This window comes from Brachionichthys hirsutus, chromosome 8 (genome assembly GCF_040956055.1).
Source record: "Brachionichthys hirsutus isolate HB-005 chromosome 8, CSIRO-AGI_Bhir_v1, whole genome shotgun sequence".
NCBI classification, from domain to species: Eukaryota; Metazoa; Chordata; class Actinopteri; order Lophiiformes; family Brachionichthyidae; genus Brachionichthys; species Brachionichthys hirsutus.
In genome coordinates, this window is record NC_090904.1 from 4,482,840 (window position 1) to 4,545,761 (window position 62,922).

Below are 62,922 nucleotides of genomic sequence, written 5' to 3' on the forward strand. Positions count from 1 at the left end.
TTTCACGTCTGACTTCAGCCTGATCACGAGCGAGCCGAGCTGCAGGCCTGATGAAATCATCGGCATTAGTGGATTGCTTCAAACGCATTTATGTTGAGATAACGGCGACACCGTCCTCGTGCGTCGCCACCTTTCAGCCGGCCGCGTCAGACACTAAATCAACAGGCTGAATACGGCGCGGCGGCTCAGCGGGATTCCTCTGAGTGGGCCCAAGCTGCTCCTCCTCGCTGATGAGCCTCCTCCAGAGTGTACCTTCTATGTAGCCGTGTACCGATGTGTAATTATTCCAATGCGTATAAAATTCATAAATTATTGAAATGTTCAGAAGCCCAGGGGGCAAACCGAAAGGCGGAGACTTCGTTTCAGCGAGAGGAGCTGGGCGACAGACCGGCAACCACCGCAGGGGATGCTCGGGGGGGAAATAAAGTGTGCTTTACCAGCCCTGACAAGACGCCCCTCTCTTAATGTCTGCATTAGAAGCCAGTTCTTTGACCGCCGGCTGTGTAAGACGTCTTCCCTGAGCCGTGGCCCGAGACCAGGGCGCTTGCTTGCTATTGAAAAGAGATTATTGTAGATCAGCGGTTCTGATTACAGCGAGAAACCGGGTGCTGCCTGCTAATCTGTCGTCTTAATACCGAGAGGCAAATCTCAAGGCAGTTATCAGGGCTGCTTAAAGTCCTGCGCCCTCTTTATTGGCTGCTTCATAATGAAGCTGTTTACATGTACGCCAGTGAAGTGTGGCGTCTCTGGATGTCGATTTGCTGATGCGTTTCGCTTCAGATTCAGCCTCCAGTGGGTTCCGAGTGCGAATCCGGTCTGCTTGTACGTTCCTTCAGCAGGTCCTGAAATGCTCTTTGCTTTGTTTAAGTGATCAGTGGGCATTTTGGAGGATCCCCTGCTGATGGATATCTGAACCCCTCTGCGACCGCTCGCGGAGTGGGTAAACCACAACCCCCAAAGCGGCGCCGGGGTGATCTTCGGCTACGATGCGCATCAAGCAGCATTTTCTAAACTCTTAAAATAAAAGGCCCAACAGAAATTGTGTACCTTCCCTGTAAGGCGGGGGCCAGCCGGTCGCCGCTCCGCTGGGGGGGGGGGGGGGGGGGGGGGGGCTGTGCAGCTCCCGGACCTGGTGCTGCCCCTCCTTCTCAACGCATTCATGGGTTCATTTTTTCTTATTCCGTTTTGTTAGCTGCTCACTGGCTGCTGTTTCCGGATTGCACATCATCATCATCATCATCATCATCACACCCTGTCGCCTCCTACTTCCTCATCGGCACGCTCCGGTTCTGTGCCGGTTTCGGATCACTGAAATGATTGTTTACTTTTTGTTCCTGACATTTTACGTACAGTCACGAATCATATTAGATTGATGTAACAGTTGCAGTCCGAAACAGATTTCTACGCCCACGCTGCTCGCTGTAAAATCATCCTGACATGGCTTTTCACAGCCCTCCATAACTCAGTCCAGCACTCTTCACGCAACAATAAAACTCCCAATAAGTCATTCATCTCGGCGTGATAATACGCTTTGCAGAACGTATTCTTCTATAGAAGACAACAACTCGTACGCAGTGTTGTTTGTTGTTTTTGAAGGATCTCTGCATAGATTTTTATTCTCGCTGACGCATCCTCCTCCGGTCAGGCCTTTAACGTGCAGCATTAACCCCGACACTCATTCTTCTCTGGTTATTTTACCAATAAAATATCTCAACAGATTTTCCAGAAAATCCATCCCAACATGATGACATAAATCACACGTTCCCCGGTAGAATTCCATCCACCACTGTTGGTAATTCCGTATGCTTTGTCATGCCACTTTCTGGCGTGACTAAATAAATTCATAAAATCGATAGAATACAAGAGGTTTAAAGGGTTTAGGATGACCCAGCAGAATAATGTTGTTGGAGGGGGATACTCGGCTCTGTGCTTGGCAGCCATTCGCCTGACCTGATGTGTCCAGACAGGGTGGATGTTAATGAACTAGAATTTAAAACAGGAATGCAGTGTGTTTTTTAACGATTCCTTAAAAATCTACGGTATAATTTCTGTGTCACACGTGCAGGCTTTGCCTTCAGAGGCGGACCCACCAATCAGAAGCTGTGGTTCGTTGTGAACAGGAAGTCAGCTTGGGGTCTGCTGCACCCTGTCAGGAAGGTGCTTGACTAAAGGGAGGGCGGGGGGGGGGGGGGGGGGGTGCATTGTAAAGGTTTTTTTCCTCACATTGTTGTGGAAAGCAGAGGTGAGCCTTTTCTGGTATAGTTTGAAATTAGCACGCCATTATTTGTAATTTTAAAAATATATTTTTCTCTTTCCCACTGAAGTAATTTTCTCAGTGTGTTTGAAGCAGACATGTTTTCTCTTCCACCTATATCTTCATAAGGATTAGTGGAAACATTTTGCACACCTGTTGCCTACGATGTAATTCAAATGATGTGCACAATGCCATCGAGTTTGTCAGCCATTCAAAACCCTCACAACGGCTTCAACTTCCTGCTGCACCCTCTTCACCAAACTGCACATTAAGTGTTGTAATAATTTTGTCAAAATTAATCTTAACAAACTCCTGGTTACTCCTAACCAAAATTAAATGTTTTTACTTTTAAGAAAATGAATACACACCTGAACACCATGGGTTGTCTAACTGTTCACAAAGCTCGCTTGCCTTGGGAAAGAAACTGTCCCGAAGGCGGGGGGGTTCTTCTCCCTGAGGGAAGAGGCACAATTGGTTCATTGGAGGGATGAGAGCGGTCCTTCCCAGCGCTCGGTGCAGCTATCACGGGTTGGTGTAACAGATCCTCCCGGCCACTTGAACCACACGCTGCAGCGCCGTTCTGTCCTCGGCTGACCAGAGGACGTCCCACTCAGTGATGGACTGAGCCATTCATTCCCCAGTTTTGTTGTTTCAGGTGACTCATAATCTCACTCAGCTTCCCCTCGCATCAACTAACCTTTGTTGTTGACATCAACACTACTCTCATTTTTCCTTTGTCTGTCTTGACGTTTGTCCCGACATAATCTTTTATTTTGTGGCAATTTTTTAAAATTATGATCTTAAATGAAAATAAACTAGTATTAACTTGATATTCATAAACATTTATTAAACAATTAATGTTTATTGTTTAAGAAAAGGCATCCACAGCTTTCCTGTACCGAGACACTTTTGACCAATCAGAGGCCGTGTTCCTAATTCGTTGGCCAATCAGTCGACGTGTTCCTAAGTTGGAATCTGTTTGATCTCAAATGCTTTGCACACTGTAATAACATAAGCTTACGTGAAAAAGAAAATAGCAGTGATGAGAGAAACGAGCGCCCCCCCCCTGGGGCTACGCATCACATGACCTCCTGTAATTCTTTTATCATCACAGTGAAATGCTAAATCCGAGTGCAGCTCTTCCTCTGCCCCCGCCTGCAGTTAGTGAGACAGTGCAGGCTCCCTGAGCAGCCATCTTGGTTCACTAGGGGATTAGAAGTGACACTGACTGCAGGCTGGCTGAGCCTGAGCCTTGATGTCTCTGGCTAAGACTCAAACCATCATTAGGCGGCAACTGACTCAACAGTGGGGCAGAACAAAGACAGAGAGAGCAAGAGAACTGAAGAAGCAGGGGGAACAATTCAAAGAAAGACAGACAAAAACAGAGGCTGGTCCCAAACTGGCCTGGAGGTAGCGCGGACCGGATGGCTGCAGCATGGGGGCAGTTGGAACGTGGAGGCTGGGGGCGTGTTGTGGTCAAACCCTTTTTTAAATAAACAGACAGATTGGTCTAAAATAAACACGGATTGCTTATGCGAGTCTGCAGCAGAAGGATGAACAGCCCCACCCAGAACTGGGTCAGTACTACAGGACCCCTGAACGTGTTGCTGCAGCTTGGATTTAACCTCACTGAGGCCGAAAGTTCGGACGCAGATCTATCCAGCTCTCAATCGACTTCCAGAATACGCCCCGATGCAGCATTCTGAACCCTTTTACCAGAAACAAGAATCTGCAAGGAGCCACCACATAATAATGGAGATGATATGAAAATAATAACTATACAGGATACAGAAGAATAATGTTTGTGGACATGGTTGGAAATGATCCTAATGAACTGAGTCTAGATGAGGAGACTTCAGCTGCGTACACATCCGGCGGAATGACTCGTAGGTCTTCTATTGTACTGTATGTGGCCAAAAGTTTGTCTTCGACCAGTCCTTTTATGTGGAAATGATATGTTTGCTGTCTGGATTATGTGCAAAGATTGATTTGACGACATGAAACACAGCGGCGGAGCTGCTGGAGGTGGTCCAGGTGGGGGGGGGGGGGGGAGAGAACATCTGGAGTGGAGGATTGTGCTCAGAATGTTGGCAATGAGAACATGTCGAGACCAGGAAAACTGTTTTCCACAACATACAACAGAATAAAAACGATCTTATTAATGAGCATTATATTGATGTCTTCTGTATCAGCCAAGTGATCAGGTAGACTATTGTACATTTAAACAATTACTAAAAAAATATAAGACCCAACATGAAAATGAAACAGTTATTGGTGATAATCAGAACTGGAAATCACCATCATGTTGACAGCTACATGCTGTCAGCTTTTGGGATAACATACAACCAGCAGATCTGGCTTTCCCCTTCTCAGTCTGCAAAGGGTAAAGATAAACCAGCAGCCTGTGGGGTGAACAGGAAGAGTTCTGTGGGTAGTCTGAGGACTGAGGCCTCTGTGGGGGGGGCATTGGGTGGAGATGGAAAAAAGCTTGTGTTTGTGTGTCAGCGTCGTTCTCCTTGTCTGTGTTACAAATGCGTCTAAAGGTAAGCCGCATTTTTGCACGCAGCTGCGCGCGTGAACGCGATGACCTTAGTTTCGGGTTTGTTTTCCGAGGCTTTTCTGACAGGGCTGTTTGAGACAGAAAAGAGGGACGCTGTCCTGCAGCAAGTCTCTGGGAACTGCGTTAACTTGTGGAAAAAGAGTATAATATGGGACCCTTAAACACGATTGGTTCCCTATTAGCACCTTATAAGACCAGATGTTTGATTTGTATCATTCACATTTGTGCAATTTTTTTTATTCTATTTCATTCCAATTAATTCCAATAAATGCCATTTGAGTTAGTTGATTTAAAACACTGATTTGTGCCTGATGATTCAGCTTTAATGTGACCCTGAAGTGCTTTTAAGTGAAGGTGTCATTTCTTCCACTCAGGCCTATTCGAAGCCTGAATGAAAAGCCCAAAATCACTAAAATACTGTCCCTGAAATGTGCAAAAATGACACATTTGGAAAAATTATTTGGGGAAAACTCCTGATGTCTTTTCAAAATTGTTGCATCTTTGCAGTTTCTAACTTTGATGAAATAAAACATTTACTATTATTATATTTATTAGCATCAAGCAAACAGCTTCACAGACATAATGCAAGCGTGTAATTTCGAGTTCAGTTCCTTTTTTTGCTGTACGTTGTGAAAATGTTAAACATTAAAGTTTAAATACCACAGACTTGCGAATGCAGGGCCGTTCATTGGACGCACCTTGTAGCAAAGCCAACCTCATGCTGCCTGTCCCTGCCACTGCTTCGTTTCTACAGAGGAAACGATGACCCAGAATCAGGAGTGACTTTGGTCCTGAAAATATAAGGCTCCACCAGCACATCCAGCGGCAACTAGGACAGCAAATCCAGACAGAGTAAAACTGTCCTCTTAGAGGACGCGGCGGGAGGGATGGAGTGAAAGGGAAGCTGGAGTGGTGAGTAGATAGCTGGAGACAGAAACAATCTGAGCAGGTCTTTGAGACGGTTTCACATTGTTCGTGGAAAGTTCAGCCTTTGAATCCAAACTTCTATTTTAATTTGGTCACTTGTTTCCAGTGTTCTGGTTCATCATGATCAGCTCAGAGTCTCTTTAGATTTTTTTTTTCCCCTACTGCCACTTGGAATGGAGGAATATCCTCATGTTCAGACAATAAAATGAAAATTATAATGATCCAGACAGCAGCCGAAGTGCCAAAAATAGTTTGGCTGAATGTGAAGCTGTTCGGAGAAACCGGGTTTATGGAAAAACATGATCGTATAAGTGTTAGAATAAGATGTCTAGAGAGATATTCTCTAACAATCCTTATTGGCATTGTGTCGCCACTAGTATAGTAAAAGTTAATACACTTCAGTTCAAGCACCAGAGCGAAGCGTCTTTGGAGCGCCGACCTCTGACTCAGTTCAACGAAGCGTCGTCAACAAGTTACCTCTTTCCACATCTGACTCAAAACATGCATTCAAAGTGAGCCACTGGTGTGTGTGTGTGTGTGTGAGAGAGAGAGAGACTCATCGAAGCCGCCTCTCCTGTCTATCTGTTCACACGCAGAAGCAGCTGTGTCTCTACTTTTCTCGCTTCTCTGCTCTCCTCCGTCACTGAATGAGAAACTTTTACTTTGAACTGCTTTTCATATTTTGACTCTCATTCGACTGCGAGAAACAATTGCCTGTAAATAATGCAAAAAAGGTTCTTATTACTGACGAACATCAAGCACAGCAAATAAAAACACACCACAGCAAGTTTCCATCTGCAAATATTTCCATTCCAAATAAATGCATGCCTTTTTTGTGTCGTTATACGAAAGTGGACTTTCGAGAAACAAACCTTGACTTGAATGTTAATTTCTTCAGTCCTGTCAGAAATGAAGGAAAACAGGGTTTTGAATAAGAGAATATCAGGAACAAATAAATGAAAACCTTTTAAAACAGGGGTCCCCAAACTTTTTCCTGTGAGGGCCACATCACTTTTCCCTTCTCTGATGGAGGGCCGGGGCCAGTTTGTAGGAAAAGTGTGATGATGGCAGGGGTGCCTAAACATTTAGGGGCCGAATGTGGAGGCAGGCTGTAGTTTAGGGTTCATCTCACCATCACAACTACACACAGTGACATGAATCGAGTGTCACACACGCAATGCCTCTCACACCCAAACTCAGTCTCTCTCCAGCATTATCACGAAGTGCAGAGGCAAAGAACGACTGGATCAATCAGCTGATCCAATACAGCTGCAGAGGAGCAAACAACAAACCTCAAATTATTGTAAAAAACCTGAATGCTGCACACCTTGGTCTCGAACCCAGGATCTTCTAGCAGGGAGTCAAGTGCACTACCCACTACACCACCTAGATGTTACCCCATCGGACATTAGGATAAATAGACAGTAGCATTGTTGACTTTAGACCAGAGGCACTGGTTTTGAATCCAGTACGACGTCACCTGGTCGGAGACACGCCCACTCCACATAACACAAAAGGAAAAAGCACAACATAACAACACAGTACAACACAACAACACGCTGTGGTCTGAGATATCAACTTATTATTTGACAGGTACGACTTTAGTAATACCTCAAGTTTCCTCACCTATACGGTGGCGTAGTCGGTAGGGTTACCGGTCTACTGCCAGAGGAACTGGGTTCGCATCCAACTGTGGGAGTGGGGGTGGAGTAGGGGCGGCAGGGTAGGCCTAGGGCCTTGCCTGGGCGGAGTGAACTGGACCACTGGTCCACTCCACTCCGCTCAGGTGTGCCCTGGGCCTACCCTGTTGCCCCTGCTCCATCTCATTCCCGTAGTGGGATTCGATACCAGGGCCATTTTGCCCCCCTCAACAATGCTGCCAACTATGCCACCGTGGAGGTGAGGAAACCTGCCCTGTTATTACAAAGTAATTACTATGTAATAAGTTGATATTACAGAACATTAACTTTCTGGCCGTATGTGACCATCATTAAAACTGTCCCAAATAAAAGGGAGGCTACTCATGTTGTATGGAAAGGAAAATAAGTACATTTTATTTTGGGTCTCTGGTATTGTTCAGGGGGCCAGGCCAAATGTGGAAATGGACCGGATCCGGCCCGCGGGCCGTAGTTTGGGAACCCCTGTTTTAAAGCAACACAACCCCCCCCCCCAAAAAAAAAACAAAAAAAAAAACGACAACAACAAAAAGGATTAACTGTAGAAGATATAAAAAGGTACAAAGCATTGCGATGTTATGTAACTCATGGTTTACGGGTCAGACAAGAGAGGAAGCTTAAACGTTTAAGCTTTTATTTAATAGTGGAATCCAATTACATAATTCTAAAGACTCGATGTGAGAATAAAACGATAAATAACAATGTCCGTGTACCAGATGTGTGTTTAAGGGGTCGCCACAGCAAATCAACCTTCTCGTCGATTGCATGCTTAATGTTTGCAACGTTTACGCCCTAAACCTCTGCATTGATCCGGGCTTGGGACCGGCTCAAGGGAGACGCTACCCTTGCAACCTCTGCAACCTTTTTATGTTGGGGAGGACGATGCAAAGGACAGGGTGAGGTGGAGAAGGTTGTTGCACCCCTTTCTCTGGTGCCTCAGGCAGAGCCACATTGAGGTCTTTCTCTTTCTTCATCTCTTCCATTTCGGAGTTTGGACAGCGTTTTCTTCCGCTCCTTCATCAGTTGCTTCACCGCAGCCTTCTCTCTGGAGAGACGTGATGCTTTCGCCTTCTCTTCATTGATCTTCCGTCTAAATGCATTCACTTCTTTTTGATACACATTCGGTCGGTCTAACCTGTGTCTTCAGGCGTTTTCCTCCTTGTGGCTCCAAGGTGATCTGATTTTGTGTGGGCTTTCAATGATAAAATGGCAAATCCGCCTGTCCCGATTGATTTCATCTGAAATCTGCCCCCAGTATTTATTCACAATGGCCTGGATGGAATGTTGTGCTCACGTCCTTTTTCCTGACAAATATCTTGAGTAGAACAGTTCAAAACCTGTCAGAGCACAAACGCTTAACGCCTTGAAACCTGCAATACATGAAAGGTTTTTCTTTCCTTCTGTTATAGTGAAAGGGCCTTCTGTGCAGGACGCTGAAACCCAGTCGGTGCATTGATAAAGGTCGCTGGAGTTACACGAGCTTTCTGCAGCAGTGCTGCTACCTGAAGGCCGATGTGCGACGGCTGTAACGCTGCCTGAATGGTTCCAGTGGACGTTTTAACCAGCTTGCTATTAGTAGGTGATTAAATGAATTAGCGGTTACATGAAACATGATGGTGTGTGGGAGGGGGGGGGGGGCACGATGGGTCCTGAGTGGAGGGAGAATGTTTTATGTCCTTCTGGAAAGGCCACAGCTTCACGGGCTGACATGTTTACACAGTGTACACACACATTTTGTCATGATATAGAGGGGTTGATACAACTTGTGTGAATAAATACACACACACACACCCTTAAGTCCTGTAGTGGTGATCTGATCCTGCGGCGGAAAAAAACCCCATTTCTCATTGTCCCATAATAATCTGTATGATTGTGACAGTTGCAGGACTGATTATGGGCCGCTGTTTGACTATATCCTTTTGGATATGGAATTAAAGTCACACAAATCTGCAGGTTGTGCAGTAACACCGTGCCTGCTTCACATCCTTCCTGTCTGGGAAGCTGATCTTGTGGTCGGTTCCAGGTCCGCTCGGCACCACAGATCCCGATCAGGGGGGTCCTGTCGCCACAGCAGATCCACCTTCTAGTCCAATGCTTAATTCTGGCAAAGTTTTACGCTGGATTGTGCTGGGAAGAAAAAGAATCAATTCAGTCTTCAACAAGTCAGTGATTGTCGTGAGACTCCAACTGATAATAAGTGTACAAATCAGCTGATCAGAAGACTTTTAGTAATTACCCTCCGTGTTTTTACAAAGGGGGGGTGGGAAGCAGATTACTCTGTCAGGTAGGAGAGGAAAACAGTAGCTGTGTGTGTGGCCTCACTTTTTGTTGCCAGCTTTGTGCCAGTTGGTTCCAAGGTATGCACACACACACACACACAAACACACACACACACACACACACACACACACACACACTGGGCTATTGTGTTTGACACTGCTGCCACTGTCTCATACAGCGCGTCCTGACACCACACACACCTCCTCACTGCTAAATGCTTACAGTGTTGCTGATGTTACTGCTGATGCACAGTGCAGCCTGTGTGTGTGTGTGTGTGTGTGTGTGTGTGTGTTAATGTGTATGCTTGCAGCTGTGGCTTCTTATTAATTGTGTTGTATGCAAACAAAAAGTAGACAGTCTGAGGATTTATCAGATTCATCAACGAGTTATTGTTTCTGCACTTTGTATTTCCATACTAAAGTCGGTTTCCTTCAACTTAAAACTATTTATGATGGATGAGGCATCACATACCAGGAGGTCCGTCCGTCCTTGGAGATGACTGTGTCAACAAATGCTCCACTGTGCCACCTTAAAATCATAATGCTAATTAAACAGGAAGAAAATGTCGTCGCTGCATTTTTCCTGGGAAATAATTCAACCAATCATCAGAAATGTAATTTCCTGTTATTTGACTTTCTGCTTCAGTTCTGCTCTATTTTCCTGCTCAACTCTCTTTTCCCAGATGTCTTTGTCTTTGCCTGAGTGCATTTCTGTCTTTGCTTGTATTTTTGCCTGGCTTGGACTGATAACATTAGCTTGTCTCCTTATCTGATGAGCCATGAGGAGGAGACTGAAGATGCAGGATTCATCCGCTGCACAAGAGTACATGAACTCCTCCGCTCTTGTGCTTCAGGCCGTCTTTTTTTTTTATTCCTACTCTTCCTTTTGATTGATAGGATCCATCCTCAGAGGGTGAAGACTCCTTATTTAGTCTTTCCATGTCCTTTACTGTCCATCTGCAGGGAGGTGAAACTTCGTTCCAGCCTGAAGTTAAGCGGCGCAGGCGATTGGTCTTCAGTATGATTCAAGAATCAACTTCATTGTTGTGAAAATACGTTTTATCTGCAATGACGTGAGGGATCTTTTGCATTTCAACAATAAACTAACAATAGCTCTGCACATTTTTGCAGTAAAATCACAGAGACCCACTGAAACCATTCCTCCTGAGATAAATGATAAAACATGACGTGATGAGTAATTCTTGCCATTCTCCTTCCAATTGTTCTGGTGAGATGATGAAACGAGGGAGAAATAAAGCGAGAACACTTGAGAGCCTTTTGGTCTTCAACGACGCGTCTGTTAGTATTAATGCATTCTCTCTCTCAAGATGAGACACACGGCAGGGCCTGACTGCTACCACGGTTTTAAATTCAGAGAAATGAGCAAATTAGTCTGCTCAGCTTAGACTGGCTTGATGTTTGGGGAGTTAGCTTTCTGGTGACTCCTTCAACTCATCATTAACTTTTCTTTTCTCCCAGCATGCATCATGTCTGCCTTGGGTGTGTTAGGCTTATGGAAATATTTTTGTTAATTAGAGAAAATCTAGCCATTATTTACAGATACAATTCTGATGTCAGTTTTATTGGCCTTTATGGTGTTTCCTCAAAGTCATAATGAGCTTTATTGGGCAAGTTTATGCACACAAACATAGAATCTGGTTTAATTTGCTCAAAAAGTACAGGATTTTAAGAATTGAAAGTAAAAATGTAATAAAAAAAAAAAAACACCAAAGAAGCACCGTAAACTTCAGACAAACGGTCGTCCAAAGAGGTTGATGAAGTTCTGGCAGTAGCATAAAATGGAGAGTGCCAGAAAATGCATATTCAATAGACAAATACATACACTGAAGAAGTGACTAAGCAGCTCAGTCGTTCGTCTCAAAGATTCCTGTGGCTTGTGGTGAGTCCAACACCGTAAGTAACATGCATCTGTCAAAGTCAAGAACTACTGGAAATGAAATCAAAGGGGAGTTCTGGTGTCATCACTTTACAAAATGTGAGTCGTTTTCCTGGAAACGGCAGGAAGATGCTGGTTAGATTGGCCAGATGAAAACATGAACCCGGTTTCTGCAGCTCTTCATCAGGCTGCACATCAAGGCTGCTCCTTCCCGTCTCACTGCTCAAATTCAAAAAACGAAGAAAGATGGTGCAAATAAATGACCGATGTGGCAAACATCTAGCTTGAATGTTATCAGGTTGACGTAGCGGCTTTGGCAGCATCAGGTGAAACATGCACAGAAGCGCTGAGATTTTCCAGCTGCTTTCTGGAGGCTGCCTGCTTGCATTCCACACATTTCTTGCAGTGTAGGCCACAGAAAGCGTCGGAGGCAGGCAGACGTCTGCATGGAGGCTGCAGGCATCTTATGAGGTTCATCAGGAGGACAATGAATGCTTTTGTCAGATTTTGTGAAACATGAAAAATTCAATAATACAAAAATCCGTCAGCCTTTTAGATTTCACACTAGGGGCCCTTATTGTTTTATGCTAGCATGTAGCTGCTGATCACAACTGCAGGACGTCAGGTGACATCACGACATGCAAAAATTGTATTTCTTAAATAAGGATTTGTGGTTAAAACGCACCTAAACATTTGCACGTGGAAATGGAATGTTTTGTCTAATTTAGTTACTGATTATGTGTCTATAAAAAAAATGATGACCAAGAAACACGTAGATGAGTGCATTGAGTGGGAAGGGACCCATTTGTAGCAGGACACTTAATAATGAGGGATTTAGGTGCTGTCTGTGGTGCATTACCATCCTGGGCTGCCATTATCTGTATTGTCTCCTGTGCCAAATCACCATCATGATGACGATGGATGACCCAGAATGACCCAAATCCAACTGATTTGTGGAGATATTAACAATTTAATGATGAGGTCAGCACTGCTCCTCTCTCTCTCTCTCGTATACCACACACACACAGAGACAACATTTTGTGGCATACATCGCCATTATATAAGCTTTAATTTCCTGTTCATTCTCACCTACCAGCTAATTGATACATTTTCTCATCTCGAGAAGATGCACAGGTTTCTGTCCTTCACAGAGCATATAAATATTATATTTATTGAAGCACACATCCTTGTCATAAAAGTCATGGATGAAAAGGAGAAATGGATCAGGGTGCTCAGTAGCAGAGCCCCCCCCCCGCTGTAATGGATCAGCAGCACACATGTCCATTGTAGATTGAGGTTTGAAAAGTAAATGGAAAGTGTGGCTCAGAAAGAATCTGTTGCCTTCTGAGGCAACAAAAGCATTTCTTCAAGAATGGATATTTTATTCAGAACTGGGAATTTTCTGTTTTGAAATTCACAACATAACTTATGATTAGCGATGCGCACACACACACACACACACACACACACACACACACACCACTCAACTGAATAGAACAGACAAAGCCATAGGAATAATTTGTTGCTTCCCATTGCTGCCGGTGCTTTTACTTTGGAATTAATTTTCATTGACTGCTTCAGAAAATTCTTGTAACATTTGGGCCGTGATCTTCCAGTAAAAAAAACTTTGAAATCCAAAGTATGAGAGTGGTTGTACCATTCCTATCTGCAGCCGGGGAGCTGATTGAGGTCAATCTGTGATTTGCTGCTTTGCCCCCCCCCCCCCCCCCCCCCCCCCGGGGACCAGCTGCGATATCGCCGGAGGGCGTACAGTTTGCCCACAGCGGCCCTCGTTTGACGTCTCTTCAGACACCGATCAAGCACACATACACAGCGTTTGATTGTCTCCCCTTTGGGCTACACGGGGTTAATTATCTCCTGTGGCTGTGATGTGTCAGCGTCTCGTTCAGCTGTTGTCAGACCAGATATCAGAACCAGGGCTGCGCTCTCAAATCTGATGAGCAGCAGCATGCGATGGGCAGTGAAGCTGCCGTGTGCCTGTTCACACCTGGCTTCCCATCAGTTTAGAGATTTTGGTCAGGAGGGCTGGAATCGTCTCAAGGATATAAAAATATTCCATTAGTAGTCAAAATGCTGAAATAAGAAGAAGCGGAGGAACTCTGGAGCAGAAGGGGCGCATGTTTTTGTTTGAATGAAGAAATTCAGGTCGAAATAAAAGTTCCTTCATCACGAATCATGTTTAATTCAACAAAAAAAGGTGATATGTAAATTTATGTTGCGAATCAAATCCAGTCTTCCTGCCGGATTTCACAAAGTTCTGCACTTTTAATTTGAAGGGTGCAGCTGGTAAGGCCATAAAGGTTTATCGGGTGCATTTGTCCGTTTATGGCTATTCATTCAAGTGTGTGTGTCTGTGTGTGTGTGTGTGTGTGTGTGTGGGTGTTATTCCTGTCATGGCCTCGGTTCTGGCTGAAGACGGACGTGGCGGTTTGGTTTGTCTCAGCGAGCCAGAGAGAGGCGCTAACCTGCTCGAGCTCGGCCTGTTTTCAGATCAATGAGTTCATGCAAAACGTTTCACACACGCTGGCGGCTTGGCTGTTTCCCGGTCCGGGTTGCTCATTTGCCTTTTTTTCTGCGTCGGTTCCTCACATTTTCATTGAGAAATGAGGCTTTAATTTAGAATGAAAAACATTTAACTTCAAAGTGAAGTTTGAGCCAAACATTTGTGTTCACTGGAGCACACACACACACAGGAAGTCATAGTCGAGCTGGTTTCCTGTCCGCGGTTATTGCAGTTTAGCGCTGCACAGGAAGTGTAGAATGAAGTCCACAGCAGACTGACGAATGGATGCAGACCTGAGGAAAGTTTTATCAGCATTAAAAAAGTGGGAAACAACATGATTCATATGTTTAATCTGCATATTTGGTCTTTCAAGTTCTGGAAATCCTTTCTAGTATAATTGATTTTTTGCGTTTTGTTACGTGAAGTAATAAAATAGAGTCTGCACGTCGCTGAGACAAAGGAGAAAATGTGAAAACGAAACATTCACTGTTCACCATTTTTTCATGACATTCCTGCATGTTCAATTATTGCATTTACAACTCTGTTTATGTGATATGTGCATGACTGTGATGCTAGTCCTGCTTTTTGTTCAGGTTTCCTGTCGTCATACAGCATCCTTTCTTAGCGGATCTCTAAAACTCATGAAGAAACCACATTTATCGTTGATCTTTTGGTCATCAGAGAAAGACAGAAGGAGACTTGTCAATGTTTTCTGTTTCCTTGAACCCATAATAGCATCATCTTTATTGAGTGTTTATTGTGCAGATTTGGGAACATGCATAAAAATCAGGCTGGAAAGAGAATAGAAACGCGGTAAAAACAATCTGCTTATTCTGCAGTCTGTGGCTTCGTATCTTGAACTTCTCTCTAACTAGGTCACCAAAATCTGTGCACTTCGCTGTGGTGCATCAAACCAATGCTCGCTTCTGAATGTCAATGTTTTCTCGCTGCATCTCATGAACGGTTCACGAGAAGTCTCATTATCAGGCTTCCTAATCTGTTTACACAGTCTGCTCATTGAAGTATTTATGAGAATACCAGAGGATAAAAGCTTTTATTTTTTTATGAACAGGGGGCTTTCTGTCTCTCACCCAGGACATTGAAAGGAGGATGACTACGACAATGGGAGGAGGCCGCGGCCAAAGGTGCAGCCCTCGTTAGACTCGTACCCCTTTCCCAAAACCACTGCCGCCATGGCCAACCATCTAGAGCTGATTCAGGAGCTGCAGCAGCTGGACAAGGTGCCCAGCCTGGAAAGGCTGCGCGCAGCTCAGAAGCGGCGCACCCAGCAGCTGAAGAGATGGGCTGTGTACGAGAAGGAGATGCAAAACAAGAAGCGAAAGGCTGACAAGAAGGGCCGTAGTGCCGGCAACCTCCAGCAGGGGTCCAAGAGGCGAGTGTCGTTTGCCGCCAGCGTGGCCCTTCTGGAAGCCTCGGCAAGGAATGATGCGGATGAAGGTAGGGCTGTTCAAGAATGTTTACGGCGTCCTGCAGCTTCACGGATTGCGGACCACAAAGGACCACTGTGGATTTAGTCTTCTTGTTACTTTAATGTGCCGCAGATTCTTTCGTAATTTCAGTCTCACCTTCCAACCTAAGCTGGATATCAAGCCGCCAAAGTCAGGAACTCCATTAGCAAGGCCCGCCCACCTAAACTGCCAGCAGAACTCATTGCTTTTGAGCTGAATTCATTTTGCGTGGCGACCCCTTTATCATTGTGAAATAATGGAGTTGTCACACCGAGATGAAACTCCGCCAGTCCTTTAATTAAAATTTCAACGGACGGTGCCCCTCTATTTAGACCTAATAATTGTTTTCCTCCAGTACAAACACTCCCACGATACTATGGCGGCACGAACAGCGCCTCAGTGATGCTTGAATGAGAACAGCCTCATCATCATCACGAGATGACATCTAATTTAAGTTCACTTTGACTTAAAGTAGGTTTAACTCTATCACAGCAGCTGTGACCTACATCTGTGCTGCTGTACATCCTGTGCCTGGGCAGTATCTCGCTCTAGTGTATAGATATGGAGATGAAGGGTTTTCTCAGTCCCCCCCCCAATCCTCAGATTTACTGCACCTTCTGCTGCTTGTTCTGCCGCTGCTTCTGTGCCATCAGATAGAGATATTGTTGTGGCAACGATCTGGAAAATGATTTGAACAGTGGAAAACGTTATTGCTGTGCTTTGAAATCCAATTCTCAGAAAGATCGCAGACTCGGTTTCAACCAGGATGTTGTTGCTGTGAGATTCCTGTAACTCTCTGTTTGAGGTGACCAGAAAAATACAACCTTTAATCATAGACTCTCAGATCCAGGAAATGGGTATTTAATCTAGCTAATCTAGCTCTATCGAAATGGGTGGGTGGACGATTCATAGATAAACATGTTTGCAAAACGCACCACATTTGACTGGGCTACAGGTATTACTGGTCTACCACTCACCGTTCCACAATAGTAATCCTACACCAGCATTATGACAGACCGCATGTGCTCTTGTTGACAATGTCTGATGATCCTGAAAAAGCGATAATGGATGACATGTTGGATCCTGACAGCCGTTACCTGATTGGTCTGCTGATGGGAGGGTGTGACAGCCTGAACATCCTCCACAGATTCAACAGCAACTCCAGACTCCACCTACTAAAGAGTTTGCTGCCGCCCTACATGATGACATCAGAGGTTGTATCAGTGCATGAGGAGGAGGATTACTGCTCTAATCGAAGTTGATTGGAGACACACTGATTACTGATTGTGTAAAATGTTGTTTACTCTGGTTGCAATGTCCCAGGAATTTACGCTGCTTTTTATTTAGTGTTATTGTTATGGCTCCTTGGTTTTGTTTTTGTTACTGATTTAATTACGATAATTGTTTTAAATTAATGAGGAAAATATAAAGTTTTCTTTTTATTATTCAGAAAAACTCAAACAGGTTTGAAAATGAACCCGTGTGGCACACTTTTAAATCCCTTGAAGTGATTTAGTTCCTACATCCATATCCAGTGAAATACACTTCCTTGTTACTTTTCAGCATGAATATTTCCAGCTGGTATTCAATCATTGCACATCTGAGGGTCTCTGTGTACGGCGTTTCATTCATTAAGAGCAGCCAGCTTGTTTTGAAGCGTCCCTGATCCGTAGAGGCTTTTGTCCGTTCTCCGGCCTGCTGATAGTGTGTTTGGGCCTTGAAGGCTCTGCTGTCAGTGTTATTTAATGAGTGTGACCATGAAAGAGGCAGAGAGATAAAAAGAAAGGACGCCTGGGTGTAGCGTGGCCCTCTCAGGTCCGATGGCAGCTGGCTAGCTCAGGAGCCTGGCGCTCTCCTCCTATTCGCCAAATGCTTGATAAAGTGCGGTGACATCACATCCTGCTCACGGCACTACAGTCATGGTCTCTGGACTAAATAAAGGAAATGCTAATGCTGCTGGGGAACCTGATTGCCTTTGTGGTTTCGGTCCCTGCTTTGTTTCTTTGTTTTCTGCTCCAACAGGAGTAAAAGTATCTAAACTCTCTACCAGTGTCTCAGAACTGAAGAAGCCTCTTGGATGAGCGGTGAAATGTTTTCAATGAAACTTGGAAAAAGTCCAGTTGATTCTTCTCTTTTGGGGTCATTGTGACTTATTTTAATAAATCAGAGCTAAAATCTTGACCAGTCGTAACAAGAATAATGAAATCCAAAGCCAAAGTTTGTAGAGCAAAGTTCAGATGGAGCCGTTTGTCGAGACGATGACGTCGTGGAGAGTGACGGAAGGAGACTGACTCCGACCTGAGGCTGATTCAAACCGGTCCTGATGCTGTAATAAGGCGAGAGGTCAGATTGACTGGACGCGCTGCTCTTTAATCCTTCATCGGTTGGATTGAGTGAGATTTCCTGTGTCTTCATTCCAGAGTTAGTGTTCTGTGGTTGCTGTCAAAGCATTGAGTGTGCGAGCAGACAGTCAAACGTGTGTGTATTTGTTGTTGTTTTTGCACCTTAGTTATACTCTAACTTAAACAATATACGTTTTTCTAGAAGCTAGGATCTATTATGATGTCCTTATCACTGTATACCTGGAAGCTGCGTGAGCAGACTCACTAAACCATGTCACAGATGACACATTGTGCAGGCACGCTGACATTTTGTGTGTGTGTGTGTGTGTTGCAGCGGCCTTGAGATTGAGAGTGAAAAAGCTTAGAATGTGCTTTTTCTTTTGTTGTTGCGTGTCTGTGCTTTACCGCTAAGCAGAGAAACACCGAGGCGGGCTCGGCAGTCCTGAGAGTCCTGAGTCAGAGTCACTGCCCTCTGGCTGCCAGTGTCCCCGACCCGCTGCCCCCCTCACTGTGATGAGGGTTGATGGCTGTGAAATTACTGTGAAGAACATCACTGTCTCGCTGCACAAGTTCTCGCACCATTGGCACCCCAGAGAACCATTATCCTGCAAAGGAGCACCTTTGTGGTCAGAAAGGACAATCGGTGCCTCTTAACACCAGCGTGCTCTCCGGTGGAGCGGGAGGAAGATTGGAGGAAGGAGTTCGAAACATAAGTCATTTAAAAATGAACACTGACTTTTATGTTAAAAGCAGTTACATACATACTGCTGACAATGCAATTAATGGTAATGATATTCGTCGGTGGCAATCAAATCGCCCCACTGATTAGCTGACTGTAAAATATTCATCTGTGAGATCTTAACTGCGTCTCAAAGGGTCCTTGAGTCGGGCACTGAAAACCGGAGTGTGTCCATCCATACCTGCATTAATTTGTAATAGTGTGACTTGGTCACAATTGGGCATCATCTGTAAACGATCTGTTCCCATCTTGCTTTTTATTATGGATCCTCACAAGCCACTTGTGATCAGCCTCATTTCCCTGCTTCATGTGTGAGTAAAAGTGCACATCTTTCTTTCACCGTGCAAAGCCCTAATGAATTGTTTTTAACCGGGACCTATTGTTTACTGTTGACTGTGACATTACTGCAGTGCTGCTTTGTGTGCTGAGACTTTGCTGCAAAGGTTGATCCTCTCTTGAATCACTGAGTTTCATGTATAATTAATATGGCCTGGTGATAATGTGGAAACAAGTTCAATAGTGAAATCCCTTCCAACAGGCGTTCACAACCATCTACGTCTCATCTGATTCAAGTGTGTCCTCAGAGCATCTTTGGCACCGACTCCTGAACTTTGAGCTTCGTTGAACCTGATGAAGGGAACATAGCTTCCCTTTTGCTCTAGATTAAATGGACCATATGCAAATATATTCCATTTACAACATGACAAAATCATGATTGATTGACAACTTTAGGGGCTGTAAAGTAATATTTAGGATTGCACATCATTTTAGCTTGTATAATGGCCTTTGCCAGAGTGGCTCATAAACAGCACACAGCAGCGATTCACTGGAAGCGCAGCACAATCAATTGCTGCAGGCTGCAACAGAATTTTCACACAAAATCTGCCAGTTGTTAGAAACCTTTTTGCGCTGCCTGGAAGCCTGCGTGTCTTTATTTGCTTTTGCGTTCCCACTTTGCACTGCAGTGAGCTTCCAGGACCACCTTAGTCTATCATGTTCCATCTTGCAGATGTACTTACACAATTTAGGCACGGAAATGTTCCACTTTTTGTTAAAAGCTTTGTACAAAAATAACTTCACTCAAAAGATGTTTGCAAAACACATTACTGCCATCTTCAATTCATCTTTAATGGAGTTACATATTAACTGCAGTGCAGACACTATATGATGCCTATGATGATATGAAGTCTTTCAGTCATAAGATTAATAAGAATATTTTATTTTTTTTTACCATCGCTGCATCTTTCCTGCTTACAAAACTGAGGCGCTTCCCTAAAGGACAAATCCAGACTCATTCACCAGCGACTCTTTGCATTTGTGATTTTTCCTCTTTTGCAATCACCACTGATTTGATTTCTGAATACCTGATTACTGAAAGATCATCACTTCAAAAAATACAATAAAAATCTCATATTGTCAGCAGATCTAAATATCTAGTCGAATGTTAGAGTTTTAGATGTGGTTTTTAATTTTGAATTAACGTTGCGTACTTAAGCTTCACGTAGGATCTGGCTGCAACGATGGCAGGTTTGAGAAATGCACAAGCATTTCAATCAAGCGTCATCTATGGCCTACATCAGTGATGAGGAAGACCTTTTTTCCCTTCAAGTGTTCCGTCTTCCTCGCCACTGTTCCAGTAACTGTCGATGTGTCCGCCCTTTACCAGCAGCCCTTTGGGACTATTGCAGTTTTCAGGTCAGCTGAAACTCTTATCCTGCTCTAATGCTCTGTCTCATTTAACATTCCTCTCTGGGCTCGTCAGACTCTGCTCCTCCATGCGTCGCTACTCTGCTTGGCACACACTGGCGCTGCTGCCCCCCCCCGCCGGGGTACTTCAGTGCTTCAGCATAGAGAAGGGGGGGGGGGGGGGGCACACACATTTTTGTCATATAACATCATTTGGTTTTAAAATTCTATAGAAAAAAAATAAAGTAAATCTGCAAAAGCAGAGGCTGTGTGATTGATCTCAGATGTACAATGCATAGTGTACATCATACTTACTGCGGAGTAAATGATTTTTGCACCGGGGGTTTGTGCAGTCAGTCGAAAGAGAAGCAAGCGTTCAACCATGAAGATTTTCTGATGATGCTTTGTTTGGCTTCATAACTGAACAGGATTCTTTGATGTTTATCTGTCGGCAGCAACAATATCAAAGTCCTCCACTTTCAGTACAATACTCTATACAATGCTGCAGTATATCTCATTTGTTTACAACTTCTCACGTAACAGGTTTTTTCCTCTTCTTCCCCTCTTCCTCCTCTTTTTTTATTCGTATTCTTACTCTTACTATTCTTGGTGTTGGCTTGTTTTAACATGGTCACACATAAACTCTGCCATACAAAGCACTAATCTGCCAGAAAAACCTTCCTCCTTTCCTCCCGTTTTCCCTTAGGTCTGTTAAGACCCGATTCTTAAGTTAACACCTATTTCCATGGTAACCGAAGTAGCCTTGACCCGGAGCTACTTAGCTGCAACGGCACAAAATTGAGCATCATCATTGCTGCTGCTGCACATCACGGCATGCAGGGAACGGTCACATCTGGATTAACCCGCCCCTCGAGCGGAACTTTCATGGGTGGAAAATAACCTCATACATTTAAGGAATATTTGGAAAGTTAAGAGTGAATGTTATGCTTGATTAAATATAGAAAAAGAAAAGGGGAAAGAATGCTTCATATTGAGAGGCCAGTCGATGACGGGTCAACCATGGCAGAGAGAGAATCCTCCTTTTGTATTTGTTTCCTTTTTTACATCCAATGTGAAAGTCTGCAGTTGGATGCCAGATATTTTAAAAGGAATCAGCATTATTTGATTTTGTGTTAAGTATCCGGTGAGCTGTGATTGCCTGTTTTTGATAATACCAACGCTAGGATATTGTTACACAGCAACACAATCTGAGTTCACACGGGAGACTGTTTCTTCAGGGGTAAACATTAATTAATTTTCTGCCTGAACTCACAGCCATAAGGATGCATAATCTGTTTGTAATTGTGTTAATTTTAAAGAAGTGCTTTGGTCATATTAATCCAAACCACAGTATTTTCTGAAGCATATTGAAGTCCATGCGTGTGCTGAGGTTCTTTTGATGTTCATGGTCTTCTTATTGGGTTTCCCTTCTTATGTTCTTCTTTGTAGCGTTGCAGATTCATTGGGGGTTAGTTCCTCTATCGCGGACGTGCACTTGACCAAACACTTAACAAGTTATTGTTTCAAACTAGCAAATATACAGGGTTCACTGCAAACAGTTTTATTATCCAGGCACCAGTATGTCTTTGACGATTGTGGTTGAAGCCCACCTGCATTCACACTGGCCTGCAGAAGAAGATTAAGTAGTAGTGTGTGCCCGGCATGCTTCAATCCCCCCCGACTGCTTGCTCAGCATCCTGCAGCTTCCCTTACTCTTTCTAAACCCCCTTCCATAGCCCCCCCCCCCCCCTTCATAATGAAAGAACAGTCCTCCACCAATCAGTAAATCCTGCAATAGGATTCTGGATTATTCCTCAAGGATCAGGCCTCATCCAACCAAACGGGGCAGCCTGTTTCATTAACCGCACTTGAAATGATCATGTTAATCAATGAGTGCTCTTTTAATTGCAAGTCTTGACACTCCAGGAACGCCTGTAGCTGTGAACGTAAAGTTGAGTGAGAATCGAGTGTGAAAAGTTTTGACATCGGATAATTGCTCTGAAACAGATAAACCAAAATGACAGTTTTAAGTCCTGACCGGAATTGTTGGGTCATTTTATATTTACCAAATACGATGATAAAGTGTGTGCGTTGGTTTTATTCAGATAAGAAAGGAAACCGAAGTCCATTTAATACATCAGGATTTGAAAGCATTTTCGGTTAGACGCTAGATTTCAATTTGACTATAATACCCGGAACAACCTAACTGGATCGCATGCATTTATATATATTCTATTATTGGTGCATGAATGCGGACTGGAAGTTGAACTGTTCTGGGATGAACTCTGGGAATCTCCTGCATCATTCCACGGTCCATCAAGACCAATGAGAGACCTGGTTTGAAGGCGCTGATACTCTTAATTGAACTGTCATTTTCAGAATTGCCACGCGAGGTGAAGTCAAACTAATTAGCTCTTCAGACTTGATTGTTTTTGTGCTGCTATGGTAACCGTGGCGATTTATTCACCGGGTTCACAACCCACATCTGAAGACACCGGTCTGAAGACATGGTGGTTTTAGCAGAACCAGCGATATCAACCTTTTTATTCCGTACGTTCTTTTTCCTCATCCTGGTGACCACATTTTCATCTTGTCTTTGTGCTATTAGCACCTTCTAGAGCCTCGAGCGATGATGAGCAGAGTGCTACGTAGATCTGGGAGCTCGCTGCCCCCCCCATGTTGCGCTGTTAATCAGGTTTTATATAAGCCTGTCAAACAGGTGGAGTCCCTCCGGCTCAGACGTCACTATATGTGACTCAGCTTTTCACTTTGGCTTTGAGTCCTATGTTAAATTTGTCTTTGTGTCTCACACTTACTCCCAGCCAGTCAGTCATTGGGTCTATCCCGTCCTCTCTTTGCCCACAGTTGGTGGAGACCTTCTGTCTTAATGTCTTAGCAGACATACTGGAGCTGACTGCATGGGACGGTCCTCATAATCTGGAGCCACGCTATAGGTCAAACAACACTGATGTTTGTTTCAGTCCCTTTGAGGTCATATTCCTGATTCTCATAAGCGTGCACAGACTTGAACAGTACTTTTAATTTGTTGTAAGTTTACAAATTGGACACAGATTTGACGCTCTCAGTGGACCTGGTTGACATAAAACCAGCTGAATCTCAAGCAAATGTGTGAGGAAGAGTATTGGCTAAAATAATTCTAAAATGCTGCCACATCTCTCATCTTTTTCTGCACCTGCTGTGATGTGACACTGAGCTGACATAAAGTCTGAGCTGATTCCCGCTATCGCTGACGGGCTGCTCCAGTAAAGGGTCCATAAAGGTCAGTGACCCTAAACCAGGAAGAAAAAAAGCTCTCAATTCCTAGTTGACTAATCTTTTCTCCAATTACGTTGGGTTGAAATTGTCTGAAACATTTGGGAAAAGATCTGGGGGTCATTGTGTTGCAGCCACTCATATATCATGTAGTCGCACCCATCACCACGGTGACCGAGGAAATGGAAGGGGAGCTTGATCTATTCTGGCTCTACTCAGCTTCGGACAGAAACGGTTGAACAGTGGCAACGGGGAGAGAAAAGCCCATTAGTGGGAGCAGACACCGATCAATCAGCTACTGGTGAGCCTGGTGCTTTATCAGCTCAGGTAGACACCAATCAATCAGCTACTGGTGAGCCTGGTGCTTTATCACCTCAGGAGACGTTAGAGCCCTGCCTTGTGTTGTTAAGTTAGCCTAATAGCTCACGGCAATGAACCAACATGTCGTGTGTTTTTCTTCTTCTTCATCCTAGCGGTACTTCATCACCTCACCGCCCCATGAACATATCAGCATGTTTCTACCAAAATAAAAGCAGAGAACTACATAGCTATTAAGAATTTTGATCTTAATATGTAGCAGCTTGGCTTTAGAGACATGTCTGTCCATCCACTGCTTTGTTCCTGACTGAAATATATCGACAGCTATGTGATGGATTTCATTAGTTTTCATTTTATTTTCTTAAATATATTCATGATGTCATCAACTGACTAATAATCACAAAGACTGTATCAATATTTGCTCATTTGATGAAGCTGTGGTTTTTAAATGTCTTTTTTTTTTTTTTTGGTCATTGTGTCGATAATAGTTTTGGCCCGCCTGAAGGACATGTCCGTTAATTACATTACATTAATAATGCTCGGACTTTTTAGTGTCTTCCATAATTGGATAATGAGATGAGAGTGTGCTGTGTTTTCATTATCATTAATTATTTCACAGTATTCTGAGAACATCCATTCCAGTTTATTTTATCTTTCATTTGTCATCTCTGATATGTTATCAATCTGCATTTAATGAAGCAGGAACATAGAAGTGAAGCTCATCGTCCGGGTTATAATTATAAAACAACTGAGCTAATTACACAGATGATCTTCACTCCTAGCGTCCTATTAAAACCAGTGTAATTTAGCTGCTACTTACGGACATGCCAAGTGGCCTATTTTCTGCAGGAAGGAAGCGGGGGGATCTTCTTCACTTGATGAACGCTGGAAGATACTTAGATTACTGCTTGAAAACTGCTGGACTGTTGATCTTTTTGGGCACTTTTGATTATTCTGAGATTAAAAATTCTCATTAGTGGGGAACTGATGCCACTGATGATGAGTCTAAGCCGAATGAAAGGTTTCAGAGATGGCTTCAGAAGACCCAAAGAATTTGTAATTCGATAATTATTCACTGGAATTCATGCAAGTATTTATTTTATTTTTAATCAACCTTAATGAAAGGAGATGCAGAAATACAGTATGTCAAATCAGTGTTAGCGAGTCACACTACCTAGCGTGCACTTGTGAACAAGACCCCAAGATACTTGAACAAAGACTCCCCACCGACCCGGAGAGGGTCGACCACCTTTTGTCCAATCAAGGCCTTGGATTTGGAGGTGCTGATCCTCATTCCAGTCGCTTCACACTCGGCTGCAAACCGCTCCAGTAAACGCTGGAGGTCCAGGCTCGATGAAGCAGAGATGAAATCCTTTGATCCCCGAACCAGAGCCCCTCCGGCGCCTGGCTGCACCTACAAATTCTGTCCATAAAGATTATGAACAGATCCGGTGATAAATGGCAGCCCTGCCGGAGTCCAACATGCACCTGGAACAGTTTTGATCCATGAACTGATCCCTCACAGGGATTCTGTGGCAGCTGCTGTTGTCACATAACAAATATTTCTTCAATATTGCAAAAAGAGATGCTCTCCAAAGAAAATCAATTGTTCCACTTTGTCCTGAATCTTTACTACCACAGCTCTTCTGATTTCTCATAGCGTTGCTTGTTCCTTGCTTCACCGGTCATTTGTGCTTGTCAGCGTCCGTTGGCTGTGAGATATGAGCCTACAGAGGGATATTTACGAGTCTGCATCCTGAGCTTAAAGCTTGACACTGAAAACATCCGACTGGCTACGGGCGAGAGGCGGGGCACATCATCGACGTGCACGTCGGCACTAAATTGCAGGGCCACGCAGAAAGACCATGCAGTGACCAATTGACCTAAATTGCCTGTTTTTTTGGAGATGGGAGGAAGCTGCAGAACCTGGAGAGAACCCACACAGACACGGAGAGAACCGACTCTGCACAGAAAGGCCCCTGGTGGAATCGAACCCAAGACCTTCTAGCTCTGAGCAACAGCGCTAGGAAAAAAAACAACTTTCAAAATATCAGATGTTGTTTCCGAAACAGTGGATTAAAAAAAGCCCAATTTAGTGTTGAAAATCCTTTTGAATAGTGGAATGGATTCATCTAACAGCCTTTCAATTGCATATAAAAGTTATTTTTTAATTATAAGAGTATTTTGATCGGCAAGGTGACGCTTGTTTCATCTCCAGAGTACACTCTGAGTAAACATTTCTACTGGATGGGAGGGTTCGGGTGATACAACACTGATGAGCAATTTTGTTCTTTGCTGAAAGATCAGAGCTATAATAAACCAGTGTGCATTAAAATGTTAAGTCAGAGGTCAACAGCAATCACATAGAAGATTTACAACCATGATTTGCTTCTTTCCCTGGATCATAGGCTGCTAAGCCTCATCCGTGCCATACAAGACTGGCATAAATTATATTAGACATAACGTTGAATCAGTTAAAATCATTGTCATTAATATATCAATAAGGTTGTTCTTTTGTGTCTATGTTGTGTGAGAAGAAGAATGTAGATGCTCCACTCTCCTTTGAAGTTAAACCTATGTTTTTAAGGTATTACACCTAAATTTCTGAAACATGCAGGATCCTATATAGAAGCCGCATTTAATATTTTAAAATCTGCACACTAGTGCATGTAGGCACAAAACCTTAGCTTCAGCTGGCCATGAAGAACACTGGCCTTCCTTCACTGGGTGTAATATAGTGCTGACCCTCACAATATTTCCCTTTTTCACCTGGAAATCACAAGGAAAAGAAAATACTTCACACAGAGACGGTCTCTACAGTTAAATCATGTTTCAGTTGTTATAAGAGCACGACTTGTAAAACTCCAGCACCCTTTAGTGTTCATCATATTCTTGACCCGGGTTTGACTTTGTGTGTTTTATCAGTGATCTCAGGATACTTGGAGCCCAGATAACTGTTTTATCATCTAAGCTCATTCACTTGGGGTTTAATTCCATCACTCAAATGCACACACACACACATTACTGCGGAGACACCGTAAGATAACAGGAAGGAGGGGCAGGCCTCTCTTCCTGTTGCCGTTGTTTGTTGACATATCTTTTATCTTTTGGGAAGCATCTCATCCGGCTCCATCTCCTCCCTCAATGGGAATTTATGGGACGTGCCCAGGAAGACATGCGATTTCTGCTGTGTTTATAGGCTCTGGCATCATAGGGGGGGGTAGACACCCACCGCAGTGACCCATAAATGCAATAGATTGCTCTTTAAAGATTTTTTCAATTGTTTGCATGGTTAATGTTCCAACTGATAGGAATCACACACTGGTTAATGCCTCTGGTCTTTTGCTTTTTGTCTTCTCGTCTGCGGTCCCAAGTCTGGCTGCACCGTGTAACTGCAGCTTAGAACTCACTTCAGCGGCCCTCCCGAGTCCTGACCACCACTGAAATTCACTCGCTCACTACATTCACACAGGCAATGTGCGTGAAGAGTCTTGCCCAAGGACACAACAAAAGCATACACGTGCCAGAGCCAGGAATCGAACCACCTACCTCTTGGTCATAGGACGACCTGCTCAATCACCCGCGCCACCGTGGCCCCGAAATGTGTCTTAAAAGAGCAGAAAGAAAGGAACTGAAACGTTCATATTATATTAAGCGACTGAATGAGGTTGTGTTCTTCTGTTTACACTCTCTCACTCTCGGCATCAGACACATCACACTTCACCACTCAAAGCCATTTCACCCTTACTGATCATCATCCTCCCCAGAGAGAAACCACTTCAGTGTCGGTCCACATATATTCTCTCACACATGCTGCCCTAAAGGCCAATCAAGCTGACCGCTGATGGCATCCTGTCTGTAGTTACATTCCCAGCCTGAAGAACAGATGGCATCAGATAATCGGCACCTTCTGATTATCATATTATTATATATTGTGTTCTTGATGGCTTCCTTCTGTTTGAGGATTGTACATATCGTCGATGTTCCCCGCTCGTACTGGCGTGTCGAATCACTTACGCGGACATGATGGTCACGTTGATCGATAATTTCATGCTTCATCTCCATCGTCATCGTGCATTTTTTTTCCTTCTCACTGCCATCCTTACCGCTCGCTTTCTTTGGACCCATCACTTATTATAAAGATTATTCACAGATACAGCCAAAATCACCGAACGAGTGAAGCACGCTCGCAGCGCTCGGCCATCTGGAAGCGTGCTCGTATCTCAAATTTATAGTCGCGCCTCAAAGCGAAGATGTTTCCGCCCCGTGCTGCTTTGCTTGTCATTTAGAAATGATGGCAGCTGGCAGCGCTGCCAAAATTGAGGGATAATAATAATGAGGTGGAGCGGAGCCGCTGTGCCTCTTTCTGCTCAGGCAGGCAGATTTAGCAGTGTTAGCGTTCAGGCGGCTGTGCAGCGTGAATCCTGAGGTAGCTGATATTTTGTGAATGTGAATCCAGGGGAAAAGAGGGTTTATCTGTTTGGACTGGGACGTAAACCGCTTAATCCAAAGCAACTGCAAACTCACTCTTTTGTTCATCCATATTACCAAAGTGCGTTGGATGACGTCCTGGCAGAACTGACAATTTGAGAGATTATAGTTCCTGCAGGGATGCGTCATGGCGATGCAGGGAGATTAAAAGATTCCAAAATGATTGCTGATGCCGCCGGGTAATACAAGGTTAAACTGGGGCGCACCTGCAGGCTGTTCTAGCAATCAGGAGAAATTTTGGTTTTGTGGAATCCCATCCTGCTCTTATTTTGCATCTGCTGTTTGTTTGGCTCGGCCAGAACCTATATTCTTTCTGCAATACGAATTATTTTGGAATTTATATGTGTTTGTCATGTGTTTTTTTGCAATTCTCAAAAAGTAAGTATTTCCTTATCAGGAATGACGCATGCAGTTATTTTACTTTTCCAAAAAGCAGCTTTTGTAATACCAAATAAAGGAAATCTGTTTGAAGTGTTTCACAGTTATTTTATCATTTTGATGAAAGGCTTTTGTCTCTTTTTCTACCAGTGCGCTACCTGCTGAAGAATAATGTGAGTCCAGACCTCTGCAATGAAGACGGCCTCACGGCACTGCACCAGGTAACATATTCTGACTGCTGTGTTTTGTGCTTTGTGTTTTGGTTCCTCCTGTCCTTGTACGCAATACATAAACCCAAGTCTGAAACTCAGGCCGATGCCTTGAATGATTTATCCCTGTTGCCTGTGTCTCAATGTGTAAAACACAAATTGTAAATTAGTGCACTTGGAGTAAAAGCACTATGTTTTAGATGTAGTTGCCAAAAACAATAGGCATCAATCACTGACAAATACAAACACAGGCTAAATTAAAGTCCTTCCAGCTATCTTGGTACACTTTGTAATACTACTTTAACCTACTTGTTTACATGCGGTATTCATATATTTGTGATTTGGAGGTCAAATTATATACAACAGCCATGCTCTCAAATATGAGGTCATTGAACAAGTTTTAATGTACTAATCTAAACTTAGTGACACATTATTGAGTTTATTCTGTTGTAGCCAGATGTTCCACATCTCCTTGTTATACACAGAATTTGATTTTAGAAGCTTTTCCCCTTCATTTTCAAGTCGAGAAGAGAAGAAAGAATTAGCATTCAGTGAATATTGAAATCAGATATTTCATTCTAACAAATATGGTTGAGTGAGCAGCTCTGTTCACTCCAGTAGAAAATGAAAATGAACCCCACAGACCAGTCTGAAATGTGGCTTTTGCCCGTATTGGGGCCTTGAACTCACTCATCTAGACCTTAAATCGATTTTAAAAAGGGTTCTAAGAGCAAAGTGGTTCGCTTCCTGTGGGCTGGAGATGCCTTTAAACACAAAAAAAGAAAAAGCTTCCAAAAAACATTTTTCTGTCCCTCACACTGCTCTAAAGGAGTAAATTCAGAGTGCTATATTCGTCTCTGAGCCCATTTCCAGAAAGCTTTTTTTTGGGTGGAGAGGAGATGTTTAGAGTGTAAAATATACTAAGATGCTAATTTATTACTATGATTTCAGTGACTGTGTTCTTCATGCTTCCTGGCTCCCTCTCTATGGTTGATGTTGCCCCTCTTCTCCCTCTTTTCACTACCTCGCCCTCTCTTTCCCTCGGCGGCTCACAGTCAAATATTCCCGTTCCCTCTGGGAAGCAAGGAAATGAACAGGGGGGGAGAGAAAATTTAAGCCCATCAGTTGCCACCATGGTGTTTTTAAAAGCTGGCTCAGCCTCAGTCTGGAACGTGTGTCACCAATAATCCGTTTGGATGGGGCAGCCTGGACATTGTCTTCAAGATCAGGACTTTGGTCAGAAAGCATGTACGTGTGCATGGATGAATGTTCTTAATGCTGCGTCAGCAACGTAACGCCTTCAGTCAGTGTGTTGACGTGTAAACAGAGTAAACAGCCAGTTTACCGGAATGAGAATGAAATGATTGTTAGTTATATAATTCAATCCAATAGATTTAAGCCGTTTGTGTTTTGGGATGTATGAAGTGAGTTTGTCTGGTTCTAAATCTGATTTATTTTAAATTGTGCGGAGGGATCAGCAAAGATTCGATTTTAGACTGATCTGGATGGGTTTTTAAATATATCTATATATTTTCTTCATTCATTTCTTAATTTAAACATTTTCTTGGCTTTCTCAATAAAACATTGCCCGTGATGTGTGATTGCATTAAGATAAGCATCGCCTCAAGTATCAAAGCTTGCTTTCTAGGTCAGAAGTTGTTTATTATAGTCATAATCAGGCCTGTTGCTCTTAGCTCCCGATCTCTTCTTTGTAATGTAAGTACATCTATTTTACTGTGTCCATTAAAAAAACTAAAACATAAAATAAACTGAAGAACAGTTTTGTCAATAATTCTCCACTCCTCTGTGCCAAAAACATATTTCTGTTATATTCTGTGTCTGCTTCACAATAAAGTGACCTTCTCTGAGTTCCTACTTCTGCCTCAGGAACCCACCTTTCAAGTGTGACCCAGAGTCACACTTGAAACATGCACTTCAGTAATTCAGCTATTAATACTCACTTGTATACAGATGACTGTGATGGAAATTACCCTGGAACCTATTTCCTGTCTAGACTGAGGCTAATTCTTTTTTCCAATTTCGTACTAAATTCTTTTTCTGAAGACGTTTTATGAAGTTACTTTTAAGACTTACACTGTATAATCCTCCAGAGCAGCCGGTAAACACTGCGTGGGCTACCAGCCACGCTTCGGGGGTCGTTCATATACATGACAAACCAATAGAAGGAGTGTCGGAGACCCGGGATGTATTTGTGTGTGTGAGAGAGAGAAAAAGAGTGTGTGTGTGCACAGCTCTGAACATGAACAACTAATTTTTGTAGCAGGCAGTGCTGATTACGATTTGATTTTGGCACCTGAGCCTAGAACTCCCCCACCCTAACTCCAGCTGCGTGTCGCCGCATGGATTCAAATTCACTTCAAGGTTTAATTCTCAACAGCTGGACTCGCTGCTTTTTTTTGTTTCCTGCATTCAGACCCTCTTTCTTCATAAAAAGCATTATTCCTAGAGTCTGGTAAAGCTTGAGCCTCCTGCCGTCTCCGCTGTCCTCTGAAGCACCCGGTCCTGCTCCACTCGTCCACTCGATGTTTCATGGCCAGTTCTGTCAGTGACAGCCTGGCACCTGATCACATGTCAGCCATTCACTAACAGACTTATTTCTTTGTCAGTTTTCCTCCTCGACTCGCACCGCAGACTCCGCAGCCCACTTTACAGATCTCAGCCAAACTGCTGGGTTTAATCGGAGCGCTTGTCAGAAACACGCTCGCGTCCTTGTGTGTGCTAAGAAGAGACGCATTATTCCCTCGCCTCATCATCATTGATAACCAGACAATGTAGGTAGATGCCAGGATTTGTGTGAACAGTTTGCTTGTGACTGCAAATATGTTTGATTTAAAAAGGAAATGCGGCAGAAGAGATTATGAAGCAGCCGCCTTGCAGGTGGGTTGAAATGTGGCTTTTGGAGAGGTTGAGAGACTGGCCTATTTTTTTTTGGCTCGTGTGTGTGTGTGTGGCCTGCGATTTATGTGTGTTAAGCAGTGGCTGTAGTCTGTAGCAGAGCTTTAGATGTGAGTTAATCCATCAGCGTGACGAATGTCTTTGACAAGCTGAAGAGTCTTGTTCTTGTCAGTTTTAAGAGGCCGCTCATTTTTTTTTTTATGATTTAAATCTTCAAGCTTGCCAATTATCAAACTCAGACAGAAAGTTAAATCTATCACTTCCTCTCCAAACGACCATCTATGTGTGATGAGATTTACACATTTACACATTTGTGGCTCATCATCTTCTTGTCTTTTCTTTAAGCTGCTTTTGTTGCTCCGGAAATAGATGTAGAAAAAGAAAAAAGAAAAAAAAATCACGCTACAGAATACGACTTCTGCCTGCTCGCTCAATCTGAGTCTCTCCTCCCTTATCTTGGCATTATTCACAAACGCTTTAAAGCAACTCAAAATGTGAGCATACATTTAGACTGAAAACGTACAGATAAAACTTTACGCAATCAGAAGAAGCATTTTTTTTACTTACTTTTTTCACTTAATACAAGCATCTTGTTTTGTCGTTTTTTCTCCAACAGTCCCTGTAAATACACACAAATATAAGTGTATATTTTACGTCTTATTCAAAATGTTTGAGTTGTTTACATCATTAATATTATTAAATGGCTGCCTTGGCTTGAGCAGGTTTTTTTTATTACTAGTACTAGTACTAGTCTGTACCTGCTCTCCTGTTTGTTGCCTAAATCCCGGTAGACCACTCACTGATCAGCCATTCAATTTCTCTAGATCATATCTTATAAACTGCGGTTCCGTTGCTGGATATGAATGATTGTTCTTTGAGCAGTTAGGTTTCACTTCTATTGACACAAATACACAGGGGTGACGCGTAACAGAAGAAAGGCCTTCTCACTGAGACCGAAACGTTACCCACAGGACGTGCTTGTCGGCTGGTGATGTTTCCAGTCGGTGTGCGGCTGTGTTTTCCATGCATCTATTTCACCATCCTCCCGCCATCGGCCCTCTGCATCTGTGAACTCATTTCATTTCCTCTCCCGTGTTGTATATTAATTGATTTATTCCTCCACACTCCTCTCAGGGCTGTCTTATCTGAGTAGCCGTGGCTGTCAAAGTCTTTCAGAAGCCTTAAAGCTCGCTCTGTCATTGAGTTTTAATGTTTTTTTTGTTTTGTTTTTAAGTGTTCATTCATTCAAGTCAAGATTTTGTTGAGGTGGTCGAAAGACTGCGAGGACAGACTGAGGATTTAACCATTTCCTCAGCTGCTGGGCTCATGTGCTCGCGGATGGATTGTAGTACACATTACTGCAAGGATATTTATTATGACATTTGCTGTTTGCTGGTATAAATTCTTGTTTGATGTTCTGCTGTGTTGACAACGTAGTCGGGGACGTTTTCTTTTTGCTTTTTCATTTTTGTGCCTTTAATTGTGCCTCTGGGATAAATAAAGTGTTTTAGAATTGAAATTACCGGTAAATGAATTTTAGTCAAATATGCTGCTGAATAAGTTTAATTTATTGTTTTCATTTTATTATACTTTATTAATCCCCTAGGAAATTATTCTTTCACTCTAGTAGTTCACACACACACACACAGGGCGTAGCGTGCGCACACACACAGACACACACACACTGGTTGGGATGGGCGGGGCTCGAGTTTCGACTTCAGCTGTGATTGAGACTGATTGGTTATTTGATTCAAGGGACTTGAATCTTTCATTTGGTAGCTTGAGTTAATTATTGGCTTAATAGCAACCGGATTTACGCTACTTTCAGTGCAGAATTAAACTGAACATGAATTATAAATACTTCAACCAATCGCCTCCAATAGACCCGACACCACTGACGAGCCGAACCGTATCCCTGCAATCGTCCTACAATCGTACGTTACCCAGCGCAAAACACAATCAAGCCAATTTGAACATGCTCATTGTGGCATTCCACCCATTGTGTGGGTTGTTCCCTGGATCTGAGGCCGCGCTGGAGACGCCCCCACAACTCACGAACAACCGTCCACAGAGACAGAGTGAGACAGATAGTACTCGTTAAACTACGTTGTGATTATAGGGGGGGAGGAAAAAGACGAGACAACCTTTTTCCAATTTACTGCTGTCAACAACAGCAGCTCTCTCCATCACAACTAACTAGTGTGTGCGCGTGTGTGTGCATGTGTGTGTGTGGTAGTGCTGCACTGCTGAGGAAAGATGGCATGAATTAAAATAACAAAAGGAGGAGAATGTCAGTCAGAGCGTCGGCTAGAGTCACACAACAGGAGGGTTCAGGGGCAAACTCTAAGTGCCTGAGACTGAGAGGCTCTGTTGTCTTGAATCCTGCCTTTCTCTTAATGTGTTGGACCCTCCCTCCAGCGCAGCAGTGACAATGCTGCTTGTTTCCACAATCACCTGCATGTTTTTATTACCTTATCTGCGAGAAGTGCTGGATCCCCTTTTTGAAATGAACATTTAGGGGCCGAATGCAGAGCCAGGCTGTAGTTTAGGGTTCATCTCACCATCACAACTACACACAGTGACATGAATCGAGTGTCACACACGCAATGCCTCTCACACCCAAACTCAGTCTCTCTCCAGCATTATCACGAAGTGCAGAGGCAAAGAACGACTGGATCAATCAGCTGATCCAATACAGCTGCAGAGGACCAAACAACAAACCTCAAATTATTGTAAAAAACCTGAATGCTGCACACCTTGGTTTCGAACCCAGGATCTCCTAGCGGGGAGTCAAGTGCACTACCCACTACACCACCTAGAGGTTACCCTATCAAACATTAGGATAAATAGACAGTAGCATTGTTGACTTTAGACCAGAGGCACTGGTTTTGAATCCAGTACGACGTCACCTGGTCTGAGACACGCCCACTCCACATAACACAAAAGGAAAAAGCACAACATAACAACACAGTACAACACAGCAACACAGTACAACATAACAACACGCTGTGGTCTGAGAATACCTCAAGTTTCCTCACCTATACGGTGGCGTAGTCGGCAGGGTTACCGGTCTACTGCCAGAGGAACTGGGTTCGCATCCAACTGTGGGAGTGGGGGTGGAGCAGGGACGGCAGGGTGGGCCCAGGGCCTTACCTGGGTGGAGTGAACTGGACCACTGGTCCACTCCACTCCGCTCAGGTGTGCCCTGGGCCTGCCCTGTTGCCCCTGCTCCATCTCATTCCCATAGTGGGATTCGATACCAGGGCCATTTTGCCCCCCTCGACAGTGCTGCCAACCATGCCACCGTGGAGGTGAGGAAACTTGCCCTGTTATTACAAAGTAATTACTATGTAATAAGTTGATATTACAGAGCACCGGAACATTAACTTTCTGGCCGTATGTGACCATCATTAAAATTATCCCAAATAAAAGGGAGGCTACTCATGTTGTATGGAAAGGAAAATAAGTAAATTCTATTTTGGTTGGTCTCTGGTATTGTTCAGGGGGCCAGGCCAAATGTGGAAATGGGCCGGATCCGGCCCGCGGGCCGTAGTTTTGGGACCCCTGGTCTAGACCTTTCTTTATTTTAAGCCATGGACTACAGTGGGATTCATGCTTGTCTTTGTTCTCAGCAATAATTGACTCTTTTCATCCCTTTCTCATAATTATTACTGAAGCCCAAAGTAAAGCATTATTGCAGCCCAAATCATTAAATATGATTATATCAGACTGAAAAAAAGGACCTATTTAAATGTAATTTTCCCCAAAACAGGAGCAGACAGCAGATCTCCATCTTATCCCCAGAATTTGCCCATTTTTTATTGAAACAGAGACAGACACACGTCTTTTAGAGTGCCTCCTATTTGTTCTGTCATCCATCTATCCTCCTGGTGACCCCAGTATCTCTTTGATCTATTCTCCGCTTTGTCCATTTCCTTCTTGTTCCACCCCCCCCCCCCCCCCTTCATTTCCCTCTGACTATATTTGGAATTTTAAACCAGCATGTAATGGCTTGTCTTCCACTTGCCTCTGTCTCTGTCTCTGCCTCTACAGTGTTGCATCGATAATTATGAGGAGATGGTGAAGATGCTGCTGGACCGAGGAGCTTGTGTCAACGCTCAGGACAACGAGCTGTGGACGCCGCTGCATGCTGCTGCTACCTGTGGTCACGCAGGGCTAGTTAAGATCCTCATTGCACAGTAAGACATGCAGATGCGCTTCCACCCATCATTTACTGGCGGAGGTGCCCCCACTGCACGCTCGGCTGTCACCTTGGGCAGCACTTACAACCATGTAAAACCTTAACACAAAACACAGTCTGAAATTCACAGGCACATTTTGCTGTGCCGCAGCAGAGACGCGGAGGACTGTTGGGAATTTGTCGGAATCTCAGATATTTTTAGGCGTGTCTAGAGAATCGAGGCGTTTCTGATCCAAACACTGCAGAAGCTGTCACACAGGGTTCCAGAACGCAATAGAAAAAAGAAAATGCTGAGCCCACATTTACCAGAGTAGTTTCTAGAAATAAACATATTAATGCAGAAATGAAGATAATTCATACTTCTTTTTTTTTTTTACATTTACATTCATGCAAGTCTGGCGTTGTTTAAATTACATTGAGTGTGATCTAGTGAACAGAATCATTCCATCCTGGGTGGAGGCAGAAATGACAGCAATGCATGTGGTGAAGAAGATGTCTCTCTCCTGCTATATTTACAAGACCTATAAATAAATTGAACAGTAAATTGTTCCATGCATTGTGAACATGCATCATTAGTATTTAAAGTGTCTGATGGAGCAGTATTCACATACACAAGAAGCACACACTGTGTAGATTTACACAACAATGATTGGATGTGCACACATTCACTGTTTCTGTTATCTCCTCATCTCCCACAGTGGAGCAGATCTGCTAGCGGTCAACTCTGATGGGAACATGCCCTATGACCTATGTGAAGACGACCCAACACTGGACATCATTGAGACGGCCATGGCCAACAGAGGTAGAGTACCCATGTTGTGCATGTTTGAAAGTCTCTGTTCTTAAGAAATAGATCCTACATTTGCATTATATTAGTTAATCTCTGCAGCAGGATACGGAGCTGCGGACTAAATTCTTGCCAATAAATGCAAATGGTACATTTAAGATTAAAGATATCCTCAAGCGTGACCCTTTTTATCAGTTACCATTCAGTCATTTCTTAACACATTACATAAATTGATGTTAACAAGAATAATATTGTACTATAGTGGTGCAGTGGTGAGTGCACGGCCTGGTAAGGGACAAAGCGGTTCAGAGCATGAATGAATGAAAGTACTTTAAAACTCAAACCTTTGGGGAATGTAAAATACATTGATGTTTAGTATCAAGTTCAAGCTTACTTTTAAAAGAATTGTCCCATTTTGTTTTTACTTGGAATACTAACTATATGACTTGCATGCAAGTCTTTTTTTTTCATTTGATTTGTATTGAGAGAGAGAAATTGAGATCTTACCTGCAGGCCACATTTGTGCACAAGAGAGAAACGGATCAAGCATGCAGCTCAGAGGAATGGGATGAATCCAGGTGAAATGTGCGTTCATGAGAACGGCTGAATCCCAGCGGACCGCGTGTCCATCTGTCATCTCTCTCCCTCTGTCTCTCCTCACTGTCAACATGTGACAGAAGAAACACGGCAGATAAACGTCTCAGGACTCAAGACGTGGGAGACAGCTGGGAAGCAATGAATGGAAACGATGGCATGTTCTTGACAGACATAAATGAATAGAGCACGATTCAAGGTTGTGATGTCTCACACCTTTACTCATTTGCATTCCACACTTGTACAAACACAGAGACATAGAAGACGTGTGCAAGACGTACTACACATGACGAGATACTTTATAGAAACATCTCTGCAGAATTTCCTCCAGGATAAATAACGTGCCTGCCTACCTGTCTGTCTTTCTAATCGGTTCAAAGGCACAATTCTGCACATCAAGTTTGTGTTTGTTTTAGAGATCTTAAAAGATGACGTTCCAAGTTTCCGGTGCACCTTTGCAACGTATGAAAATGTTTTGTTTGCACTTTTTGAAAGTGGACATACTCCCAAAATGCAGCGTAAAAGAGCCTTTGTATTTTCCTGCGGTCTTAAAAGTACATCGACCGCAGACAATAATAATAATGAAATGAAATAATAATTCTATGAAAGTTCCTGCAACCATTACATTATTTTATCGGTATGATTGGTGATTGAAAGTCCATTTTTACACCGATATCATCATCATCATCCCCCAAATGACAGATCTTTAGTCTCCAGCTCTCTCTTCATCATTGGGAAGAGGGCCAGGGCAGGTCTGAGGGCGCCACGCACCCCGAGCGACAAGCCAAGAATAGCAGATGACTGCACCAAACAGATCTATTCGCCCAAGCAGAATGAACACAACAAGTTCTAAACTTCTAATGTTGTGTCTAACAGCTGAAACAGCGGCTGACATGCATGCGGGATGTTTCTACATCTGGCCACAGACTCATCAATCACCCCTCCAAGAACTACAAACATCCAACCCTGGCCTGTTGACTCAGCGAGACCATTATCAAGCAATTCTTGTGTTAAATTCCAATTTTAAAAACCTGTCAATCCAGAAACATTGATAAAGCATTATGTTTTTACATTTCTATGTTGTTTTGTGTTCTGCCCCTGCTCTCAGAGCAGTGTCCCCCCACTGTCCCTCCATCTGCCTCTGATCAGCAGTAAACTCGCCCTGTCAGCACAGCATGCAGCAATTCTAAATGCATTCTGTCAGGGGAAAAAAACCCTTCCTTGTCATTAATGCTGCGGTTCTGCTTGTGATTCTAATTGACAGGCATCACACAGGAGATGATTAACGAGACCAGAGCGTCGACGGAGAGGAAGCTGCTCAGAGACATTCAGGAACTGCTGAGACAGGGAGAGGAAGTCAACCAACAGGACTCGCAGAGAGCAACACTGGTAAGGCTTCGTTTAGCAGGTGAACTGAGCAGAGCAACGTCAACCGCGCTTGGAAATACTACAGTAACCACAATGCATCAGAGCGGTGTTTCTCCATGAAGTTCATTGCTTCGATTTTCTGAATCTGGAACCTGTCTACTCTACAACACACACACACCTGAGTCTGAGTGCGTCACACAATGTTGTTATTCAGAAAGGAAGCTGACCCGGGTAATGATCTGTACTTTTGTAAATGAACAAAGGTTTATTTTAATTTGTTCCAGCAGACCGTCTCCCCTCGCCGATGTGGTTTATATGAACCGACACCTTTGTTATATCACCAAATAATCATTAGACCAGTTAATACGCATCCTCTGTGTACCTCCAGCAGTAAACGTGGTATGCACGGGCAAGGGTAGGCTTGTTTTTTCAGCCTAGTTTACTGCAGGAAATGCTTTTTGCACTTGGTAACAGGTTGTCAGGCTTGAGCGTTTGTTGATTCTTTGCAGCCCCTACAGTTGGGAGCCAGTCAACAGTATGTTCTGCAAAAAACAGACAAGTCAGTGAAATATGTATTTAGAGAACTCATCCCTGCAAGAAGCATAAGAGGTCACTGAGCATGCAGTTGTAAATGCTGAGAAAAACGCTGATGGTTCCCTTGGCATGCATAATTTAGCTGCAGAGAGAGACAGAACCACGACCAAACCCATGACTCCCTGAGGGCTTTCATCTTATTTCGATAATAAGGCTGAGAATTCCACCTTAAATACCTCAGAACTCATAAATTCTGTCAAGAGTTTAAGCTGTTTTTTGGTACGTTTTCTGTGCGGAACAAAACCCACAACTCTTATTTCTATGATTGGGCATCACTGTGCTGAGGGGAGAAGGGAAATTCTGCTCAGGGGGCATCTGTATTATAATTTCAACACTGCAACACTGGCTGATCAGGGTTTTATACCCCGGAAAGCCAATCAATCATGTGGAGACTCATTATAATCAACTTGAGATGAAACCAGTCGTTAATTTGCACATGTATAAATTATGTGTTTGTGAGCACTGAATACACAGAAACTATACGTGTAGTGAAACATGCACTCATTAAAGGAAAGCAATTTATGAAAAGTGATTGATAAGAACAAGATATACATTTCACCATAAAATGAAGGAAGTGACGCTGGATCATGTCATTAATACTCAGCACTGCTTAAAATCCACATCAACTGTTTCATAACTGTTGAGTCAGAGTCTGGAGTAAAACACCGTCCACCATGGAGCCTATGAGAGCAGCATCATTTCGCACTTGCAAAGGAATTTGTGCATTAATAATGAAGGTGAATCCGAAACTTCCAACATGTTCATCGTGAATTAACAAACGTGGCACTAAAAATGTTAAATCAAAGAATATGATGGTGTCTGTGATACCGTGACGATAAAATCAACTCATGATGCAAGAAGCTGCAACAGCAAGACAGAGACAGTGCTGAGACGTCCTTGTTGAGGGACCAGGAGGGACACTGTTACGAAGACACGCCGCTGCTGTTCCTGTGCAGAACCACTGGCCAGTCCGCCTTCTCCACATGCTGATCCATTGCCTGTGTGTGGAGCAGACTGATGGGGCTGTGCTGTTCACCAGACTGAGTATTTACCAGCATCACAGCGCTGTCTTGTGTTGTCCCGAGATAGATCCTGCAGGCATTATGAATCGCATCGCTGTTCTTCCACTAACGGCGAAGCGTTCGCACTGTGCTTTTAGTCTGCACTTTTTGGGCCGCAGCTCGGGCTTGAAAGCTTTCTATGTTATGTCAGAAAAGAGAAAAGATTCAAGTCACGTGTTTTAATATTATAAAGGAAGTATGCTTTAAAAAAAAAAGTACTAATTCATTAAAAATAACAAAGTATTCTGGCAGTATGTGTAATGTAATGAGTTGAGTATATAATGTCAGATGATCTAATGAGATGCTTATAATATGAATTATTATTATTATTAGTAGTAATAACAATGTTATTCTTAGTAATAATCATAGTAATTATAATTTGATTATTATTATCATTAGTAATAATAATGCTATTATTATTATTTTAGTACTACTAATAATAATAATAATGTTATTGTTATTATTTATAATAATAATAATATACAGATGTTTGTTTATTTTGAATTGTTACTCGTTGTTTATTTTAGTTGGTAGTGGTTTAGCCACACTGAGCAGCGCAGTGTCAGATCACTGGATGGAACTAGTGGACATTAGATGGTAGCAGCCTAAAATAACCGCGTTAAGCTTTAAAGTCTGACCACAGATTGCCGGATTGAGCTGCTCTTCCCGCTGCTTTATACGGCCCGTTAATCTTCGTTGGGGCATGATGGAGCAAACTAGAGCATGCCTTATTAAAATGTCTGGCAACGAAGACAGGAAGAACGCTGGAACCAGCGTGACGTTATGTAAGGTTCATCCTTTGTTTTTCCACTGGAATGCATTTTTGTCTTCTTCTTTTGACAATTGTTTTCATCTCTGGTGGTTGAAAATGGGTTTATGAAATCTGGAAAGGAGAAATGCATGAGAATTATAAATACATTTGTTCTGTGTTAATAAAGACGTGTTGCGTGTTTCGTGTGAGCTGGTGGTCTTATTGCTACTGCCAGTCTCATCAATGCACCCAACAGAACTGCAACTAACCCGTATACAGAACCCTAGATACCGATCTACTATTTGGTAGTTTGTCGATATTGATTTGCCAGAGTGGCAGTGATACTGTGACAGGAAACAAGATCACCAGACCAAACACAGACGCGCTACTCATACATCTTAGCACCTTTTATTCTTTGACATGAAGGATACAGTCATCGTTTGGTTTGATACTTGTGGGGCTCCCAATGTGGTTTTATTGGATGGCAGCTTTACAGAACTTCATTCTTGACGCTGCTGTCCTGCAGCCGTGAGTCTCGTTCAGGATCAGCACAAGTCACGGTACAATAGAACCCAGACAGACCTAAGTCCTCCAGGAACTGACAAGCTTTAGCATTCCCGGAGGTCACTGAAAATGTCCCTTTATCGTATAGTGCTTCAGATGTACGTCCACTTAAACATGTCCCATTCTTAAAAAATAAGGATGCATTGACATATCTGATGCTGCGTATAAAGCAAAAGCAATACCTGCCTTTAATTGCCCCTTTTTGTTCCTGTAATATGAATTCAGTTTGTCCTCCTCCTTGTGTGGCAGCATTTGAGTCATTCTAGCAGTGATGACAGTCACCATATCTGAGCCCCTGCAGGCTGTGATTTTCCCCATTTACAGTACTTAATTTCCACATGAGGATCAATAAAGTTGGATTTTTCCTCCCCGCTGGATAAATGTCCACACGGCCATCAGCTGCCGGACCCGAGATCACTGCAGCGATGAAAGTCTGACAAACAAGCTTGTTATTGCAGAAGAGTTTGGGTGTGTGGGATAAAAGATTATTGATGTGGTGATGAAAGATCCCTGCCTGAGAAATCCCCAGGCTGCTTTCCTGATAGAGATGAAGGCTTCAAATGAAGTGTTTGAGTGTTTGTCTGTCCTTTCTGTGAGCAAATAGATAAAGACAATGTCCACAGAACAGAAACACACCACATACTAGTGTCTACTCTTTAATGTGCACAAAAATACTGTTCCTTAAGAGCAGGGGTCCCCAAACCTTTTCCTGTGAGAGCCACATCACTTTTCCCTTCTCTGATGGAGGGCCGGGGCCAGTTTGTAGGAAAAGTGTGACGATGGCATGGGTGCCTAAACATTTAGGGGCCAAATGTGGAGGCAGGCTGTAGTTTAGGGTTCATTTCACCATCACAACTACACACAGTGACATGAATCGAGTGTCACACACGCAATGCCTCTCACACCCAAACTCAGTCTCTCTCCAGCATTATCACGAAGTGCAGAGGCAAAGAACGACTGGATCAATCAGCTGATCCAATACAGCTGCAGAGGAGCAAACAACAAACCTCAAATTATTGTAAAAAACCCAAATGCTGCACGCCTTGGTTTCGAACCCAGGATTCTCTAGCAGGGAGTCAAGTGCACTACCCACTACACCACCTAGAGGCTACCCTACCAAGCGTTAGGATAAATAGACAGTAGCATTGTTGACTTTAGACCAGAGGCACTGGTTTTGAATCCAGTACGACGCCACCTGGACGGAGACACGCCCACTCCACATAACACAAAAGGAAAAAGCACAACATAACAACACAACAACACAGCAACACCGTACAACACAACAACACGCTGTGGTCTGAGAATACCTCAGGTTTCCTCACCTATACGGTGGCGTAGTCGGTAGGGTTACCGGTCTACTGCCAGAGGAACTGGGTTCGCATCCGACTGTGGGAGTGGGGGTGGAGTAGGGGCGGCAGGGTAGGCCTAGGGCCTTACCTGGGCGGAGTGAACTGGACCACTGGTCCACTCCACTCCGCTCAGGTGTGCCCTGGGCCTACCCTGTTGCCCCTGCTCCATCTCATTCCCGTAGTGGGATTCGATACCAGGGCCATTTTGCCCCCCTCAACAATGCTGCCAACCATGCCACCGTGGAGGTGAGGAAACCTGCCCTGTTATTACAAAGTAATTACTATGTAATACGTTGATATTACAGAGCACCGGAACATTAACTTTCTGGCCGTACGTGACCATCATTAAAATTGTCCCAAATAAAAGGGAGGCTACTCATGTTGTATGGAAAGGAAAATAAGTAAATTCTATTTTGGGGTCTCTGGTATTGTTCAGGGGGCCAGGCCACATGTGGAAATGGGCCGGATCCGGCCCGCGGGCCGTAGTTTGGGGACCCCTGCTTAAGAGTAACAGTATTTATTAGACTTCTAATCAGACAGGGGGAAAAAAAGCACAATGTTTGGGACAATCTTTAAAAAATATTCACGGAACAGAAGGAGATTTCCTGATCCTTCTGACAGTCACTTAAATGAACAACATGACAAAGACAAAGACATGTTAGAAACGTGAAGTCATCAAATTCAGAATAACGGTAGATTTAGAAGAGTCGTTGAAGTTCATCAGTTTGAGCATTGCGTATATTTTCTTTATATTCAATTGCATTTATATTCTAAAGGATTTGCAATCCGTTGCATTCTATTTTCTCTGACATTTTTTTCCCCAATGTCCCAACTTTATTTTTGGAATGACTTTATTGTGAAATCCACTCTGTATTTCATGTACAGCCCATAATTTACTGCAATCCTTGCACACTGGGAAAAAATCCAATCATTGGTCCCTCCTCCGGTTTCTTTCAGCTCCACATTGCAGCAGCAAATGGCTATGTGCAGGCTGCTGAGCTGCTGCTGGAGGGGGGGGCGCTCATGGACCTGAGAGATTCAGACGGGTGGCAGCCGCTTCATGCTGCAGCGTGCTGGGGTCAGGTAACCTAAACATAACAGGAAGGAGGACACATGCAATGTTCTCCAAAGAGCATGGACATCAAGTGTTGTTGTTTCAGATGCACGTGGCAGAGCTGCTGGCGTCCCACGGAGCCAGTCTCAATGCCAAGACCTTCCTAGAGGAGACCCCCATCGGTATTTATACCCTGATCAATACACCTTATACCCTTTAGTGATATTTTATACAAGCATTTATAATTTGCCAATAATAATGTCTAAAAAATCATTTTATTTCAGAGTGCGTTTGAGGAAGTAAAGAGATTGGAACAGTTTTATTATGAGATGAGCTCCCATTTGATGTCCTTTCATTCTTCTCATTTTGAGATCTGTGTGAGGATGAGGAGTTCAGAAACATCCTGCTGGATCTGAAACACAAACACGACATCATCATGAAGTCCCAACTCAAACACAAGACCTCGCTGTGCCGGCGAACATCCAGCGCAGGCAGTCGTGGGTGAGTGCTGACATCTGCTGGAGGTGTTCTGCTACTGCAGGTCTATGCGGCGTTCCAGATGTGCATCAATCAGATGACTTGATAAAATGGCTCCGGACTGAGTAGCTTTTGAAGGGTTTTTGGGTAAATTGTTCTATAGTTTTGTATTTGTTTGCATGCTTCTCTCTCACTTTGCACTCTTTCATTGGAAAAATGCTGCATCCACAGAAAAGTGGTGCGGCGAGCCAGCCTGTCAGACAGACACAACCTATGCCGTAAAGAATACGAGACGGAGGCCATTGTCTGGAGGGGAGGGAGGGAGGAGGAGGAGGAAAAAGAGAAGGAGTCTGATCAGGAGAACAGCCAGGTGGTTCATGTGAGTCTTTTATTTTTGTGCATGTAGATAACGCCGTGTATTTAAATTAAAACACGAGTTGAGAGTCCAACCATAACCCACCAGCGGTGTGACCTGAAATGAGTTGGAGCTCTTTTTAGCATAGCATGAAAGTATGTTAAATATCAGGAACACAATCGTCTCTGCGACACGCAGGGAGTCCGGTTGATGGTGTCGTTAAAAGCAGTCACAATGGAAACCCGTACAGTCCAGTCCTCTACCAACAACGGTTGTTGTCCTGCAGGTCAGGCCAGCCACCGCTGTCGAGATGCCAGACAAGCCCAGGCTGCCCACCATCCTCAAAGATGGTTGCTCCAAGCAGAATGGGCTCACCTCCACAACGATGTCCGTGCCACCACAGCAGCCCTCCAATGGCAGCGTGCCATCGTCCGATGAGGGCAGGCTCATCTCCAGCCAGCCCGCCCGGGAAGAATCCGGGCCAAGAGAGCGAGCTCAGACTCTGTCGGAGCTGAAGAGGCAGAGGGCCGCAGCCAAACTGCTGAGTCACCCGCTGTTCAACGGCCACCTATGTAGCGACTCCGCAGATTCCTTCACCGATGCCAAGTCCAACTCCGAGGACCCCTGCATGCCGCTGGTCTCCTCCAATGGCAGCACGGTTTACTACACGCCAGCCAGCGGTGACCCACCCCTCCTCAAGCTGAAACAGCCAATGGAGGAAGAGCAGCCGAAGACCCGTACCTGCTGCTGCGTGTCCTAGCTTCTTAGCAGAGTGACTACAACAGGAACAGGAAGTGCTGACACTCGGAAGGGAAGGAGGGGGAAGTCGTTATGGAGGAAAGGAGCGGAGGTGAGGAGGAGGAGGGAGGAGCATTGGTTGACCTGAAGGAGCTGTAGAAGCTGACCCGTGAACTGCCCTACTATGACTCCTGCTGCCATTGGAGACACCTTATCCCCCCCCCCCCCCCCTAGTTTTAGAAAAGTGTTGAACCAGAAGAAAAGTCTGGAGGTACTGCAGAGTCGACGAAGGAATTTTTCGCATAGACGAACTTGCCTTGCTGTAAAAGCGCATCGTTCTGCTTTTGTCATTTCCAGACATGCAGGCAGACGATTGCCGAATGTTCACAAAGCAACATATCAGAAACAGATATGTGACAGAAGTAGCTAACGCTAGCAGGCTGCCTGCATAAGCAAAGGGAAGGAATGCCATGCGCAGCGCTCAGATATTCAGGACGTGTATTTCTATGATGAGGGGTAACAGTAAAGACTGTCGTTATATTCTGCGTCCGTCCTCTCGCGTCAAAACTGAACCGACGAGTCATCTCGTTTCCATCATTTTAAGCAAACGTGGGTTGAAAACGACTGGACGTTTAATTATTTATGAATTAGTGTAATTGTGTAAAAATGATTTCTCGGTAACATTGAGTGTATTTATTTTTTGGATGGCTGTGTGGAGAGTGTGAATGCAATCTAACACGAGCTGGAGCGTCGTCCAGCAAAAGCACCTTCTGACACGGAAACCCGGACGTCCGGCTGATGACGTGAAAACCGAACTGTTATTAAAATCACACAAACAAGGAGCCATGTTGGATGGACTTCATGTTTGTGTCACTACAAATAACAATAGTTCTGTTTGTTTACTGCTGCCCAAAGTGTGGCTTCAGCTAATCATTGTATTTGTTCATAAATACATGGAAAAACATGTATTTTAAGTAAAGCACACACACACACACACACTGAAGGTATGACCTGATGCCTGCCTAACTGATACCTGGAGCTCTTCCTATTACTGCTGTTGTGTTTTAATGAGTTCTGCACCAAATATAATCCAAGCAGACGCAAAAACAAGAAGCGTTTTTCAGCGTACTTAAAAGATGTCCCGTGTTTGTGCTAAGCCGACCAGCAGTCAACTCCGGTGTCGTGTGCAACAGAGACGTGAGGGTGGCATCCGTCTCCTCGTGTAACTTTCAGACTATTTCCCAAAATGCTAAATGACCTATTGCACCCGTAACGCTCCATGTAGTCGGCGAAGAGTTTAGCCACGCATCCAGATTATAGAGTCGTTCCTAATGGCCAGTCCTTTGAGAGATATGATTACCCACAATGCCACTACCACTATATACAGTACCTACAATATCAATTGTACCTTGTCAAATATTTGTATAGGCTCATTTGTAAATATCGTTGCATTAGTAAGCCCCTTTTCTGTTCCATGAACTGCATTTACATGTTTGTGTTGTTACTGTAATGCATTTGCCCACATTGATGAGCATCGCTAGCAGGAATGTGCTCGACAGCCCTGCTGACGCAGCGGTCTAAAGTCTAGCTGTAAAAATCCAATGCAAGCAGGTGTCATCAGCATATTTAATATCTTGGGTTCCTTTTTGTCTGCTGATGATCCCTGTGTAATCATTTCTTTTACTCATCCGCTTAAGGAGCAAAATTTTAAACTCCATTTGAGGAAGTACATTTGAGTCACAGTCACGTAGAACCCATATTTAGTTTCAGGGTTTTTTTTTCCTGAGGTGTCGGAAGCAGTGACATCATCATGTTGTGGCAGCTGAAAATATTACCCAAAGCTCACAGACCTTTGAGTCATTGCAGTAAATTCCATTTAACTTCGGTTTAACATCTTTACTATTCTGCCCATGGCCTGGTCAGTATTATCCGGAAAAGTACGTGAAAATGTGCAACTGTGTTCTCAATTCATAGCTTGTGTTTGTCTCTGCAAGCCTTATTGTCTATAAAAAGATGAGATTAAAAAAAAAAACTACTGATTTTGTAATTACTGGAATATATTGACGGCTACATTAACATATTTTGAATAAATTGTATATTTTGAGAATTTGATTGCGTCCTCTTCATTAGGGAATCTTTCATTTCTTTTTTTTCTTCTCGTCTCAGCCTGAGGGAGCATTCGATCCTTTCCTCTGTTTGTTCACCGTGGTTCGGATTATCTAGGGATTTTGGGCTTTAGGTGGATAAAGTGGGCCCTCGAAAGATATTACTATGTCATTAATGGCTCAAGTTGTGAAGATACTACCATAAAATATTGTAAAATGTAGATCAAAATGCATTCAGATCACCTTCTTTGCTGGACTCCCATATGAGCATCGTCTGAAGGTGACTAACGGTTTAGTTCTCCCTGAGACATCGTCTTTCTCTGCGTTCTGAAACGGGCAGCGGCCTGACCGCCCTTCACCGTCAGCTGTCAGGGTCTTCTCAAAACCTGCATGATGCATTTTGGGAACTTTCGAACTCCCTGACTGGCCTTTTTTCTTCCCTTTCAGATTCTCTGCAGTGATGCATCATCATCTCTGCACAGATAGATTCTAGTTATCTGTCTTTTACCTGCTTGGTAATATGTTAGTCCAGGGAATTGAAAAACAAACTTTACAGTTGCATGGTGTTAGCATTGGGAGATACTGGTCTGCTCAGCGTTTCTCTGGCATATAGACATAGAGGACGAGGACAATGGGGCTGCAATCACATGACCAACGCCGCATGCTCTCTGGCTGAGCTGCCCTGAGTCCAGGCCAGCTGGCTCGGGTCCCAGTCCTCTTCACTGGAGAGGGGCAAAGTGGATCGGCGCCAGAAGGAGCGTACAGACGTGTATACCGACGCCATGCTGGGACACATGCATGGGATGGATGAGGACGGACGAAGTCGACACCAGGAGCTGTAATGACACAACCACAACGGAGGGATGGACGTAAATAAGTCATGTTTGCTTTGATGGAGTGAAGAGGACATTTGGGGAAGTTTGAATAGCATGAAGAGTTCAGAGGAGAGGAGGGGGGGGGGGGGGGGGGGGACAATGTCAGCATGCTCAAAGACAGAAGAGGCTGAACAGGAAGGAGGTTGATAGAGAGACGACTCAGTGGGTCAGGCTGCCCCCCCCCAGGATTTCCTGGACTTAACAAGGACAGTGTGCTGTTTGATCTAAATTTAAGATGCCGAAGTAGAGCAAGCTGATGCTCGTGTGTGTATTGTAGCTGCTGCAGCTAAAAGCTGAGAGGTTTCCTTGCAAGGTAAAATAAACTTATAGGCTGATAGGGGGGGGAGGGGGGCATTCACTGTCAGACTTCCTGGCTAGGACTCGACACCAGATGAGGCCTCGCCATTCCTCACAGCATCCGATACGCCAGTCGATCATTTCAGTATTACCGGTATTATTGGAGTTGTGGAAAAGTTCCCTCTGCTGTTTGACGTGATCCTGGGCAGAGTGGCTGAGAGCGCCGGGAGCTGCGATCTGTACCTCGACCTTATAAACGTGACTGCGACAGACATTGTCTTGAGAATTACACATCAAAGAGTTCAGTCATAAGTTGAACTTGTCAATAGGCCAAAAACCGTTGGTGTGTCACATCATGTAAATCAAGTTCAACGCTTGAAAAGCCACGAACGCCACAAGTCACGTATTGAAATACTGTACATTTGAATGAGATAGTTCCGGATTATAAACAAGTTACATGAGCCAATAAGATGGTTTGCTTTGTATTTCAACACAATGCACGCAAGGATTTATTTCCCAAATTATGGAGCTGTAATTGTTTTAAATAATCTTTAAATAATCTACTTCTTATTGAGTTTATCTCATGTTCTAATGACCGCTCTGTTCTCCTCCTGTAGAGCTCTGTACTCACGCATGTGCAAAACAATAAAGAACAAAATGGCTTCCACGTTACCTGAACTCTGGAACTAATCCTGAACGCAGCAGCCCTGAGACCTCCCACAATGCACCATACATACATACCTGCACCAGTGATAGTTTAAACCAGGGGTCCCCAAACTTTTTCCTGTGAGGGCCACATCACTTTTCCCTTCTCTGATGGAGGGCCGGGGCCAGTTTGTAGGAAAAGTGTGATGATGGCAGGGGTGCCTTAACATTTAGGGGCCGAATGTGGAGGCAGGCTGTAGTTCAGGGTTCATCTTACCATCACAACTACACACAGTGACATGAATCGAGTGTCACACACGCAATGCCTCTCACACCCAAACTCAGTTTCTCTCCAGCATTATCACGAAGTGCAGAGAAGAACGACTGGATCAATCAGCTGATCCAATACAGCTGCAGAGGACCAAACAACAAACCTCAAATTATTGTAAAAAACCCAAATGCTGCACGCCTTGGTTTCGAACCCAGGATCTTCTAGCGGGGAGTCAAGCGCACTACCCACTACACCACCTAGAGGCTACCCTATCAAACGTTAGGATAAATAGACAGTAGCATTGTTGACTTTAGACCAGAGGCACTGGTTTTGAATCCAGTACGACGTCACCTGGTCTGAGACACGCCCACTCCACATAACACAAAAGGAAAAAGCACAACATAACAACACAACAACATAGCGACACAGTACCACACAAAAACACGCTGTGGTCTGAGAATACCTCAAGTTTCCTCACCTATACGGTGGCGTAGTCGGTAGGGTTACCGGTCTACTGCCAGAGGAACTGGGTTCGCATCCAACTGTGGGAGTGGGGGTGGAGCAGGGGCAACAGGGTAGGCCCAGGGCCTTACCTGGGCGGAGTGAACTGGACCACTGGTCCACTCCACTCCGCTCAGGTGTGCCCTGGACCTACCCTGTTGCCCCTGCTCCATCTCATTCCCGTAGTGGGATTCGATACCAGGGCCATTTTGCCCCCCTCGACAGTGCTGCCAACTATGCCACCGTGGAGGTGAGGAAACCTGCCCTGTTATTACAAAGTAATTACTATGTAATAAGTTGATATTACAGAGCACCGGAACATTAACTTTCTGGCCGTACGTGACCATCATTAAAAATAAAAGGGAGGCTACTCATGTTGTATGGAAAGGAAAATAAGTAAATTCTATTTTGGGTCTCTGGTATCGTTCAGGGGGCCAGGCCAGATGTGGAAATGGGCCGGATCCGGCCCGCGGGCCATAGTTTGGGGACCCCTGGTTTAAACGGCTCAGACCCGTCCCGTCCCGCGCTCCGGTCATACATTCATTATACTCTGCAGACAGCAGCAGCTTCCCGGACCAAATTAGTCCAAGTTTCAAATATCAAGTTTAATGGTCATTTAATTTATTGGCCACATAAAGCAAATAGAGTAAAGCTCCATAGTCTGCTGTTCAGGTATTTTAGCGGTGGATCGTCAATACATGCAATCACATTGCAGACTGGAGATCAGTGCAGTCTGCACCTTGTACCAAAGACAGGAAATAAAGGAGACGAGACTGACCTGTCTGCATTCCAGACATGTGTGTGTCTCATTAAAAATGTGTGGGAAATTATGAAGTGCAAAAAGCCCGGCACAGACACATACATTACACCACAGATGCAAAATAACAATACATTAAAACTTTTATAGTGAACTTGGACCGACTGGTCTTCATCAGAGGACGGCTGGGTCAGCGTTGTTCATTCTGCGGTGAAGCTTCCCTGAATGTCTGTGGAGAATAAAGTCCTCATGCTTTAAGTCCACACAGATCTTTACGCATTCTCACCTCCGAGTCCAGAACCGGGAAGTCACAGTCCAGGCTCGGTGACGTCACGTACAGGGTTTATGATGTAATTCAATAGCAGGATTTAACACGTTTACGCCTTTAAATGCGCCCCCCCCCCCCCCCCCCCTCCCGCCCTTTCGCTGACGGATCTGCGTTTGCGCGTCGCCTCTCATTGGCTGTCAGTGATAATCGGTCCCGAACAAAGCCCGAGAGGCGCAGGAGGAACCGCGTTCTGTTCCCGCGGAGGCGACGCGGCCGTCCCGCTGCTGACGATGCACTTGTGTCGTGCGTGGAGACGCTCCGCAGCGCTTCTGGATCACGCCAGCAAGTCGACTGGCTCGTTTCTCGTGCACGTGAACGCAGCCAGGCGGAGGGACGTCTCTCTGACGTTACGCAAGGAGCACGCGTTTCAGGGACGTCGGTGTTTCTGCGCGTCCGGGCCAACGCGCGTGCGTCCGGAGACCCACGGACCGGAGGCGGGTTTTGCGTTCCCGGACTGGGCGCGCTTCCGCCGGGTGGAAGCTGCGTCTGCTGATCTGTCCCAACGCGGCGGGTTGGATATCACCAAAGAGCCGCGCGTCCGCGCGTCCCGGGCCAGAGGACAGCCGGTGGGTCGTGCGTTGTTGTCAGGTGGCCGTGGAACCTCCAGCCGATGCCTCTCCACCGGAATCACGCAGACCACGAAGAAGAATGACGCGGACGAGCAGCAGACGTGCGAGGCCGGCAAAGGGGTAACGTAACGTGACGTAACGTAACGTGAACGTAACGTGAACGTAACGTGAACGTAACGTGAACTCTGCAGATGCGTGGCCAGTTAACGTGGACCTCGAGTCCACGATCCATCCAACCCACGGACTGTGCGTGTGCGTCAGGGCCTGTCGGCGTGACAGCCACCGAAGCCCCACGGACGCGTGCTTTACGCGCGTGTGCAGCGTCTGCTCTGTTTGCGTTGAGTCAACACCAGTGACGTCAGAGGGCAGCAGACCAATGATCTGATCATGCGAGGCTCCAGAACTCGAGTTTACCTTTCTGTTCGCTGCTCCGTGGCTCGTTCGTTATTTTAGGTAATTACACAATAAGAAGCGTTTATAAACACGGCAGAGTCAGATTACCAGAGTCAGATTACCAGAGTCAGATTACCGGAGTCAGATTACCAGATTACCCAAGGCCTCGTTGGCCTTTAACAGACTCCAGCCTCCGTTTTCCTCGTCCTCCTTGTCGGATCCGCTTTGCAGGATGAGTGTTTTCTTCACTCTCACTTTTCTTTTTAGCACATTTGTCTTGAGCTCCTGACAGGTCCCCCCCTCTCTGTCCCCGTGAGTGTCTTTGTGTCGGCTTCCCAGCTCCACGGCTTTCCTGTCCTCGGAGCGGCTATTATCAGACACAGCAGCAGCACTGTCCCCCCCCCCTCCCCGGCACCCTCCCTGACACAACTGCCTTTGGCCTCTCTCTCACAGGATCCTCCCACACTGCCGCCTGCTGTTACTCTCAGACTCTGAACCCGAGGCCTGACTCCCTCGCCCGCCCGCCCTGCCCTCTATTGTCCAATGTCAGCGGGCCGGTCTCTCAGACTTTGGCTTCATCCTGGAGGCTTGGGCTCAAATTTAGCAAGACTTGGTGAAGACTTTTATTTTCTTCTTCTGCTGATTGAATGTCAGAAATGTCTGAGGCCCTGAGGAGAAGACCGTCTGAAGCACGATTTAACCCTGATAATAACGTGCACGGACTCTCCTTCTATTTCTTACAAACCTTTCAGCATCTCCTCGACGTGAAGACGTCTTCAGTTGATTTATCTGATGCCTGTTAATCTCCCAGTTGACATGCTGCCCCCCCCCCGCACCCTCCTATTTCTCCGTCTTATCTTTTCCCTTTAATATGCCACATTTTTTTGTTTCACAGATAACAATAGAAGACCAAACCCTGCAGACTTTTGCTTAATCCTGTAGAAGTTGCACATTTAAAGGAGTCAAGCCGGATCTGGGGGGAGACCGGCTGTAATAATCCACGTGTCCAGGGGAAATATGCTGACACACACTTTGCATCGACCTGCGTTTTGTCCTCGGTCCTGCTGAAATTGTCTTGATAGTTTAGCAGCAAAAGACGTTGCCGTCTGCTCTGTTGTTCCGGGTGAAACGTTGCCTGAGGCACTTCCTGTGGTTTCTGTCTCCGTTGCAGGAAACTGGAAACAATATCTTTAGCTGTGGTGTTGTTGTTTTTATTCTCCTATTTGAATTTAATAGCACTAATAATAAGGGGGGGGGGGGGGGGGGGGCAATAAAGCAGAACTAATTTCATACTAATTGTAATGAACCTCTAGTTAACATGGAAGCGATCCATAAAAGTGATGTTTTCATCAGTTATTTTAAAACTTGCACGGGTTTCGTGAGCTAATTCAGTCTTTCAGTTTATTTTATTTTTATTTTGTCACATTGTAAATTCTATAAGTGTTATTAAACAACAACAACAACAACTACCCCTACTGCCTGTTTTGATCTTTTCAAACACTCCAGTAGGTCTTGTTCGGTTCTGCCGCGGTAAAACGTTGTGTTTGATGCATTATTCGGAGGATTAACTCATTTCACACACTCCAGCCTTCCTTCCTCGCTCAGGTTCCTGCTTCACTCGCTTCCGATCTGGAGACTGTTGTGTCTAGAGGTTGAACCCCAGAGCGATGTTTGTGTCTGTGAAGCGAATTATCCGAACCACACTGGATGCTTTTTGGCCTCTGCTCTAAAATGTGTGTGTGTGACATTAGTAAAGGTGTTCTGGTTACGACAGGATTTTAACGCTAATTACCATTGAATGAACCTTCGATGAGTCCCGAGACAAGAGAAGTGACTCGGTCACCTCTTTGATTTTGCTTTGGTGTAGTTTTTACGTTATACCGACACAAGACTGGCGTTAAAAGGATGTTGGGTAATAATAGAGTTCAGAGTTTCTGAAACTTTGGACTCTATCGTCCCCCACCTCCGTCTCCCATCCTCTTGCTCTTTTCTGTTCATGTGTCTTTCGGCTTCTATCTTCACCTCCTGAAGGAATCTGCTTCTCAACCCATCCTCCGCTTTGATATAGAATCTCTCACCTCCTGCTCCGATTCTGCTCCCTGTTGTCCAGGAAGAGCAGCGTCTGGAGCCGGCCTCGACTCCTGCTGCGGTGGAGCCGGAGCCAGACGGAGGAAAGCCCAGCAAGAGCCAGCAGCTGAAGAAAGTCTTCAAGGAGTACGGAGCGGTGGGGGTTTCCTTCCACATCTGCACCTCCCTCATGTCCCTGGGAATGTTCTACCTCCTCGTATCCAGGTAATCCTATAGTCACATGTTTGTTCAACGTTTATTCAGGATGGGATGATATTTTGCCAGTTGCTTTTTTAATTAATCGTGCATATAATCAATGATTTAATCACCCTTTAAACGGTAAAAGTGCCACAGTGCCATTTACAACAACATAGATGGCATGCAAGAGTTTTAATAAATAACATGCATGAACAGAATTTACAGATCTTGTGCAGGAACTCACAGAAATGTGAGCTGGATCCAACAAATGAATCAAATAGTGCTGTTTAATGTGGGAGCCAATGGGAAGCCCCATTATATATGAACGAGCCAGCAAAAACATACGACCGGAATGTATTAGACACGAGCCCTAAATCTACTGATGGTAGCCGATAGCAAAACGTTAGCGCATCGTTTGGTTTGTTTAATTCACACACCAGGGACCGGAATGTCAGAGAATAAAATATCTATCGATCTATCTATCTATTGATCGTTGTGGCCTCGGAGCAAGGCATGTCCATGGAAACACTCATCAGGGGACGATCTTTATATTTAGCTGTCTAAAGTTAACTGAGTGTAAATGTTGCAGAGAAATGTTGGTATTTACTGACACAGCTACTTGGTCATGTTCACACATTTTTAAATAACCACGATTCCAAAAGCTCAAATGAAAAGTATTTGATTCGATCCCAGTCGTCGCTCGCAGGCAGACAAAAATGCAGCTTGTTTAAACCAGCACTGATTTATGTGCCTCGATGCTGGCGGTGTAATGCTGATCAGTGGTTATCAGTTTAAATCAGTTTAAATGGATTAGAAAAAAACCCTGCTGTACAACATCGCCCATTGAACTTAGCCCCCCCTCTGGTGGACATTGAGGAGATGTGCAGTTCAGGCTCCGAACGAGGAACAGACTTGTTCACTTATTCCATAAGGATGGAACATCTCCGAATAAGACGTTATCCTAATATAAAAAAAGCTGTTTTTTCATCATGAAGATTTTAATATTTATCTGATTTATATTTTAGGCTCTGAAGCCTCTGAAAAGTCAATTTTTGTTGTTTGTTAATTGCTTAGGATCTTTTGGACCGAGGCTGTAATCTTTTGGGGGGGGGTTTCTGAATATTTTGTTGTAGCTTATTTTTATTTTATTTTATTATCTAAATGTTTTTTTATTTATTTTTTTTCTTGCTCGAGTCAGTATTTTTGAATTACACAGGGAACCACAGAGGAACGCTGATCCAGAAACATCAGCGTGTGGCGAATGTAGAACAAACATAAGAGCACCGATTGTGGGTTGTAGCCCAATATGTGACTTTAATGCTCTTTTAATGGGTTTGCTCTGTCGTCTGTCTACAGTGGGATCGATATTGCTGCTGTGCTTTGTAAACTTGGCTTTAGTGAGGCAGTCATTCGGTCCAAGTTGGCGGCGGGGACGAGCACGTTCGTCTTGGCGTACGCCATTCACAAGCTCTTTGCTCCGCTCCGCATCAGCATCACTCTGGTGTCGGTGCCGCTCATCGTACGCTACTTCAGAAAGACTGGCCTCTTTAAACCGCCCACGCCACCACCCTGATGACGCAACGCACGTCCCTGACTGTCAAGGAATAAAACCTGCACACCTGATTCCATCTAGAAGCGCCTCGTCTTTGCTTTGTGGCTGTGAATTCAGCCGAATGATTTTCCTATTGGTACCAGACGTAACAGAAACTTTGAAGAATTGTTGTTGTGGTATTTAAAAATGCCTGACGTGAGAGTGCTTTTGAAATCTTGCCTGAAGATGTGTTCATTTCAAAAAGCGGCTTTAAAGGCTGAGAAGCCACACGCATGTATTTACAATCAGAAGCGTCATCAGGGATTCCGGGTTCAGTCCGAAGCTGTCGACGGGCAGCTCTGTTTAAATGCTGTGAAGGGTCCTCTGGAGGAAGTCGAGCTCTCGTCACTCTGAGCTGACTCGGCCGTGTTCCGGTGAATCAGCAGAATAGTTCCTCCGCTCGCTCGATCTCCTCTTCCTCCCTGCTTCGCTCAGAGTTCTGCACTATTTTCTGCCATTGTTTCCTTCGCTGCGTCGTTTCTCTCCTCAGCTGCTCCTCTCCATTCGTTCTCTTCTGCCTTCTCAGCCCTGCTGTAATTTGTCAATCCCACTGCCAGAGCAATAATCTCAGATGAGCCATTAATCTGATCGAAGCTGATTGCAGTTCAGGGTGAGCATTGAATGAAGACTTGTTTGTTTATGGGGGGGTTTTCTAATTGAATGAATCCTATTTAACTATTAAAATGCCTTCGTCCCTTTTGTGTTTGGTCTTTTTTTTTTGTCACATTGTCAGTCAGTTTCTTCACTTTGAACCCCTTTTCTTTACTTGAATGACTATAATTACTACTTTGACATTGTAAGTAGAGATATTTATTAATGTATTTTTTGAAAAGATGGTTTAAAAATGTATTGCTATCGTTATTTATCGTATATTCTTTGTCATGGCCGGTTTATCATCCGGCAACTTAATTATTTTTGATTGACGTTTTCAGCTGCAGCGGCATTAGCGACCAAAAACAGAGCTATAGATCAAGTCTGACTGAATCCATTATGCTCACTGCAGAGGAACTAGTTTAATAACTAGATTGAATTTCAGATCTTCAGTTACGTGAAAGCCTTTTCCTTATTCAGGAGGAACACACTGACCTCCGAGCATGTTTTCCTTTTCCCTCTCACGTAGAAATGCAAAGTAAACACATAGAAGCTAAATGCCTGGAGAAGTGAACCATTAATTATCCTGAAAGCCCTCACGAAGACACGGCGGACCAATAAGCGCTTCTCCTCCTCCGCCACACGGAGGCGCTGCGGAGCCACAAAGCGCGTCACGAGAGACGCAGCGTTGTTGTTCATCTCACGCACGTCAAACTTCTCGTGTTCGCGGTCACCCCCTCGGTTCCTGCCAAACACTAATGAAGTCGCAAACGCACTTTGTGGAATGACTCGGAGCGCAACACCTCAGAGGCGCACGCACGCGCATCGTAACATGGTTAATCACTCAATGGACGCACGCGCCCGAATCAAACACGACTTGAATTAAGCGTCGTCAGGAAGCTGCTCCGTGTTGAACCGGCGGGATGCGGTCCGAAGCGGGCGTGGAGTCCCTGAACAAGACCCCATCGCCTCTGTGTGTGTGCGTGCGTGTGTGCGTGCGTGCTTCTTGGCCAAGTAAATAATTCAGTCGGGAGAGCTAAGCGTGCACGGTGGTCTGTGCTCGACATCAACACTTGCTTTATTCAGGAATAGGAGCCTTGACAGCACTGTGACACAAGCCAATGACGCGCACGCACGCACGCACACACAGAGGAGAAGGAGCTGCCTGGGCCTCATTACCCATGATGAGGACAGGGAGCTCCATCTCCTCTCCATCCCCCGCATGGCCCCCATGGCGAGGAACAAATTGGTGCCAGCGCTCCGGGCGACTCTGTCGGGCTCCGCTTCCTAAATGCGGCTGCATGTGAATTTGCGTATCTCCGCGCTGTAGCTTCCTGTGTGTGTGTTTGGGGGGGGGGGGCAGAGCTCCTCGGATACACCCCCCCCCCCCCCCCCCGTCACCTTTCTGCTCGGTCCGGAACCGAGTCGAGCCACAAGCGCGACACTTCAATTGCTTTGGCCTCCAGTCTGATGAGGGGTCGCCTCCCCAGCATGAAGAGGGTTCAAGGAGGGGGGGTCAGATCTCTGCCTCGTGCAGCATCTCCCTGGGGGGGGGCTGCACCTTCTTATGATGTCTCTGCTGTCACAGCAGCACATAGTGAATGCGTTATTGCTGCAAAGTGCTGATGCACGCAGTGCGTTCTCCATATGGCGCAGCGCACTCTCACCAACACGCACCTTATGCATATACTCAAACACTTCCTGACAAGCTGCCTGTTTCCACTCCCACGCCGCGTCACGCACCCGCTCATTATCTCACCGTATTACGGTACCTCCCCCACCTCCGTCCCCCACCTCCGTCTCCTTCCTCCGTCTCCTTCCTCCGTCTCCAACCTCCGTCTCCTTCCTCCGTCTCCTTCCTCTGTCTCCTTCCTCCGTCTCCCACCTCCTGACCCGCGCAGTCAACTTCTTAGCCCTTCAGCGTGGAGATGGAGATGAAGATGAAGATGAAGATGAAGATGGAGATGGAGATGAAGATGGAGATGGAAATAAAGGCACCTGCACACGGGGCTCAAAGGAATCCGGTGCTTTTCTTAACAGAAGTTTCAAGGTGCTCCCTTCCACCTCTTTTCCTTGTATATATATATGGTTGTTTTTGTGGCCATCCCCCCCCTTCTGTCTCGTCTCCCGTCTCCATGTTAAGTCGAGCAGCTGCACCTGATGGCAGCATCATCCCGGCGCACCTGTCAGCTGTCTGCCTTCATCACGGCTCCTCCTCTGCTGCCACCGGGGGCCGTGCGTGGGGGAGCGAACCTGGAGACAGTCGCTACTATCAACAGCTGCATCTTATTATTTTAAACACCGTGCCACTCTCTTTCCACCAGAGATGCACGTTTGTATTTATTTAGCGCCCGACACCTCCTCCTCCTCCTCCTTGCTCCTCAGGATTCAGAAGCTCAGCTGTTAAATATGAGCAATTAGACTGGAGGAGAGAGGAAGACGAGCGAGGAGCCAGAAGAAGGCAGAGTTTGTGACAGAGGAGGAGAAGCAGCAGCCATAAGCTGTCAAAGTGTTTCTGACAGCTTATGGAACATGTTTATAACTTGTGTGCCCTGGTGCCTGTCTGGCAGGCGGCCCGGTCACTCCAGCTCGCAGTCTGTTCATGCAGCACTATGTAGATTCAAGCAGCGGCACAGACAACTTGCCTTCAGTGAATACACAACATTTAAAAAATAATCAAAACACGAGAATGTGCATGAGAACGAAAGCTAAATGAAATAGATCTGGATGAAGCGTTTCTGCTGTTCTACACTCCTGAACACAAACAGGATTTATTGTGCTTGTGTGGAGCTAGAAGCCTCCTCTTTAGCACAAATGTGTTTTTGACATCTACTGTTATCAGTTTGTAGATCAAATCCCACCTGGTCCATTCGACTCCGATGTCCTGCATTCCCAGTTAATTAGTGGTGCGGCTGCTTGTCTTCATATTTTGATGAATCTAAATTAATCCAGGTGTAGGGATTAATGCATGTTCTGCAGTGTGATTCCTTCATGGTTAATCTTATCTGTCGGGAGTATAGAGCTGCGCCATATATCGTTTTGGCAAGTGCTAAATTCACATTGCTGGATATCCAATGTTAAATAAAGCAAAAATAAGTAGAAATGCATCATGTTACAGAGAAACAGCAACGTTCCTGAGACTGAAATAAATAAAAATAAATTTTCCAAGGAAGAGTCGTGGGGGGGGGGGTGTATAGCACAGCTGCTTATCGTGTGTGCGGGTTAGTTTATAAGATATGCGCTGGATAAAATCCAGCGCATAAGATGAACAGATGGTCACACAGATGGTTCGCACTGACCATTGTACTGTAAACCTACATTGTTTTATCTTGCAGTCATTTTGGTATAGCGATAAATCACATATTTGAAGATATCAAAAAGCTGAAAGTGCAAAAAGTATTCAGTAATATAATATATTTATATGTTTAATATTGCCTGTGGGCAACACGGTGGCGCAGTGGTGGCGCTGTTGCCTCACAGCAAGAAGGTTCAAATCCAACTTGGGGCCTGCCTGTCAGGAGTTTGCATGTTCTCCCCGTGTCTGCGTGGGTTCTCTCCGGGTTCTCCGGCTTCCTCCCTCCACCAGAAACATGCAATGTAGGTGAATTAGTTCCACTAAATTGTCCATAGGTGTGTGTGTGTGTGTGTGAATGATTGCCTGTCTCTATGTGGCCCTTTGAAGAGCTGGCGGCTTGTCCGGGGTGTGCCCCGCCTCTTGCCGGTGGATTGATGGGATATGCTTCAGTAGATACCGTGACCTGGATTTTGGAGTAAGCGGTTAAGAAAATTAATGAATGAAGGAATAAATATTGTCTGCACTGAAAGAATGTGAGTTTCCCACAGTGTTGCAAAGATCATATAAATTAACTTCTGCATCAAGTATCTTAATGATCTTTTTTGCTCAAGGGCTCTTTGACAAAAAAGCAAAAAATAAATGTGCGATCATCTGATTTGAAGTAAAAACAAATTTGCTTGGAAACTATATTACTTGTATGCAAAAGAGTATTCCAGGGAAACTAACTAACTTCAGTTCTGATTCCAGATCAGATCCAGAGGAGCAGATCACAGGACAGAGATAATCAGTCATGATCAGCCTGCACTCTGGGAGTAGAGCAAACCTAAACTACAGCAAGTGTAGAAAGCGATCGAAGTGTTTGGCTGTACGCGCTTCATAATGAATGCATCTCATAAATCCTCCCTAAACGATTCCTCCTTAAATGGTTCCCACAGCTCAGACTGTCTGCTCAGCGGAGGCCGCTCATGGATCAAACCATTAACTGGAACCCGGGCCACGGAGACCAGCGGAGGCCAACCCGATCAGGCCCCAGATCATCACCCCGTTCCAAAGCCGCCGCCGTCCCCAGACCTAATGGAAAGAAAACAGACAGACAATTTCTTTCAATTAGCCCGAACTGGGCGAGCCAATACATTTTAGTTTGTTCCTCACGACGGACGAGCCCTGTTGCATGTCCCGTTGGAAATGAAGACTAATGGGGTATTCTGAGCTGCTGAGTGCTTGACTTTGTGCACCGTTCATGCCTGCACCCCCCCCCCCCCCCCCCCCCCCCTGAAACACTGAAACAAGCATGACCATGCCTCTTACGCTTTCTAACTGTGGCATCCAATTGTACTTTTAGTATATTTGGTATGTAAACTCACAATCTGAACAGTACTGAGTACATGTTGTTGCCACATAAATATAAAAGGAGCAAAATGTACAACACAGGCAAGCAGAATTACCATGTATAACTTTTTACACACAGTTAATTTCCTCTCTGGTCTTAAGTTATCGGTTTTATTAGCGTGCTGCCATCCAGTTTAAAAATAAAAAGCAGAAATGCCAATAACAACAATAAAAATGAATCATTTGAAATATATTTGCAATCAAACCTTAACACGAGAGCTCCTGAGGGCAGCCCTGGTTGATGAGGGGAGACGGAAAGTTGCTTTGTCATACAGAGAAATATTAACTACTAGAGGACAGGGGGGGGTGGGGGGCAAGGAGACATTGATTTTACAATTCAGGATTCAATCAAAGAGAAGTATGGATGGCAGGACTATTGTGATTTGCCTGTGCTACTCATTAAGCTGAACATCCGCGGTGTGCGTCTCCCTCTGGCAACGCAGGAATAAGATTTACCGGAGCGGGTTAAAGCCAGTTCAATACGTGAGAGGTGAACTCGCATGATGGCTAATAAAGGAGGGCGAGCTACCAGAGAACAGAGGCAACACAACGTGAGAGGAAAAGGAACAGGGAGGAGAGGGAAGCAGGGGAACAGAGCGAGGAAGGAGGTGAATGGAAACGGAAAGAAGAAGAGACAGAGGGGGGGGAAGAGATGTTCTTATTGTGATTAAATGCCATGCATGAAAACAGAGGATTTAGTAAAAACAATCCTTTTATGCATGCTGCGAGGGCGTGGAAATGAGTGTCCTATGCTCAAATGCATTAATACAACAGAGCACAAGGCAATGCGCTTTGTGTTTTTGTCCTGCTTCTTTTCCCCAACATTCCCAATCCGATCTTGCAGCTCCCTGCAGGCTTTTATGCCATCAGCCACAAATGGTGTGACTGTCGGTCTGACAAACATGCAATCACTCAGAGACAGCCTCTCCAACTCAGCCTTTTAATAAGCTCATGAAAAGAGCAAGCAATCCTCTGCAATGATTTAATCAAATGCCCTCATCACACCTGGAGATAATTCCATTATGATCGCGGCAATAAAATGAGGTTTTCATCAAGATTTCCAGACAGAAGGAGGAAAAAGCTATTATTCCTCTTGTATCCAGATATGACGTTGCTTCTAATATTAAGATATCAGGCTATTTGGCAGACTTTATGACACTTAAGTTAATCCATAATGCTTGTGGACAGTTTTCCCACTGACAATACCAAACATTTTAAA

The 62,922-nt window shown here is 44.6% G+C and overlaps 2 protein-coding genes across 2 annotated transcripts; both read left to right on the top strand.

The window, feature by feature from the left end:
• The first annotated feature begins 15,310 nt into the window (after positions 1–15,310).
• On the top strand, positions 15,311–45,853 carry ppp1r16b (protein phosphatase 1, regulatory subunit 16B). Its single transcript, XM_068742761.1, has 10 exons — positions 15,311–15,575; positions 28,964–29,034; positions 35,992–36,137; positions 36,838–36,941; positions 38,785–38,909; positions 44,165–44,290; positions 44,368–44,443; positions 44,633–44,762; positions 44,970–45,117; positions 45,380–45,853. The coding sequence occupies exons 1-10, from the start codon at positions 15,311–15,313 to the stop codon at positions 45,851–45,853; spliced, it is 1,665 nt and encodes a 554-aa protein (XP_068598862.1).
• Positions 45,854–51,755: 5,902 nt separating this feature from the next.
• fam210b (family with sequence similarity 210 member B) lies at positions 51,756–57,127 on the top strand. The gene is made up of 3 exons (XM_068742773.1): positions 51,756–52,299; positions 54,683–54,864; positions 56,194–57,127. The coding sequence occupies exons 1-3, from the start codon at positions 51,841–51,843 to the stop codon at positions 56,408–56,410; spliced, it is 858 nt and encodes a 285-aa protein (XP_068598874.1). The 5' UTR covers positions 51,756–51,840; the 3' UTR covers positions 56,411–57,127.
• Positions 57,128–62,922: the final 5,795 nt, after the last annotated feature.

What these genes read in the sequence shown, in the direction of transcription:
- ppp1r16b (XM_068742761.1), top strand. Translation starts at nt 15,311, where the DNA reads ATGGCCAACCATCTAGAGCTGATTCAGGAGCTGCAGCAGCTGGACAAG. An exon ending in GCCTCACGGCACTGCACCAG is followed by an intron (nt 29,035 to 35,991) that starts GTAACATATTCT and finishes CTGCCTCTACAG; the next exon opens with TGTTGCATCGATAATTATGA. An exon ending in AGAACAGCCAGGTGGTTCAT is followed by an intron (nt 45,118 to 45,379) that starts GTGAGTCTTTTA and finishes GTTGTCCTGCAG; the next exon opens with GTCAGGCCAGCCACCGCTGT.
- fam210b (XM_068742773.1), top strand. Translation starts at nt 51,841, where the DNA reads ATGCACTTGTGTCGTGCGTGGAGACGCTCCGCAGCGCTTCTGGATCAC. An exon ending in CGTGCGAGGCCGGCAAAGGG is followed by an intron (nt 52,300 to 54,682) that starts GTAACGTAACGT and finishes CCTGTTGTCCAG; the next exon opens with GAAGAGCAGCGTCTGGAGCC. An exon ending in TTCTACCTCCTCGTATCCAG is followed by an intron (nt 54,865 to 56,193) that starts GTAATCCTATAG and finishes GTCTGTCTACAG; the next exon opens with TGGGATCGATATTGCTGCTG.